This window comes from Halictus rubicundus, unplaced genomic scaffold (genome assembly GCF_050948215.1).
Source record: "Halictus rubicundus isolate RS-2024b unplaced genomic scaffold, iyHalRubi1_principal scaffold0066, whole genome shotgun sequence".
NCBI classification, from domain to species: Eukaryota; Metazoa; Arthropoda; class Insecta; order Hymenoptera; family Halictidae; genus Halictus; species Halictus rubicundus.
The window spans coordinates 14,385-86,473 of NW_027488607.1; positions in this window are offsets into that span (position 1 = coordinate 14,385).

Here is a 72,089-nt window from a genome sequence, read left to right on the forward strand (position 1 = left end):
GATAAGATAGAGAATAGGAAAGGACAGAGGATAGGATTTGATAGAAGATAGGACAGGATAGATGGTAGGATACGGTAGAGGATAGGATAGGATAGAGGATCGGATAGGATAGAGGATAGCATAGGATAGAGGAATAAGATAGGATAGAGTATAGGATTGGATAGAGGATAGGATAGGATAGAGGATAGGATAGGATAGAGGATAGGATGGGATAGAGGATAGGATAGGATAGATGGTAGGATACGATAGAGGATACGATAGGATAAATGATAGGATAGGATAGGTGATAGGATAGGATAGAGGATAGTATACTATAGAGGACAAGATAGGATGGAGGATAGGATGGGATAGAGGATACGATAAGTTAGAGGATAGAATAGGATAAAGGATAGCATAGGATAGAGGAATAGGTTAGGATAGAGTATAATATTGGATAGAGGATAGGAAAGGATAGAGGATAGGATGGGATAGACGATAGGATAGGATAGATGGTAGGATACGATAGAGGATAGGATACGATATAGGATAGAATAGGATAGAGGATAGGATAGGATAAACGATACGATACGATAGAGGATAGGACTGGATAGAGGATAGGATAGGATGGAGGATAGGATGGGATGGAGGATAGGATGGGATAGAGGATAGGATAGGATTGAGGATAGGATATGATAGAGGATAGGATTGGATAGAGGATAGGATACGATAGAGGATAGGATAGGATGGAGGATAGGATAAGATAGAGGATAGGAAAGGACAGAGGATAGGATGTGATAGAAGATAGGACAGGATAGATGGTAGGATACGGTAGAGGATAGGATAGGATAGAGGATAGTATACGATAGAGGATAGGATAGGATGGAGGATAGGATGGGGTAGAGGATATGATAAGATAGAAGATAGGATAGGATAGAGGATAGGATAGGATAAATGATAGGATAGGATAGAGGATAGGTTAGGATGGAATATAGGATGGGATAGAGGATAGGATAGGATGGAGGATTGGATGGGATAGAGGATAGGATAGGATTGAGGATAGGATATGATAGAGGATAGGATTGGATAGAGGATAGGATACGGTAGAGGATAGGATAGGATAGAGGATAGTATAGGATAGAGGATAGGATAAGATGGAGGATAGGATGGGATAGGTGATATGATAAGATAGAAGATAGGATAGGATAGAGGGTAGGATGAGATACAGGATAGCATAAGATAGAGGAATAGGATAGGATAGAGGATAGGATACGATAGAGGACGGGATAGGATAGAGGATAGGATAGGATAGAGGATAGGATTGGATAGAGGATAGGATACGATAGAGGATGGGATAAGATAGAGGATAGAATAGGATAGAGGATAGGATTGGATAGAGGATAGGACAGGATAGAGGATAGAATAGGATAGGGGATAGGATTGGATAGAGGATAGCATAGGATAGAGGAATAGGTTAGGATAGAGGATAGGATAAGATGGAGGATAGGATGGGATAGAGGATATGATAAGATAGAAGATAGGATAGGATAGAGGATAGTATAGGATAGAGGATAGGATAGGATGGAGGATAGGATGGGATAGAGGATATGATAAGATAGAAGATAGGATAGGATAGAATATAGGATAGGATAGCGGATAGGATAGGATAGAGGATAGGATAGGATAGAGGATAGGATAGGATAGAGGATAGGATAGGATAGAGGATAGGATTGGATAGATGGTAGGATACGATAGAGGATAGGATACGATAGAGGAGAGTATAGAGGATAGGAAAGGATAGACGATAGGATAGGATAGAGGCTAGTATAGGATAGAGGATAGGATAGGATAAATGATAGGATAGGACAGAGGATAGGATAGGATAGTGGATAGGATAGGATAGAGGATAGGATAGGATAGTGGATAGGATAGGATAGAGGATAGGATACGATAGAGGAGAGTATAGAGGATAGGAAAGGATAGACGATATGATAGGATAGAGGCTAGTATAGGATAGAGGATAGGATAGGATGGAGGATGGGATAGGATAAAGGATCGGATAGGATAAATGATAGGATAGGATAGAGGATAGGATAGGATAGAGGATAGGATAGGATGGAGGATAGGATGGAATAGTGGATAGGATGGAATAGAGGATAGGATGAGATAGAGGATAGGATAGGATAGAGGATAGGATATGATAGAGGATAGGATAGGAAAGAGGATGGGATACAATAGCGGATACGATGGGATAGAGGATAGGATAGGATAGATGGTAGGATACGATAGAGGATAGGATAAGATAGAGGAGAGTATAGAGGATGGGGAAGGATAGACGATAGGATAGGATAGAGGCTAGAATACGATAGAGGATAGGATTGGACAGCGGATAGGATAGGATAGAGAATAGTATCGGATATATGGCAGGATGCGATAGAGGATAGGATAGGATAAATGATAGGATAGGATAGCGGATAGGATAGGATAGTGGATAGGATAGGATAGAGGATAGGATAGGATAGAGGATAGCAAAGGATAGAGGAATAGGATAGGATAGAGTATAGGATTGGATAGAGGATAGGATAGGATAGAGGATAGGATAGGATAGAGGATAGGATAGGATGGAGGATAGGATGGAATAGTGGATAGGATGGAATAGAGGATAGGATGACATAGAGGATAGGATAGGATAGAGGATAGGATATGATAGAGGATAGGATAGGAAAGAGGATGGGATACAATAGCGGATAGGATGGGATAGAGGATAGGATAGGATGGAGGATGGGATAGGATAGAGGATCGGATAGGATAAATGATAGGATAGGATAGAGGATAGGATAGGATAGAGGATAGGATAGGATGGAGGATAGGATGGAATAGTGGATAGGATGGAATAGAGGATAGGATGAGATAGAGGATAGGATAGGATAGAGTATAGGATTGGATAGAGGATAGGATAGGATAGAGGATAGGATACGATAGAGGATAGGATGGGATAGAGGATAGGATAGGATAGATGGTAGGATACGATAGAGGATAGGATACGATACAGGAGAGTATAGAGGATAGGAAAGGATAGACGATAGGATAGGATAGAGGCTAGAATAGGATAGAGGATAGGATGGGATAGAGGATAGGATAGGATAGATGGTAGGATACGATAGAGGATAGGATAGGATAGAAGATAGTATACTATAGAGGACAAGATAGGATGGAGGATAGGATGGGATAGAGGATAGGATAAGATAGAGGATAGGATAGGAAAGAGGATAGGATAGGATGGAGGATAGGATGGGATAGAGGATACGATAACTTAGAGGATAGAATGGGATAGAGGATAGCATAGGATAGAGGAATAGGATAGGATAGAGTATAGGATTGGATAGAGGATAGGATCGAATAGAGTATAGGATAGGATAGAGGATAAGATGGGATAGAGGATAGGATAGGATAGATGGTAGGATACGGTAGAGGATAGGATAGGATAGGATAGAGGATCGGATAGGATAAATGATAGGATAGGATAGAGGATAGGATAGGATGGCGGATAGGATAGGATAGAGGATAGGATAGGATAGAGGATCGGATAGGATAAATGATAGGATAGGATGGAGGATAGGATAGGATAGAGGATAGGATAGGATGGAGGATGGGATACGATAGCGGATAGGATGGGATAGAGGATAGTATACGATAGAGGATAGGATAGGATGGAGGATAGGATGGAGTAGAGGATATGATAAGATAGAAGATAGGATAGGATAGAGGATAGGATAGGATAAATGATAGGATAGGATAGAGGATAGGTTAGGATGGAGGATAGGATGGGATAGAGGATAGGATAAGATGGAGGATAGGATGGGATAGAGGATAGGATAGGATTGAGGATAGGATATGATAGAGGATAGGATTGGATAGAGGATAGGATACGGTAGAGGATAGGATAGGATAGAGGATAGTATAGGATAGAGGATAGGATAAGATGGAGGATAAGATGGGATAGAGGATATGATAAGATAGAAGATAGGATAGGATAGAGGGTAGGATGAGATACAGGATAGCATAAGATAGAGGAATAGGATTGGATAGAGGATAGGATACGATAGAGGATGGGATAGGATAGAGGATAGGATAGAATAGAGGATAGGATTGGATAGAGGATAGGATACGATAGAGGATGGGATAGGATAGAGGATAGGATAGGATAGAGGATAGGATTGGATAGAGGATAGGATAGGATTGAGGATAGGATATGATAGAGGATAGGATTGGATAGAGGATAGGATACGATAGAGGATAGGATAGGATAGAGGATAGCATAGGATAGAGGAATAAGATAGGATAGAGTATAGGATTGGATAGAGGATAGGATAGGATAGAGGATAGGATATGATAGAGGATAGGATTGGATAGAGGATAGGATACGATAGAGGATAGGATAGGATGGAGGATAGGATAAGATAGAGGATAGGAAAGGACAGAGGATAGGATGTGATAGAAGATAGGACAGGATAGATGGTAGGATACGGTAGAGGATAGGATAGGATAGAGGATAGTATACGATAGAGGATAGGATAGGATGGAGGATAGGATGGGGTAGAGGATATGATAAGATAGAAGATAGGATAGGATAGAGGATAGGATAGGATAAATGATAGGATAGGATAGAGGATAGGTTAGGATGGAGGATAGGATGGGATAGAGGATAGGATAGGATGGAGGATTGGATGGGATAGAGGATAGGATCGGATTGAGGACAGGATATGATAGAGGATAGTATTGGATAGAGGATAGGATACGGTAGAGGATAGGATAGGATAGAGGATAGTATAGGATAGAGGATAGGATAAGATGGAGGATAGGATGGGATAGAGGATATGATAAGATAGAAGATAGGATAGGATAGAGGATAGTATAGGATAGAGGATAGGATAGGATGGCGGATAGGATGGGATAGAGGATATGATAAGATAGAAGATAGGATAGGATAGAATATAGGATAGGATAGCGGATAGGATAGGATAGAGGATAGGATAGGATAGAGGATAGGATAGGATAGAGGATAGGATAGGATAGAGGATAGGATTGGATAGATGGTAGGATACGATAGAGGATAGGATACGATAGAGGAGAGTATAGAGGATAGGAAAGGATAGACGATAGGATAGGATAGAGGCTAGTATAGGATACAGGATAGGATAGGATAAATGATAGGATAGGATAGAGGATAGGTTAGGATGGAGGATAGGATGGGATAGAGGATAGGATATGATGGAGGATAGGATGGGATACAGGATAGGATAGGTTTGAGTATAGGATATGATAGAGGATAGGATATGATAGAGGATAGGATAGGATAGAGGATAGGATAGGATAGAGGATAGGATTGGATAGATGGTAGGATACGATAGAGGATAGGATACGATAGAGGATAGAATAGGATAGTGGATAGGATAGGATAAAGGATAGGATACGATAGAGGATAGGATTGGATAGAGGATAGGATAGGATGGAGGATATAATAGGATGGAGGATAGGATGGGATAGAGGATACGATAAGATAGAGTATAGGATAGGATTGAGGATAGGATATGATAGACTATAGGATTGATAGAGGATAGGATACGATAGAGGATAGGATAGGATAGGATAGAGGATAGGATAGGATAGAGGATAGGATTGGATAGAGGATAGGATAGGATAGAGGATAGGATACGATAGAGGATGGGATACGATAGAGGATAGGATAGGATAGAGGATAGGATTGGATAGAGGATAGGATACGATAGAGGATGGGATAGGATAGAGGATAGGATAGGATAGAGGATAGGATTGGATAGAGGATAGGATAGGATTGAGGATAGGATATGATAGAGGATAGGATTGGATAGAGGATAGGATACGATAGAGGATAGGATAGGATAGGATAGAGGATAGGATAGGATAGAGGATAGGATTGGATAGAGGATAGGATACGATAGAGGATAGGATAGGATGGAGGATAGGATAAGATAGAGGATAGGAAAGGACAGAGGATAGGATTTGATAGAAGATAGGACAGGATAGATGGTAGGATACGGTAGAGGATAGGATAGGATAGAGGATAGGATAGGATAGAGGATAGCATAGGATAGAGGAATAAGATAGGATAGAGTATAGGATTGGATAGAGGATAGGATAGGATAGAGGCTAGTATAGGATACAGGATAGGATAGGATAAATGATAGGATAGGATAGAGGATAGGTTAGGATGGAGGATAGGATGGGATAGAGGATAGGATATGATGGAGGATAGGATGGGATACAGGATAGGATAGGTTTGAGGATAGGATATGATAGAGGATAGGATATGATAGAGGATAGGATAGGATAGAGGATAGGATAGGATAGAGGATAGGATTGGATAGATGGTAGGATACGATAGAGGATAGGATACGATAGAGGAGAGTATAGAGGATGGGAAAGGATAGACGATAGGATAGGATAGAGGCTAGTATAGGATAGAGGATAGGATAGGATAGAGGATAGGATAGGATAGGGGATCGGATGGGATAGAGGATAGGATAGGATAGTTGGTAGGATAGGATAGAAGATAGGACACGATAGAGGATAGAATAGGATAGTGGATAGGATAGGATAAAGGATAGGATACGATAGAGGATAGGATTGGATAGAGGATAGGATAGGATGGAGGATATAATAGGATGGAGGATAGGATGGGATAGAGGATACGATAAGATAGAGTATAGGATAGGATTGAGGATAGGATATGATAGACTATAGGATTGATAGAGGATAGGATACGATAGAGGATAGGATAGGATAGGATAGAGGATAGGATAGGATAGAGGATAGGATTGGATAGAGGATAGGATAGGATAGAGGATAGGATACGATAGAGGATGGGATAGGATAGAGGATAGGATAGGATAGAGGATAGGATTGGATAGAGGATAGGATACGATAGAGGATGGGATAGGATAGAGGATAGGATAGGATAGAGGATAGGATTGGATAGAGGGTAGGATAGGATTGAGGATAGGATATGATAGAGGATAGGATTGGATAGAGGATAGGATACGATAGAGGATAGGATAGGATAGGATAGAGGATAGGATAGGATAGAGGATAGGATTGGATAGAGGATAGGATACGATAGAGGATAGGATAGGATGGAGGATAGGATAAGATAGAGGATAGGAAAGGACAGAGGATAGGATTTGATAGAAGATAGGACAGGATAGATGGTAGGATACGGTAGAGGATAGGATAGGATAGAGGATAGGATAGGATAGAGGATAGCATAGGATAGAGGAATAAGATAGGATAGAGTATAGGATTGGATAGAGGATAGGATAGGATAGAGGATAGGATAGGATAGAGGATAGGATGGGATAGAGGATAGGATAGGATAGATGGTAGGATACGATAGAGGATACGATAGGATAAATGATAGGATAGGATAGGTGATAGGATAGGATAGAGGATAGTATACTATAGAGGACAAGATAGGATGGAGGATAGGATGGGATAGAGGATAGGACAAGATAGAGGATAGGATAGGATAGAGGATAGGATAGGATGGAGGATAGGATGGGATAGAGGATACGATAAGTTAGAGGATAGAATAGGATAGAGGATAGCATAGGATAGAGGAATAGGTTAGGATAGAGTATAATATTGGATAGAGGATAGGAAAGGATAGAGGATAGGATGGGATAGACGATAGGATAGGATAGATGGTAGGATACGATAGAGGATAGGATACGATATAGGATAGAATAGGATAGAGGATAGGATAGGATAAACGATACGATACGATAGAGGATAGGACTGGATAGAGGATAGGATAGGATGGAGGATAGGATGGGATGGAGGATAGGATGGGATAGAGGATAGGATAGGATTGAGGATAGGATATGATAGAGGATAGGATTGGATAGAGGATAGGATACGATAGAGGATAGGATAGGATGGAGGATAGGATAAGATAGAGGATAGGAAAGGACAGAGGATAGGATGTGATAGAAGATAGGACAGGATAGATGGTAGGATACGGTAGAGGATAGGATAGGATAGAGGATAGTATACGATAGAGGATAGGATAGGATGGAGGATAGGATGGGGTAGAGGATATGATAAGATAGAAGATAGGATAGGATAGAGGATAGGATAGGATAAATGATAGGATAGGATAGAGGATAGGTTAGGATGGAATATAGGATGGGATAGAGGATAGGATAGGATGGAGGATTGGATGGGATAGAGGATAGGATAGGATTGAGGATAGGATATGATAGAGGATAGGATTGGATAGAGGATAGGATACGGTAGAGGATAGGATAGGATAGAGGATAGTATAGGATAGAGGATAGGATAAGATGGAGGATAGGATGGGATAGGTGATATGATAAGATAGAAGATAGGATAGGATAGAGGGTAGGATGAGATACAGGATAGCATAAGATAGAGGAATAGGATAGGATAGAGGATAGGATACGATAGAGGATGGGATAGGATAGAGGATAGGATAGGATAGAGGATAGGATTGGATAGAGGATAGGATACGATAGAGGATGGGATAAGATAGAGGATAGAATAGGATAGAGGATAGGATTGGATAGAGGATAGGACAGGATAGAGGATAGAATAGGATAGGGGATAGGATTGGATAGAGGATAGCATAGGATAGAGGAATAGGTTAGGATAGAGGATAGGATAAGATGGAGGATAGGATGGGATAGAGGATATGATAAGATAGAAGATAGGATAGGATAGAGGATAGTATAGGATAGAGGATAGGATAGGATGGAGGATAGGATGGGATAGAGGATATGATAAGATAGAAGATAGGATAGGATAGAATATAGGATAGGATAGCGGATAGGATAGGATAGAGGATAGGATAGGATAGAGGATAGGATAGGATAGAGGATAGGATAGGATAGAGGATAGGATTGGATAGATGGTAGGATACGATAGAGGATAGGATACGATAGAGGAGAGTATAGAGGATAGGAAAGGATAGACGATAGGATAGGATAGAGGCTAGTATAGGATAGAGGATAGGATAGGATAAATGATAGGATAGGATAGAGGATAGGTTAGGATGGAGGATAGGATGGGATAGAGGATAGGATAAGATGGAGGATAGGATGGGATACAGGATAGGATAGGTTTGAGGATAGGATATGATAGAGGATAGGATATGTTAGAGGATAGGATAGGATAGAGGATAGGATAGGATAGAGGATAGGATTGGATAGATGGTAGGATACGATAGAGGATAGGATACGATACAGGAGAGTATAGAGGATAGGAAAGGATAGACGATAGGATAGGATAGAGGCTAGTATAGGATGGAGGATAGGATAGGATAGAGGATAGGATAGGATAGGGGATAGGATGGGATAGAGGATAGGATAGGATAGTTGGTAGGATAGGATAGAAGATAGGACACGATAGAGGATAGAATAGGATAGAGGATAGGATAGGATAAAGGATAGGATACGATAGAGGATAGGATTGGATAGAGGATAGGATAGGATGGAGGATATAATAGGATGGAGGATAGGATGGGATAGAGGATACGATAAGATAGAGTATAGGATAGGATTAAGGATAGGATATGATAGACTATAGGATTGATAGAGGATAGGATACGATAGAGGATAGGATAGGATAGGATAGAGGATAGGATAGGATAGAGGATAGGATTGGATAGAGGAGAGGATAGGATGGAGGATAGGATAAGATAGAGGATAGGATGTGATAGAGGATAGGATACGATAGAGGATGGGATAGGATAGAGGAGAGGATAGGATAGAGAATAGGATTGGATGGAGGATAGGATGGGATAGAGGATATGATAAGATAGAATGTAGGATAGGATAGAGGATGGGATAGGATAGAGTATAGGATAGGATAGAGGATATGATAGGATAGAGGGTAGCATAGGATAGAGGAATAGGATAGGATAGAGGATAGGATAGGATAGGATAGAGGATAGGATAGGATAGGATAGGATAGAGGATAGGATAGGATAGAGGATAGAATTGGATAGAGGATAGGATAGGATAGAGGATAGGATAGAGGATAGGATAGGATAGAGTATAGGATATGATAGAGGATAGGATACGATAGAGGATGGGATAGGATAGAGGATAGGTTAGGATGGAGGATAGGATGGGATAGAGGATAGGATAAGATGGAGGATAGGATGGTGTAGAGGATAGGATAAGATAGAGGATAGGATAGGATTGAGGATAGGATAGGATAGAGGATAGGATACGATAGAGGAGAGTATAGAGGATAGGAAAGGATAGACGATAGGATAGGATAGAGCCTAGAATAGGATAGAGGATAGGATAGAGGGAAGAATAGGATAGAGGAATAGGATAGGATAGAGGATAGGATAGGATAGGATAGAGTATAGGATAGGATAGAGGATGGGATAGGATAGAGGATAGGATAGGATAGAGGATAGCATAGGATAGAGGAATAGGATAGGATAGAGGATAGGATGGGGTAGAGGATATGATAAGATAGAAGATAGGATAGGATAGAGGATAGCATAGGATAGAGGAATAGGATAGGATAGAGGACAGGATGAGATAGAGGATATGATAAGATAGAAGATAGGATAGGATAGAGGATGGGACAGGATAGAGTATAGGATAGGATAGAGGATAGGATAGGATAGAGGGTAGCATAGGATAGAGGAATAGGATAGGATAGAGGATAGGATAGGATAGAGCATAGGATGGGATAGAGGATAGGATAGGATAGATGGTAGGATAGGATAGAGGACAGGATACGGTAGAGGATAGAATAGGATAGAGGATAGGATAGGATAAATGAGAGGATACGATAGAGGATAGGATTGGATAGAGGATAGGATAGGATAGAGGGTAGCACAGGATAGAGGAATAGGATAGGATAGAGGATAGGATACGATAGAGGATGGGATAGGATAGAGGATAGGATAGGATAGAGGATAGGATTGGATAGAGGATAGGATAGGATAGAGGATAGGATAGGATAGAGGATAGGATTGGATAGAGGATAGGATAGGATCGAGGATAGGATAGGATAGAGCATAGGATGGGATAGAGGTTAGGATAGGATAGATGGTAGGATAGGATAGAGGACAGGATACGATAGAGGATAGAATAGGATAGAGGATAGGATAGGATAAAGGATAGGATACAATAGAGGATAGGATTGGATAGAGGATAGGATACGATAGAGGATAGGATAGGATGGAGGATAGTATTGGATAGAGGATAGGATAGGATAGAGGATAGGATTGGATAGAGGGCAGAATAGGATAGAGGATAGGATAGGATGGAGGATAGGATGGAATAGAGGATAGGATGGAATAGAGGATAGGATGAGATAGAGGATAGGATAGGATAGAGGATAGGATATGATAGAGGATAGCATAGGATAGAGGATGGGATACGATAGCGGATAGGATGGGATAGAGGATAGGATAGGATAGATGGTAGGTTACGATAGAGGATAGGATACGATAGATGAGAGTATAGAGGATAGGAAAGGTTAGACGATAGGATAGGATAGAGGCTAGAATAGGATAGAGGATAGGATAGGATGGAGGATAGGATGGTATAGAGGATATGATAAGATAGAAGATAGGATAGGATAGAGGACAGGATAGGATAGAGTATAGGATAGGATAGAGGATAGGATAGGATAGAGGGCAGCATAGGACAGAGGAATAGGATAGGATAGAGGATAGAATAGGATAGAGGATAGGATGGGATAGAGGATAGGATAAGACTGAGGATAGGAGAGGATAGAGGATAGGATAGGTTAGATGATAGGATGAGATAGTGGATAGGATAGGATAGAGGATAGGATATGATAGAGGATAGGATAGGATAGAGGATAGGATAGGATCGAGGATAGGATAGGATAGAGGATAGGATAGGATAGAGGATAGGATAGGATGGAGGATAGGATGGGATAGAGGATATGATAAGATAGAAGATAGGATAGGATAGAGGATAGGATAGGATAGAGTATAGGATAGGATAGAGGATAGGATAGGATAGAGGGTAGCATAGGACAGAGGAATAGGATAGGATAGAGGATAGGATAGGATAGAGGATAGGATTGGATAGAGGATAGGATAGGATCGAGGATAGGATAAGATGGAGGATAGGATGGGATAGAGGATAGGATAGGATAGAGGATAGGATGGGATAGAGGATAGGATACGATAGAGGATAGGATAGGATAGACGATAGGATATGATAGAGGATAGGATAGGATAGATGGTAGAATACGGTAGAGTATAGGATAGGATACAGGATAGAATAGCATTGAGGATAGGATAGGATGGAGGATAGGATGGGATAGAGGATACGATAAGATAGACGATAGGATAGGATAGGGGATAGGATATGATAGAGGAATAGGATAGGATAGAGGAATAGGATAGGATAGAGGATAGGATGGGATAGAGGATATGATAAGATAGAAGATAGGGTAGGATAGAGGATAGGATAGGATAGAGTATAGGATAGGATAGAGGATAGGATAGGATAGAAGATAGGATAGGATAAAGGATAGGATAGGATAGAGTATAGGATAGGATAGAGGGTAGCACAGGATAGAGGAATAGGATAGGATAGAGGATAGGATACGATAGAGGATGGGATAGGATAGAGGATAGGATAGGATAGAGGGTAGGATTGCATAGATAATAGGATAGGATAGAAGATAGGGTAGGATAGATGGTAGGATAGGATAGAGGACAGGATACGATAGAGGATAGAATAGGATAGAGGATAGGATAGGATAAAGGATAGGATACAATAGAAGATAGGATTGGATAGAGGATAGGATACGATAGAGGATAGGATAGGATGGAGGATAGTATTGGATAGAGGATAGGTTAAGATAGAGGGTAGGAAAGGACAGTGGATAGGATGTGATAGAAGATAGGACAGATGGTACGATAGATGGTAGGATACGGTAGAGGATAGGTTAGGATAGATGATAGTATAGGATAGAGGATAGGATAGGATAGAGGATAGGATAGGATAGAGGATAGGATAGGATAGAGGATAGGATAGGATAGAGGATAGGATTGGATAGAGGATAGGATAAGATAGAGGGTAGGAAAGGACAGTGGATAGGATGTGATAGAAGATAGGACAGATGGTAGGATAGATGGTAGGATACGGTAGAGGATAGGTTAGGATAGAGGATAGTATAGGATAGAGGATAGGATACGATGGAGGATAGGATGGGATAGAGGATATGATAACATAGAAGATAGGATAGGATAGAGGATAGGATAGGATAGAGGATAGGATAGGATAGAGGATCGGATAGGATAAATGATAGGATAGGATAGAGGATAGGATAGGATAGCGGATAGGATAGGATAGAGGATAGGATAGGATAGAGGATAGGATAGGATAGAGGATAGGATAGGATAGAGGATAGGATTGGATAGAGGGTAGAATAGGATAGAGGATAGGATAGGATGGAGGATAGGATGGAATAGAGGATAGGATGGAATAGAGGATAGCATGAGATAGAGGATAGGATAGGATAGAGGATAGGATATGATAGAGGATAGCATAGGATAGAGGATGGGATACGATAGCGGATTGGATGGGATAGAGGATAGGATAGGATAGATGGTAGGTTACGATAGAGGATAGGATACGATAGAGGAGAGTATAGAGGATAGGAAAGGTTAGACGATAGGATAGGATAGAGGCTAGAATAGGATAGAGGATAGGATTGGACAGCGGATAGGATAGGATAGAGGATAGGATACGATAGAGGATAGGATAGGATAGAGGATAGTATAGGATAGAGGATAGGATAGGATGGAGGATAGGATGGGATAGAGGATATGATAATATAGAAGATAGGATAGGATAGAGGACAGGATAGGATAGAGTATATGATAGGATAGAGGATAGGATAGGATAGAGGGTAGCATAGGACAGAGGAATAGGATAGGATAGAGGATAGGATAGGATAGAGGATAGGATTGGATAGAGGATAGGATAGGATCGAGGATAGGATAAGATGGAGGATAGGATGGGATAGAGGATAGGATAAGACTGAGGATAGGAGAGGATAGAGGATAGGATCGGATAGAGGATAGGATTAGATAGAGGATAGGATAGGATAAAGGATAGGATAGGATAGAGGATAGAGGATAGGATTGGATAGAGGATAGGATAGGATCGAGGATAGGATAGGATAGAGCATAGGATGGGATAGAGGACAGGATACGATAGAGGATAGAATAGGATAGATGATGGGATAGGATAAACGATAGGATACGATAGAGGATAGGATTGGATAGAGGATAGGATACGATAGAGGATAGGATAGGATGGAGGATAGTATTGGATAGAGGATACGAAAGGACAGTGGATAGGATGTGATAGAAGATAGGACTGGATAGATGGTAGGATACGGTAGAGGATAGGATAGGATAGAGGATCGGATAGGATAAATGATAGGATAGGATAGAGGATAGGATAGGATAGCGGATAGGATAGGATAGAGGATAGGATAGGATAGAGGATAGGATAGGATAGAGGATAGGATTGGATAGAGGATAGGATAGGATAGAGGGTAGCATAGGACAGAGGAATAGGATAGGATAGAGGATAGAATAGGATAGAGGATAGGATGGGATAGAGGATAGGATAAGACTGAGGATAGGAGAGGATAGAGGATAGGATAGGTTAGATGATAGGATGAGATAGTGGATAGGATAGGATAGAGGATAGGATATGATAGAGGATAGGATAGGATAGAGGATAGGATAGGATCGAGGATAGGATAGGATAGAGGATAGGATAGGATAGAGGATAGGATAGGATGGAGGATAGGATGGGATAGAGGATATGATAAGATAGAAGATAGGATAGGATAGAGGATAGGATAGGATAGAGTATAGGATAGGATAGAGGATAGGATAGGATAGAGGGTAGCATAGGACAGAGGAATAGGATAGGATAGAAGATAGGATAGGATAGAGGATAGGATTGGATAGAGGATAGGATAGGATCGAGGATAGGATAAGATGGAGGATAGGATGGGATAGAGGATAGGATAGGATAGAGGATAGGATGGGATAGAGGATAGGATACGATAGAGGATAGGATAGGATAGACGATAGGATATGATAGAGGATAGGATAGGATAGATGGTAGAATACGGTAGAGTATAGGATAGGATACAGGATAGAATAGCATTGAGGATAGGATAGGATGGAGGATAGGATGGGATAGAGGATACGATAAGATAGACGATAGGATAGGATAGGGGATAGGATATGATAGAGGAATAGGATAGGATAGAGGAATAGGATAGGATAGAGGATAGGATGGGATAGAGGATATGATAAGATAGAAGATAGGGTAGGATAGAGGATAGGATAGGATAGAGTATAGGATAGGATAGAGGATAGGATAGGATAGAAGATAGGATAGGATAAAGGATAGGATAGGATAGAGTATAGGATATGATAGAGGGTAGCACAGGATAGAGGAATAGGATAGGATAGAGGATAGGATACGATAGAGGATGGGATAGGATAGAGGATAGGATAGGATAGAGGGTAGGATTGTATAGATAATAGGATAGGATAGAAGATAGGATAGGATAGATGGTAGGATAGGATAGAGGACAGGATACGATAGAGGATAGAATAGGATAGAGGATAGGATAGGATAAAGGATAGGATACAATAGAGGATAGGATTGGATAGAGGATAGGATACGATAGAGGATAGGATAGGATGGAGGATAGTATTGGATAGAGGATAGGTTAAGATAGAGGGTAGGAAAGGACAGTGGATAGGATGTGATAGAAGATAGGACAGATGGTAGGATAGATGGTAGGATACGGTAGAGGATAGGTTAGGATAGATGATAGTATAGGATAGAGGATAGGATAGGATAGAGGATAGGATAGGATAGAGGATAGGATAGGATAGAGGATAGGATAGGATAGAGGATAGGATTGGATAGAGGATAGGATAAGATAGAGGGTAGGAAAGGACAGTGGATAGGATGTGATAGAAGATAGGACAGATGGTAGGATAGATGGTAGGATACGGTAGAGGATAGGTTAGGATAGAGGATAGTATAGGATAGAGGATAGGATACGATGGAGGATAGGATGGGATAGAGGATATGATAAGATAGAAGATAGGATAGGATAGAGGATAGGATAGGATAGAGGATAGGATAGGATAGAGGATCGGATAGGATAAATGATAGGATAGGATAGAGGATAGGATAGGATAGCGGATAGGATAGGATAGAGGATAGGATAGGATAGAGGATAGGATAGGATAGAGGATAGGATAGGATAGAGGATAGGATTGGATAGAGGGTAGAATAGGATAGAGGATAGGATAGGATGGAGGATAGGATGGAATAGAGGATAGGATGGAATAGAGGATAGCATGAGATAGAGGATAGGATAGGATAGAGGATAGGATATGATAGAGGATAGCATAGGATAGAGGATGGGATACGATAGCGGATAGGATGGGATAGAGGATAGGATAGGATAGATGGTAGGTTACGATAGAGGATAGGATACGATAGAGGAGAGTATAGAGGATAGGAAAGGTTAGACGATAGGATAGGATAGAGGCTAGAATAGGATAGAGGATAGGATTGGACAGCGGATAGGATAGGATAGAGGATAGGATACGATAGAGGATAGGATAGGATAGAGGATAGTATAGGATAGAGGATAGGATAGGATGGAGGATAGGATGGGATAGAGGATATGATAATATAGAAGATAGGATAGGATAGAGGACAGGATAGGATAGAGTATATGATAGGATAGAGGATAGGATAGGATAGAGGGTAGCATAGGACAGAGGAATAGGATAGGATAGAGGATAGGATAGGATAGAGGATAGGATTGGATAGAGGATAGGATAGGATCGAGGATAGGATAAGATGGAGGATAGGATGGGATAGAGGATAGGATAAGACTGAGGATAGGAGAGGATAGAGGATAGGATCGGATAGAGGATAGGATTAGATAGAGGATAGGATAGGATAAAGGATAGGATAGGATAGAGGATAGAGGATAGGATTGGATAGAGGATAGGATAGGATCGAGGATAGGATAGGATAGAGCATAGGATGGGATAGAGGACAGGATACGATAGAGGATAGAATAGGATAGATGATGGGATAGGATAAACGATAGGATACGATAGAGGATAGGATTGGATAGAGGATAGGATACGATAGAGGATAGGATAGGATGGAGGATAGTATTGGATAGAGGATACGAAAGGACAGTGGATAGGATATGATAGAAGATAGGACTGGATAGATGGTAGGATACGGTAGAGGATAGGATAGGATAGAGGATCGGATAGGATAAATGATAGGATAGGATAGAGGATAGGATAGGATAGCGGATAGGATAGGATAGAGGATAGGATAGGATAGAGGATAGGATAGGATAGAGGATAGGATTGGATAGAGGGTAGAATAGGATAGAGGATAGGATAGGATGGAGGATAGGATGGAATGGAGGATAGGATGTAATAGAGGATAGGATGAGATAGAGGATAGGATAGGAAAGAGGATAGGATAGGATGGAGGATAGGATGGGATAGAGGATACGATAACTTAGAGGATAGAATGGGATAGAGGATAGCATAGGATAGAGGAATAGGATAGGATAGAGTATAGGATTGGATAGAGCATAGGATCGAATAGAGTATAGGATAGGATAGAGGATAAGATGGGATAGAGGATAGGATAGGATAGATGGTAGGATACGGTAGAGGATAGGATAGGATAGGATAGAGGATCGGATAGGATAAACGATAGGATACGTTAGAGGATGGGATAGGATAGAGGATAGGATGGGATAGAGGATAGGATAAGATAGAGGATAGGATACGATAGAGGATAGGATGGGAAAGAGGATAGGATAGGATAGATGGTAGGATACGATAGAGGATATTATACGATACAGGAGAGTATAGAGTATAGGAAAGGATAGACGATAGGATAGGATAGAGGCTAGAATAGGATAGAGGATAGGATGGGATAGAGGATAGGATAGGATAGATGGTAGGATACGATAGAGGATAGGATAGGATAAATGATAGGATAGGATAGAGGATGGGATAGGATAGAAGATAGTATACTATAGAGGACAAGATAGGATGGAGGATAGGATGGGATAGAGGATACGATAACTTAGAGGATAGAATGGGATAGAGGATAGCATAGGATAGAGGAATAGGATAGGATAGAGTATAGGATTGGATAGAGGATAGGATCGAATAGAGTATAGGATAGGATAGAGGATAAGATGGGATAGAGGATAGGATAGGATAGATGGTAGGATACGGTAGAGGATAGGATAGGATAGGATAGAGGATCGGATAGGATAAATGATAGGATAGGATAGAGGATAGGATAGGATGGCGGATAGGATAGGATAGAGGATACGATAGGATAGAGGATAGGATAGGATAGGGCATAGGATAGGATAGAGGATAGGATTGGATAGATGGTAGGGTACGATAGAGGATGGGATACGATAGAGGAGAGTATAGAAGATAGGAAAGGATAGACGATAGGATAGGATAGAGGCTAGTATAGGATAGAGGATAGGATAGGATGGAGGATAGGATAGGATAGAGAATAGTATCGGATATATGGCAGGATGCGATAGATGATAGGATAGGATAAATGATAGGATAGGATAGCGGATAGGATAGGATAGTGGATAGGATAGGATAGAGGATAGGATAGGATAGAGGATAGCAAAGGATAGAGGAATAGGATAGGATAGAGTATAGGATAGGATGGAGGATAGGATGGGATAGAGGATAGGATAAGATAGAGGATAGGATAGGAAAGAGGATAGGATAGGATGGCGGATAGGATAGGATAGAGGATACGATAGGATAGAGGATAGGATAGGATAGGGGATAGGATAGGATAGAGGATAGGATTGGATAGATGGTAGGGTACGATAGAGGATAGGAAAGGATAGACGATAGGATAGGATAGAGGCTAGTATAGGATAGAGGATAGGATAGGATGGAGGATAGGATAGGATAGAGGATCGGATAGGATAAATGGTAGGATAGGATGGAGGATAGGATAGGATAGAGGATAGGATAGGATGGAGGATAGGATGGAATAGAGGATAGGATGGAATAGAGGATAGGATGAGATAGAGGATAGGATAGGATGGAGGATAGGATGGGATAGAGGATAGGATAGGATAGATGGTAGGATAGGATAGAGGATAGGATACGATAGAGGATAGAATAGGATAGGATAAACGATAGGATACGTTAGAGGATGGGATAGGATAGAGGATAGGATGGGATAGAGGATAGGATAGGATAGATGGTAGGATACGATAGAGGATAGTATAAGATAGGGGAGAGTATAGAGGATAGGAAAGGATAGACGATAGGATAGGATAGAGGCTAGAATAGGATAGAGGATAGGATTGGACAGCGGATAGGATAGGATAGAGAATAGTACCGGATATATGGCAGGATGCGATAGAGGATAGGATAGGATAAATGATAGGATAGGATAGCGGATAGTATAGGATAGTGGATAGGATAGGATAGAGGATAGGATAGGATAGAGGATAGCATAGGATAGAGGAATAGGACAGGATAGAGTATAGGATTGGATAGAGGATAGGATAGGATAGAGGATAGGATACGATAGAGGATAGGATGGGATAGAGGATAGGATAGGATAGATGGTAGGATACGATAGAGGATAGGATACGATACAGGAGAGTATAGAGGATAGGAAAGGATAGACGATAGGATAGGATAGAGGCTAGAATAGGATAGAGGATAGGATGGGATAGAGGATAGGATAGTATAGATGGTAGGATACGATAGAGGATAGGATAGGATAGAAGATAGTATACTATAGAGGACAAGATAGGATGGAGGATAGGATGGGATAGAGGATAGGATAAGATAGAGGATAGGATAGGAAAGAGGATAGGATAGGATGGAGGATAGGATGGGATAGAGGATACGATAACTTAGAGGATAGAATGGGATAGAGGATAGCATAGGATAGAGGAATAGGATAGGATAGAGGATAGGATAGGATAGGATAGAGGATAGGATAGGATAGGATAGAGGATAGGATAGGATAGAGGATAGAATTGGATAGAGGATAGGATAGGATAGAGGATAGGATAGGATAGAGGATAGGATAGGATAGATGGTAGGATACGATAGAGGATAGGATACGATAGAGGATGGGATAGGATAGAGGATAGGATAGGATAGAGGATAGGATTGGATAGAGGATAGGATAAGATAGAGGGTAGGATAGGATGGAGGATAGGATGAGATAGAGGATATGATAAGATAGAAGATAAGATAGGATAGAGGATAGGATAGGATAGAGTATATAATAGGATAGAGGATAGCATAGGATAGAGGAATAGGATAGCATAGAGGATAGGATGGGATAGAGGATATGATAAGATAGAGGATAGGATAGGATTGAGGATAGGATAGGATAGAGGATAGGATACGATAGAGGAGAGTATAGAGGATAGGAAAGGATAGACGATAGGATAGGATAGAGCCTAGAATAGGATAGAGGATAGGATTGGACAGCGGATAGGATAGGATAGAGAATAGTATCGGATATATGGCAGGATGCGATAGAGGGTAGGATAGGATAAATGATAGGATAGGATAGAGGATAGGATAGGATAGCGGATAGGATGGGATAGAGGATAGGATAAGATAGAGGATAGGATAGGATAGAGGATAGGATAGGATAGAGGATAGTATAGGATGGAGGATAAGATGGGATGGAGGATAGGATGGGATAGAGGATAGTATAGGATAGATGGTAGGATACGATAGAGGATAGGATACGATAGAGGAGAGTATAAAGGATAGGAAAGGATAGACGATAGGATAGGATAGATGCTAGAATAGGATAGAGGCTGGAATAGGATAGAGAATAGTATCGGATATATGGCAGGATGCGATAGAGGATAGGATAGGATAAATGATAGGATAGGATAGAGGATAGGATAGGATAGCGGATAGGATAGCGGATAGGATAGGATATAGGATAGGATAGGATAAAGGATAGGATACGATAGAGGATAGGATTGGATAGAGGATAGGATACGATAGAGGATAGGATAGGATAGAGGATAGGATAGGATAGAGTATAGGATAGGATAGAGGATAGCATAGGATAGAGGAATAGGATAGGATAGATGATAGGATGGGATAGAGGATGTGATAAGATAGAAGATAGGATAGGATAGAGGATAGGATAGGATAGAGTATAGGATAGGATAGAGGATAGCATAGGATAGAGGAATAGGATAGCATAGAGGATAGGATGGGATAGAGGATATGATAAGATAGAAGATAGGATAGGATAGAGGATAGGATAGGATAAATGATAGGATAGGATAGAGGATAGGTTAGGATGGAGGATAGGATGGGATAGAGGATAGGATAGGATGGAGGATAGGATGGTGTAGAGGATAGGATAAGATAGAGGATAGGATAGGATTGAGGATAGGATAGGATAGAGGATAGGATACGATAGAGGAGAGTATAGAGGATAGGAAAGGATAGACGATAGGATAGGATAGAGCCTAGAATAGGATAGAGGATAGGATTGGACAGCGGATAGGATAGGATAGAGAATAGTATCGGATATATGGCAGGATGCGATAGAGGATAGGATAGGATAAATGATAGGATAGGATAGAGGATAGGATAGGATAGCGGATAGGATGGGATAGAGGATAGGATAAGATAGAGGATAGGATAGGATAGAGGATAGGATAGGATAGAGGATAGTATAGGATGGAGGATAAGATGGGATGGAGGATAGGATGGGATAGAGGATAGTATAGGATAGATGGTAGGATACGATAGAGGATAGGATACGATAGAGGAGAGTATAGAGGATAGGAAAGGATAGACGATAGGATAGGATGGAGGATAGGATGGGATAGAGGATATGACAAGATAGTAGATAGGATAGGATAGAGGATAGGATAGGATAGAGGATAGGCTAGGATAGAGGATAGCATAGGATAGAGGAATAGGATAGGATAGAGGATAGGATGGGATAGAGGATATGATAAGATAGAAGATAGGATAGGATAGAGGATAGGATAGGGTAGAGGATAGGATAGGATAGAGGATAGGTTACGATAGAGGATGGGATAGGATAGAGGATAGGATAGGATAGAGGATAGGATTGGATAGAGGATAGGATGGGATAGAGGATATGATAAGATAGAGGATAGGATTGGATAGAGGATAGGATAGGATAGAGGATAGGATAGGATAGAGGATAGGATAGGATGGAAGATAGGATGGGATAGAGGATATGATAAGATAGAAGATAGGATAGGGTAGAGGATAGGATAGGATATAGTATAGGATAGCATAGAGGATAGGATAGGATAGAGGGTAGCATAGGATAGAGGAATAGGATAGGATAGAGGATAGCATACGATAGAGGATGGGATAGGATTGAGGATAGGATAGGATAGAGGAGAGGATTGGATAGAGGATAGGATGGGATAGAGGATATGATAAGATAGAATGTAGGATAGGATAGAGGATGGGATAGGATAGAGTATAGGATAGGATAGAGGATAGGATAGGATAGAGGGTAGCATAGGATAGAGGAATAGGATAGGATAGAGGATAGGATAGGATAGGATAGAGTATAGGATAGGATAGAGGATGGGATAAGATAGAGGATAGGATAGGATAGAGGATAGCATAGGATAGAGGAATAGGATAGGATAGAGGATAGGATGGGGTAGAGGATATGATAAGATAGAAGATAGGATAGGATAGAGGATGGGACAGGATAGAGTATAGGATAGGATAGAGGATAGGATAGGATAGAGGGTAGCATAGGATAGAGGAATAGGATAGGATAGAGGATAGGATAGGATAGAGCATAGGATGGGATAGAGGATAGGATAGGATAGATGGTAGGATAGGATAGAGGACAGGATACGGTAGAGGATAGAATAGGATAGAGGATAGGATAGGATAAATGAGAGGATACGATAGAGGATAGGATTGGATAGAGGATAGGATACGATAGAGGATAGGATAGGATGGAGGATAGTATTGGATGGAGGATAGGATAAGATAGAGGGTAGGAAAGGACAGTGGATAGGATGTGATAGAAGATAGGACAGGATAGATGTTAGGATACGGTAGAGGATAGGATAGGATAGAGGATAGTATAGGATAGAGGATAGGATAGGATAGAGGATCGGATAGGATAAATGATAGGATAGGATAGAGGATAGGATAGGATAGCGGATAGGATAGGATAGAGGTTAGGATAGGATAGATGGTAGGATAGGATAGAGGACAGGATACGATAGAGGATAGAATAGGATAGAGGATAGGATAGGATAAAGGATAGGATACAATAGAGGATAGGATTGGATAGAGGATAGGATACGATAGAGGATAGGATAGGATGGAGGATAGTATTGGATAGAGGATAGGATAAGATAGAGGGTAGGAAAGGACAGTGGATACGATGTGATAGAAGATAGGGCAGATGGTAGGATAGATGGTAGGATACGGTAGAGGATAGGTTAGGATAGAGGATAGTATAGGATAGAGGATAGGATAGGATGGAGGATAGGATGGGATAGAGGATATGATAAGATAGAAGATAGGATAGGATAGAGGATAGGATAGGATAGAGGATAGGATAGTATAGAGGATCGGATAGGATAAATGATAGGATAGGATAGAGGATAGGATTGGATAGAGGGTAGAATAGGATAGAGGATAGGATAGGATGGAGGATAGGATGGAATAGAGGATAGGATGGAATAGAGGATAGGATGAGATAGAGGATAGGATAGGATAGAGGATAGGATATGATAGAGGATAGCATAGGATAGAGGATGGGATACGATAGCGGATAGGATGGGATAGAGGATAGGATAGGATAGATGGTAGGTTACGATAGAGGATAGGATACGATAGAGGAGAGTATAGAGGATAGGAAAGGTTAGAAGATAGGATAGGATAGAGGCTAGAATAGGATAGAGGATAGGATAGGATGGAGGATAGGATGGTATAGAGGATATGATAAGATAGAAGATAGGATAGGATAGAGGACAGGATAGGATAGAGTATAGGATAGGATAGAGGATAGGATAGGATAGAGGGTAGCATAGGACAGAGGAATAGGATAGGATAGAGGATAGGATAGGATAGAGGATAGAATTGGATAGAGGATAGGATAGGATCGAGGATAGGATAAGATGGAGGATAGGATGGGATAGAGGATAGGATAAGACTGAGGATAGGAGAGGATAGAGGATAGGATCGGATAGAGGATAGGATTAGATAGAGGATAGGATAGGATAAAGGATAGGATAGGATACAGGATAGGATTGGATAGAGGATAGGATAGGATCGAGGATAGGATAGGATAGAGGATAGGATAGGATAGAGGATAGGATAGGATGGAGGATAGGATGGGATAGAGGATATGATAAGATAGAAGATAGGATAGGATAGAGGATAGGATAGGATAGAGTATAGGATAGGATAGAGGATAGGATAGGATAGAGGGTAGCATAGGACAGAGGAATAGGATAGGATAGAGGATAGGATAGGATAGAGGATAGGATTGGATAGAGGATAGGATAGGATCGAGGATAGGATAAGATGGAGGATAGGATGGGATAGAGGATAGGATAAGACTGAGGATAGGAGAGGATAGAGGATAGGATCGGCTAGAGGATAGGATTAGATAGAGGATAGGATAGGATAGAGGATAGGATAGGATAGAGGATAGGATTGGATAGAGGATAGGATAGGATCGAGGATAGGATAGAATAGCGCATAGGATGGGATAGAGGATAGGATAGGATAGATGGTAGGATAGGATAGAGGACAGGATACGATAGAGGATAGAATAGGATAGAGGATGGGATAGGATAAACGATAGGATACGATAGAGGATAGGATTAGATAGAGGATAGGATACGATAGAGGATAGGATAGGATGGAGGATAGTATTGGATAGAGGATAGGAAAGGATCGAGGATAGGATAGGATAGAGCATAGGATGGGATAGAGGTTAGGATAGGATAGATGGTAGGATAGGATAGAGGACAGGATACGATAGAGGATAGAATAGGATAGAGGATAGGATAGGATAAAGGATAGGATACAATAGAGGATAGGATTGGATAGAGGATAGGATACGATAGAGGATAGGATAGGATGGAGGATAGTATTGGATAGAGGATAGGATAGGATAGAGGATAGGATTGGATAGAGGGTAGAATAGGATAGAGGATAGGATAGGATGGAGGATAGGATGGAATAGAGGATAGGATGGAATAGAGGATAGGATGAGATAGAGGATAGGATAGGATAGAGGATAGGATATGATAGAGGATAGCATAGGATAGAGGATGGGATACGATAGCGGATAGGATGGGATAGAGGATAGGATAGGATAGATGGTAGGTTACGATAGAGGATAGGATACGATAGAGGAGAGTATAGAGGATAGGAAAGGTTAGACGATAGGATAGGATAGAGGCTAGAATAGGATAGAGGATAGGATAGGATGGAGGATAGGATGGTATAGAGGATATGATAAGATAGAAGATAGGATAGGATAGAGGACAGGATAGGATAGAGTATAGGATAGGATAGAGGATAGGATAGGATAGAGGGTAGCATAGGACAGAGGAATAGGATAGGATAGAGGATAGAATAGGATAGAGGATAGGATGGGATAGAGGATAGGATAAGACTGAGGATAGGAGAGGATAGAGGATAGGATAGGTTAGATGATAGGATGAGATAGTGGATAGGATAGGATAGAGGATAGGATATGATAGAGGATAGGATAGGATAGAGGATAGGATAGGATCGAGGATAGGATAGGATAGAGGATAGGATAGGATAGAGGATAGGATAGGATGGAGGATAGGATGGGATAGAGGATATGATAAGATAGAAGATAGGATAGGATAGAGGATAGGATAGGATAGAGTATAGGATAGGATAGAGGATAGGATAGGATAGAGGGTAGCATAGGACAGAGGAATAGGATAGGATAGAGGATAGGATAGGATAGAGGATAGGATTGGATAGAGGATAGGATAGGATCGAGGATAGGATAAGATGGAGGATAGGATGGGATAGAGGATAGGATAGGATAGAGGATAGGATGGGATAGAGGATAGGATACGATAGAGGATAGGATAGGATAGACGATAGGATATGATAGAGGATAGGATAGGATAGATGGTAGAATACGGTAGAGTATAGGATAGGATACAGGATAGAATAGCATTGAGGATAGGATAGGATGGAGGATAGGATGGGATAGAGGATACGATAAGATAGACGATAGGATAGGATAGGGGATAGGATATGATAGAGGAATAGGATAGGATAGAGGAATAGGATAGGATAGAGGATAGGATGGGATAGAGGATATGATAAGATAGAAGATAGGGTAGGATAGAGGATAGGATAGGATAGAGTATAGGATAGGATAGAGGATAGGATAGGATAGAAGATAGGATAGGATAAAGGATAGGATAGGATAGAGTATAGGATAGGATAGAGGGTAGCACAGGATAGAGGAATAGGATAGGATAGAGGATAGGATACGATAGAGGATGGGATAGGATAGAGGATATGATAGGATAGAGGGTAGGATTGCATAGATAATAGGATAGGATAGAAGATAGGGTAGGATAGATGGTAGGATAGGATAGAGGACAGGATACGATAGAGGATAGAATAGGATAGAAGATAGGATAGGATAAAGGATAGGATACAATAGAGGATAGGATTGGATAGAGGATAGGATACGATAGAGGATAGGATAGGATGGAGGATAGTATTGGATAGAGGATAGGTTAAGATAGAGGGTAGGAAAGGACAGTGGATAGGATGTGATAGAAGATAGGACAGATGGTACGATAGATGGTAGGATACGGTAGAGGATAGGTTAGGATAGATGATAGTATAGGATAGAGGATAGGATAGGATAGAGGATAGGATAGGATAGAGGATAGGATAGGATAGAGGATAGGATAGGATAGAGGATAGGATTGGATAGAGGATAGGATAAGATAGAGGGTAGGAAAGGACAGTGGATAGGATGTGATAGAAGATAGGACAGATGGTAGGATATATGGTAGGATACGGTAGAGGATAGGTTAGGATAGAGGATAGTATAGGATAGAGGATAGGATACGATGGAGGATAGGATGGGATAGAGGATATGATAAGATAGAAGATAGGATAGGATAGAGGATAGGATAGGATAGAGGATAGGATAGGATAGAGGATCGGATAGGATAAATGATAGGATAGGATAGAGGATAGGATAGGATAGCGGATAGGATAGGATAGAGGATAGGATAGGATAGAGGATAGGATAGGATAGAGGATAGGATAGGATAGAGGATAGGATTGGATAGAGGGTAGAATAGGATAGAGGATAGGATAGGATGGAGGATAGGATGGAATAGAGGATAGGATGGAATAGAGGATAGCATGAGATAGAGGATAGGATAGGATAGAGGATAGGATATGATAGAGGATAGCATAGGATAGAGGATGGGATACGATAGCGGATAGGATGGGATAGAGGATAGGATAGGATAGATGGTAGGTTACGATAGAGGATAGGATACGATAGAGGAGAGTATAGAGGATAGGAAAGGTTAGACGATAGGATAGGATAGAGGCTAGAATAGGATAGAGGATAGGATTGGACAGCGGATAGGATAGGATAGAGGATAGGATACGATAGAGGATAGGATAGGATAGAGGATAGTATAGGATAGAGGATAGGATAGGATGGAGGATAGGATGGGATAGAGGATATGATAATATAGAAGATAGGATAGGATAGAGGACAGGATAGGATAGAGTATATGATAGGATAGAGGATAGGATAGGATAGAGGGTAGCATAGGACAGAGGAATAGGATAGGATAGAGGATAGGATAGGATAGAGGATAGGATTGGATAGAGGATAGGATAGGATCGAGGATAGGATAAGATGGAGGATAGGATGGGATAGAGGATAGGATAAGACTGAGGATAGGAGAGGATAGAGGATAGGATCGGATAGAGGATAGGATTAGATAGAGGATAGGATAGGATAAAGGATAGGATAGGATAGAGGATAGAGGATAGGATTGGATAGAGGATAGGATAGGATCGAGGATAGGATAGGATAGAGCATAGGATGGGATAGAGGACAGGATACGATAGAGGATAGAATAGGATAGATGATGGGATAGGATAAACGATAGGATACGATAGAGGATAGGATTGGATAGAGGATAGGATACGATAGAGGATAGGATAGGATGGAGGATAGTATTGGATAGAGGATACGAAAGGACAGTGGATAGGATGTGATAGAAGATAGGACTGGATAGATGGTAGGATACGGTAGAGGATAGGATAGGATAGAGGATCGGATAGGATAAATGATAGGATAGGATAGAGGATAGGATAGTATAGCGGATAGGATAGGATAGAGGATAGGATACGGTAGAGGATAGGTTAGGATAGATGATAGTATAGGATAGAGGATAGGATAGGATAGAGGATAGGATAGGATAAAGGATAGGATACAATAGAGGATAGGATTGGATAGAGGATAGGATACGATAGAGGATAGGATAGGATGGAGGATAGTATTGGATAGAGGATAGGATAGGATAGAGGATAGGATTGGATAGAGGGTAGAATAGGATAGAGGATAGGATAGGATGGAGGATAGGATGGAATAGAGGATAGGATGGAATAGAGGATAGGATGAGATAGAGGATAGGATAGGATAGAGGATAGGATATGATAGAGGATAGCATAGGATAGAGGATGGGATACGATAGCGGATAGGATGGGATAGAGGATAGGATAGGATAGATGGTAGGTTACGATAGAGGATAGGATACGATAGAGGAGAGTATAGAGGATAGGAAAGGTTAGACGATAGGATAGGATAGAGGCTAGAATAGGATAGAGGATAGGATAGGATGGAGGATAGGATGGTATAGAGGATATGATAAGATAGAAGATAGGATAGGATAGAGGACAGGATAGGATAGAGTATAGGATAGGATAGAGGATAGGATAGGATAGAGGGTAGCATAGGACAGAGGAATAGGATAGGATAGAGGATAGAATAGGATAGAGGATAGGATGGGATAGAGGATAGGATAAGACTGAGGATAGGAGAGGATAGAGGATAGGATAGGTTAGATGATAGGATGAGATAGTGGATAGGATAGGATAGAGGATAGGATATGATAGAGGATAGGATAGGATAGAGGATAGGATAGGATCGAGGATAGGATAGGATAGAGGATAGGATAGGATAGAGGATAGGATAGGATGGAGGATAGGATGGGATAGAGGATATGATAAGATAGAAGATAGGATAGGATAGAGGATAGGATAGGATAGAGTATAGGATAGGATAGAGGATAGGATAGGATAGAGGGTAGCATAGGACAGAGGAATAGGATAGGATAGAAGATAGGATAGGATAGAGGATAGGATTGGATAGAGGATAGGATAGGATCGAGGATAGGATAAGATGGAGGATAGGATGGGATAGAGGATAGGATAGGATAGAGGATAGGATGGGATAGAGGATAGGATACGATAGAGGATAGGATAGGATAGACGATAGGATATGATAGAGGATAGGATAGGATAGATGGTAGAATACGGTAGAGTATAGGATAGGATACAGGATAGAATAGCATTGAGGATAGGATAGGATGGAGGATAGGATGGGATAGAGGATACGATAAGATAGACGATAGGATAGGATAGGGGATAGGATATGATAGAGGAATAGGATAGGATAGAGGAATAGGATAGGATAGAGGATAGGATGGGATAGAGGATATGATAAGATAGAAGATAGGGTAGGATAGAGGATAGGATAGGATAGAGTATAGGATAGGATAGAGGATAGGATAGGATAGAAGATAGGATAGGATAAAGGATAGGATAGGATAGAGTATAGGATAGGATAGAGGGTAGCACAGGATAGAGGAATAGGATAGGATAGAGGATAGGATACGATAGAGGATGGGATAGGATAGAGGATATGATAGGATAGAGGGTAGGATTGCATAGATAATAGGATAGGATAGAAGATAGGGTAGGATAGATGGTAGGATAGGATAGAGGACAGGATACGATAGAGGATAGAATAGGATAGAAGATAGGATAGGATAAAGGATAGGATACAATAGAGGATAGGATTGGATAGAGGATAGGATACGATAGAGGATAGGATAGGATGGAGGATAGTATTGGATAGAGGATAGGTTAAGATAGAGGGTAGGAAAGGACAGTGGATAGGATGTGATAGAAGATAGGACAGATGGTACGATAGATGGTAGGATACGGTAGAGGATAGGTTAGGATAGATGATAGTATAGGATAGAGGATAGGATAGGATAGAGGATAGGATAGGATAGAGGATAGGATAGGATAGAGGATAGGATAGGATAGAGGATAGGATTGGATAGAGGATAGGATAAGATAGAGGGTAGGAAAGGACAGTGGATAGGATGTGATAGAAGATAGGACAGATGGTAGGATATATGGTAGGATACGGTAGAGGATAGGTTAGGATAGAGGATAGTATAGGATAGAGGATAGGATACGATGGAGGATAGGATGGGATAGAGGATATGATAAGATAGAAGATAGGATAGGATAGAGGATAGGATAGGATAGAGGATAGGATAGGATAGAGGATCGGATAGGATAAATGATAGGATAGGATAGAGGATAGGATAGGATAGCGGATAGGATAGGATAGAGGATAGGATAGGATAGAGGATAGGATAGGATAGAGGATAGGATAGGATAGAGGATAGGATTGGATAGAGGGTAGAATAGGATAGAGGATAGGATAGGATGGAGGATAGGATGGAATAGAGGATAGGATGGAATAGAGGATAGCATGAGATAGAGGATAGGATAGGATAGAGGATAGGATATGATAGAGGATAGCATAGGATAGAGGATGGGATACGATAGCGGATAGGATGGGATAGAGGATAGGATAGGATAGATGGTAGGTTACGATAGAGGATAGGATACGATAGAGGAGAGTATAGAGGATAGGAAAGGTTAGACGATAGGATAGGATAGAGGCTAGAATAGGATAGAGGATAGGATTGGACAGCGGATAGGATAGGATAGAGGATAGGATACGATAGAGGATAGGATAGGATAGAGGATAGTATAGGATAGAGGATAGGATAGGATGGAGGATAGGATGGGATAGAGGATATGATAATATAGAAGATAGGATAGGATAGAGGACAGGATAGGATAGAGTATATGATAGGATAGAGGATAGGATAGGATAGAGGGTAGCATAGGACAGAGGAATAGGATAGGATAGAGGATAGGATAGGATAGAGGATAGGATTGGATAGAGGATAGGATAGGATCGAGGATAGGATAAGATGGAGGATAGGATGGGATAGAGGATAGGATAAGACTGAGGATAGGAGAGGATAGAGGATAGGATCGGATAGAGGATAGGATTAGATAGAGGATAGGATAGGATAAAGGATAGGATAGGATAGAGGATAGAGGATAGGATTGGATAGAGGATAGGATAGGATCGAGGATAGGATAGGATAGAGCATAGGATGGGATAGAGGACAGGATACGATAGAGGATAGAATAGGATAGATGATGGGATAGGATAAACGATAGGATACGATAGAGGATAGGATTGGATAGAGGATAGGATACGATAGAGGATAGGATAGGATGGAGGATAGTATTGGATAGAGGATACGAAAGGACAGTGGATAGGATGTGATAGAAGATAGGACTGGATAGATGGTAGGATACGGTAGAGGATAGGATAGGATAGAGGATCGGATAGGATAAATGATAGGATAGGATAGAGGATAGGATAGTATAGCGGATAGGATAGGATAGAGGATAGGATAGGATAGAGGATAGGATAGGATAGAGGATAGGATTGGATAGAGGATAGGATAGGATAGAGGGTAGCATAGGACAGAGGAATAGGATAGGATAGAGGATAGAATAGGATAGAGGATAGGATGGGATAGAGGATAGGATAAGACTGAGGATAGGAGAGGATAGAGGATAGGATAGGTTAGATGATAGGATGAGATAGTGGATAGGATAGGATAGAGGATAGGATATGATAGAGGATAGGATAGGATAGAGGATAGGATAGGATCGAGGATAGGATAGGATAGAGGATAGGATAGGATAGAGGATAGGATAGGATGGAGGATAGGATGGGATAGAGGATATGATAAGATAGAAGATAGGATAGGATAGAGGATAGGATAGGATAGAGTATAGGATAGGATAGAGGATAGGATAGGATAGAGGGTAGCATAGGACAGAGGAATAGGATAGGATAGAAGATAGGATAGGATAGAGGATAGGATTGGATAGAGGATAGGATAGGATCGAGGATAGGATAAGATGGAGGATAGGATGGGATAGAGGATAGGATAGGATAGAGGATAGGATGGGATAGAGGATAGGATACGATAGAGGATAGGATAGGATAGACGATAGGATATGATAGAGGATAGGATAGGATAGATGGTAGAATACGGTAGAGTATAGGATAGGATACAGGATAGAATAGCATTGAGGATAGGATAGGATGGAGGATAGGATGGGATAGAGGATACGATAAGATAGACGATAGGATAGGATAGGGGATAGGATATGATAGAGGAATAGGATAGGATAGAGGAATAGGATAGGATAGAGGATAGGATGGGATAGAGGATATGATAAGATAGAAGATAGGGTAGGATAGAGGATAGGATAGGATAGAGTATAGGATAGGATAGAGGATAGGATAGGATAGAAGATAGGATAGGATAAAGGATAGGATAGGATAGAGTATAGGATAGGATAGAGGGTAGCACAGGATAGAGGAATAGGATAGGATAGAGGATAGGATACGATAGAGGATGGGATAGGATAGAGGATAGGATAGGATAGAGGGTAGGATTGCATAGATAATAGGATAGGATAGAAGATAGGATAGGATAGATGGTAGGATAGGATAGAGGACAGGATACGATAGAGGATAGAATAGGATAGAGGATAGGATAGGATAAAGGATAGGATACAATAGAGGATAGGATTGGATAGAGGATAGGATACGATAGAGGATAGGATAGGATGGAGGATAGTATTGGATAGAGGATAGGTTAAGATAGAGGGTAGGAAAGGACAGTGGATAGGATGTGATAGAAGATAGGACAGATGGTAGGATAGATGGTAGGATACGGTAGAGGATAGGTTAGGATAGATGATAGTATAGGATAGAGGATAGGATAGGATAGAGGATAGGATAGGATAGAGGATAGGATAGGATAGAGGATAGGATAGGATAGAGGATAGGATTGGATAGAGGATAGGATAAGATAGAGGGTAGGAAAGGACAGTGGATAGGATGTGATAGAAGATAGGACAGATGGTAGGATAGATGGTAGGATACGGTAGAGGATAGGTTAGGATAGAGGATAGTATAGGATTGAGGATAGGATACGATGGAGGATAGGATGGGATAGAGGATATGATAAGATAGAAGATAGGATAGGATAGAGGATAGGATAGGATAGAGGATAGGATAGGATAGAGGATCGGATAGGATAAATGATAGGATAGGATAGAGGATAGGATAGGATAGCGGATAGGATAGGATAGAGGATAGGATAGGATAGAGGATAGGATAGGATAGAGGATAGGATAGGATAGAGGATAGGATTGGATAGAGGGTAGAATAGGATAGAGGATAGGATAGGATGGAGGATAGGATGGAATAGAGGATAGGATGGAATAGAGGATAGCATGAGATAGAGGATAGGATAGGATAGAGGATAGGATATGATAGAGGATAGCATAGGATAGAGGATGGGATACGATAGCGGATAGGATGGGATAGAGGATAGGATAGGATAGATGGTAGGTTACGATAGAGGATAGGATACGATAGAGGAGAGTATAGAGGATAGGAAAGGTTAGACGATAGGATAGGATAGAGGCTAGAATAGGATAGAGGATAGGATTGGACAGCGGATAGGATAGGATAGAGGATAGGATACGATAGAGGATAGGATAGGATAGAGGATAGTATAGGATAGAGGATAGGATAGGATGGAGGATAGGATGGGATAGAGGATATGATAATATAGAAGATAGGATAGGATAGAGGATAGGATAGGATAGAGGATAGGATAGGATAGAGGATCGGATAGGATAAATGATAGGATAGGATAGAGGATAGGATAGGATAGCGGATAGGATAGGATAGAGGATAGGATAGGATAGAGGATAGGATAGGATAGAGGATAGGATAGGATAGAGGATAGGATTGGATAGAGGGTAGAATAGGATAGAGGATAGGATAGGATGGAGGATAGGATGGAATAGAGGATAGGATGGAATAGAGGATAGCATGAGATAGAGGATAGGATAGGATAGAGGATAGGATATGATAGAGGATAGCATAGGATAGAGGATGGGATACGATAGCGGATAGGATGGGATAGAGGATAGGATAGGATAGATGGTAGGTTACGATAGAGGATAGGATACGATAGAGGAGAGTATAGAGGATAGGAAAGGTTAGACGATAGGATAGGATAGAGGCTAGAATAGGATAGAGGATAGGATTGGACAGCGGATAGGATAGGATAGAGGATAGGATACGATAGAGGATAGGATAGGATAGAGGATAGTATAGGATAGAGGATAGGATAGGATGGAGGATAGGATGGGATAGAGGATATGATAATATAGAAGATAGGATAGGATAGAGGACAGGATAGGATAGAGTATATGATAGGATAGAGGATAGGATAGGATAGAGGGTAGCATAGGACAGAGGAATAGGATAGGATAGAGGATAGGATAGGATAGAGGATAGGATTGGATAGAGGATAGGATAGGATCGAGGATAGGATAAGATGGAGGATAGGATGGGATAGAGGATAGGATAAGACTGAGGATAGGAGAGGATAGAGGATAGGATCGGATAGAGGATAGGATTAGATAGAGGATAGGATAGGATAAAGGATAGGATAGGATAGAGGATAGAGGATAGGATTGGATAGAGGATAGGATAGGATCGAGGATAGGATAGGATAGAGCATAGGATGGGATAGAGGACAGGATACGATAGAGGATAGAATAGGATAGATGATGGGATAGGATAAACGATAGGATACGATAGAGGATAGGATTGGATAGAGGATAGGATACGATAGAGGATAGGATAGGATGGAGGATAGTATTGGATAGAGGATACGAAAGGACAGTGGATAGGATATGATAGAAGATAGGACTGGATAGATGGTAGGATACGGTAGAGGATAGGATAGGATAGAGGATCGGATAGGATAAATGATAGGATAGGATAGAGGATAGGATAGGATAGCGGATAGGATAGGATAGAGGATAGGATAGGATAGAGGATAGGATAGGATAGAGGATAGGATTGGATAGAGGGTAGAATAGGATAGAGGATAGGATAGGATGGAGGATAGGATGGAATGGAGGATAGGATGTAATAGAGGATAGGATGAGATAGAGGATAGGATAGGAAAGAGGATAGGATAGGATGGAGGATAGGATGGGATAGAGGATACGATAACTTAGAGGATAGAATGGGATAGAGGATAGCATAGGATAGAGGAATAGGATAGGATAGAGTATAGGATTGGATAGAGCATAGGATCGAATAGAGTATAGGATAGGATAGAGGATAAGATGGGATAGAGGATAGGATAGGATAGATGGTAGGATACGGTAGAGGATAGGATAGGATAGGATAGAGGATCGGATAGGATAAACGATAGGATACGTTAGAGGATGGGATAGGATAGAGGATAGGATGGGATAGAGGATAGGATAAGATAGAGGAATAGGATAGGATAGAGTATAGGATTGGATAGAGGATAGGATCGAATAGAGTATAGGATAGGATAGAGGATAAGATGGGATAGAGGATAGGATAGGATAGATGGTAGGATACGGTAGAGGATAGGATAGGATAGGATAGAGGATCGGATAGGATAAATGATAGGATAGGATAGAGGATAGGATAGGATGGCGGATAGGATAGGATAGAGGATACGATAGGATAGAGGATAGGATAGGATAGGGCATAGGATAGGATAGAGGATAGGATTGGATAGATGGTAGGGTACGATAGAGGATGGGATACGATAGAGGAGAGTATAGAAGATAGGAAAGGATAGACGATAGGATAGGATAGAGGCTAGTATAGGATAGAGGATAGGATAGGATGGAGGATAGGATAGGATAGAGAATAGTATCGGATATATGGCAGGATGCGATAGAGGATAGGATAGGATAAATGATAGGATAGGATAGCGGATAGGATAGGATAGTGGATAGGATAGGATAGAGGATAGGATAGGATAGAGGATAGCAAAGGATAGAGGAATAGGATAGGATAGAGTATAGGATAGGATGGAGGATAGGATGGGATAGAGGATAGGATAAGATAGAGGATAGGATAGGAAAGAGGATAGGATAGGATGGCGGATAGGATAGGATAGAGGATACGATAGGATAGAGGATAGGATAGGATAGGGGATAGGATAGGATAGAGGATAGGATTGGATAGATGGTAGGGTACGATAGAGGATAGGAAAGGATAGACGATAGGATAGGATAGAGGCTAGTATAGGATAGAGGATAGGATAGGATGGAGGACAGGATAGGATAGAGGATCGGATAGGATAAATGATAGGATAGGATGGAGGATAGGATAGGATAGAGGATAGGATAGGATGGAGGATAGGATGGAATAGAGGATAGGATGGAATAGAGGATAGGATGAGATAGAGGATAGGATAGGATGGAGGATAGGATGGGATAGAGGATAGGATAGGATAGATGGTAGGATAGGATAGAGGATAGGATACGATAGAGGATAGAATATGATAGGATAAACGATAGGATACGTTAGAGGATGGGATAGGATAGAGGATAGGATGGGATAGAGGATAGGATAGGATAGATGGTAGGATACGATAGAGGATAGTATAAGATAGGGGAGAGTATAGAGGATAGGAAAGGATAGACGATAGGATAGGATAGAGGCTAGAATAGGATAGAGGATAGGATTGGACAGCGGATAGGATAGGATAGAGAATAGTACCGGATATATGGCAGGATGCGATAGAGGATAGGATAGGATAAATGATAGGATAGGATAGCGGATAGTATAGGATAGTGGATAGGATAGGATAGAGGATAGGATAGGATAGAGGATAGCATAGGATAGAGGAATAGGACAGGATAGAGTATAGGATTGGATAGAGGATAGGATAGGATAGAGGATAGGATACGATAGAGGATAGGATGGGATAGAGGATAGGATAGGATAGATGGTAGGATACGATAGAGGATAGGATACGATACAGGAGAGTATAGAGGATAGGAAAGGATAGACGATAGGATAGGATAGAGGCTAGAATAGGATAGAGGATAGGATGGGATAGAAGATAGGATAGTATAGATGGTAGGATACGATAGAGGATAGGATAGGATAGAAGATAGTATACTATAGAGGACAAGATAGGATGGAGGATAGGATGGGATAGAGGATAGGATAAGATAGAGGATAGGATAGGAAAGAGGATAGGATAGGATGGAGGATAGGATGGGATAGAGGATACGATAACTTAGAGGATAGAATGGGATAGAGGATAGCATAGGATAGAGGAATAGGATAGGATAGAGGATAGGATAGGATAGGATAGAGGATAGGATAGGATAGGATAGAGGATAGGATAGGATAGAGGATAGAATTGGATAGAGGATAGGATAGGATAGAGGATAGGATAGGATAGAGGATAGGATAGGATAGATGGTAGGATACGATAGAGGATAGGATACGATAGAGGATGGGATAGGATAGAGGATAGGATAGGATAGAGGATAGGATTGGATAGAGGATAGGATAAGATAGAGGGTAGGATAGGATGGAGGAATAGGATAGGATAGAGGATAGGATGGGATAGAGGATGTGATAAGATAGAAGATAGGATAGGATAGAGGATAGGATAGGATAGAGTATAGGATAGGATAGAGGATAGCATAGGATAGAGGAATAGGATAGCATAGAGGATAGGATGGGATAGAGGATATGATAAGATAGAAGATAGGATAGGATAGAGGATAGGATAGGATAAATGATAGGATAGGATAGAGGATAGGTTAGGATGGAGGATAGGATGGGATAGAGGATAGGATAGGATGGAGGATAGGATGGTGTAGAGGATAGGATAAGATAGAGGATAGGATAGGATTGAGGATAGGATAGGATAGAGGATAGGATACGATAGAGGAGAGTATAGAGGATAGGAAAGGATAGACGATAGGATAGGATAGAGCCTAGAATAGGATAGAGGATAGGATTGGACAGCGGATAGGATAGGATAGAGAATAGTATCGGATATATGGCAGGATGCGATAGAGGATAGGATAGGATAAATGATAGGATAGGATAGAGGATAGGATAGGATAGCGGATAGGATGGGATAGAGGATAGGATAAGATAGAGGATAGGATAGGATAGAGGATAGGATAGGATAGAGGATAGTATAGGATGGAGGATAAGATGGGATGGAGGATAGGATGGGATAGAGGATAGTATAGGATAGATGGTAGGATACGATAGAGGATAGGATACGATAGAGGAGAGTATAGAGGATAGGAAAGGATAGACGATAGGATAGGATGGAGGATAGGATGGGATAGAGGATATGATAAGATAGAAGATAGGATAGGATAGAGGATAGGATAGGGTAGAGGATAGGATAGGATAGAGGATAGGTTACGATAGAGGATGGGATAGGATAGAGGATAGGATAGGATAGAGGATAGGATTGGATAGAGGATAGCATACGATAGAGGATGGGATAGGATTGAGGATAGGATAGGATAGAGGAGAGGATTGGATAGAGGATAGGATGGTATAGAGGATATGATAAGATAGAATGTAGGATAGGATAGAGGATGGGATAGGATAGAGTATAGGATAGGATAGAGGATAGGATAGGATAGAGGGTAGCATAGGATAGAGGAATAGGATAGGATAGAGGATAGGATAGGATAGGATAGAGTATAGGATAGGATAGAGGATGGGATAAGATAGAGGATAGGATAGGATAGAGGATAGCATAGGATAGAGGAATAGGATAGGATAGAGGATAGGATGGGGTAGAGGATATGATAAGATAGAAGATAGGATAGGATAGAGGATGGGACAGGATAGAGTATAGGATAGGATAGAGGATAGGATAGGATAGAGGGTAGCATAGGATAGAGGAATAGGATAGGATAGAGGATAGGATAGGATAGAGCATAGGATGGGATAGAGGATAGGATAGGATAGATGGTAGGATAGGATAGAGGACAGGATACGGTAGAGGATAGAATAGGATAGAGGATAGGATAGGATAAATGAGAGGATACGATAGAGGATAGGATTGGATAGAGGATAGGATACGATAGAGGATAGGATAGGATGGAGGATAGTATTGGATGGAGGATAGGATAAGATAGAGGGTAGGAAAGGACAGTGGATAGGATGTGATAGAAGATAGGACAGGATAGATGTTAGGATACGGTAGAGGATAGGATAGGATAGAGGATAGTATAGGATAGAGGATAGGATAGGATAGAGGATCGGATAGGATAAATGATAGGATAATATAGAGGATAGGATAGGATAGCGGATAGGATAGGATAGAGGTTAGGATAGGATAGATGGTAGGATAGGATAGAGGACAGGATACGATAGAGGATAGAATAGGATAGAGGATAGGATAGGATAAAGGATAGGATACAATAGAGGATAGGATTGGATAGAGGATAGGATACGATAGAGGATAGGATAGGATGGAGGATAGTATTGGATAGAGGATAGGATAAGATAGAGGGTAGGAAAGGACAGTGGATACGATGTGATAGAAGATAGGGCAGATGGTAGGATAGATGGTAGGATACGGTAGAGGATAGGTTAGGATAGAGGATAGTATAGGATAGAGGATAGGATAGGATGGAGGATAGGATGGGATAGAGGATATGATAAGATAGAAGATAGGATAGGATAGAGGATAGGATAGGATAGAGGATAGGATAGTATAGAGGATCGGATAGGATAAATGATAGGATAGGATAGAGGATAGGATTGGATAGAGGGTAGAATAGGATAGAGGATAGGATAGGATGGAGGATAGGATGGAATAGAGGATAGGATGGAATAGAGGATAGGATGAGATAGAGGATAGGATAGGATAGAGGATAGGATATGATAGAGGATAGCATAAGATAGAGGATGGGATACGATAGCGGATAGGATGGGATAGAGGATAGGATAGGATAGATGGTAGGTTACGATAGAGGATAGGATACGATAGAGGAGAGTATAGAGGATAGGAAAGGTTAGAAGATAGGATAGGATAGAGGCTAGAATAGGATAGAGGATAGGATAGGATGGAGGATAGGATGGTATAGAGGATATGATAAGATAGAAGATAGGATAGGATAGAGGACAGGATAGGATAGAGTATAGGATAGGATAGAGGATAGGATAGGATAGAGGGTAGCATAGGACAGAGGAATAGGATAGGATAGAGGATAGGATAGGATAGAGGATAGAATTGGATAGAGGATAGGATAGGATCGAGGATAGGATAAGATGGAGGATAGGATGGGATAGAGGATAGGATAAGACTGAGGATGGGAGAGGATAGAGGATAGGATCGGATAGAGGATAGGATCAGATAGAGGATAGGATAGGATAAAGGATAGGATAGGATACAGGATAGGATTGGATAGAGGATAGGATAGGATCGAGGATAGGATAGGATAGAGGATAGGATAGGATAGAGGATAGGATAGGATGGAGGATAGGATGGGATAGAGGATATGATAAGATAGAAGATAGGATAGGATAGAGGATAGGATAGGATAGAGTATAGGATAGGATAGAGGATAGGATAGGATAGAGGGTAGCATAGGACAGAGGAATAGGATAGGATAGAGGATAGGATAGGATAGAGGATAGGATTGGATAGAGGATAGGATAGGATCGAGGATAGGATAAGATGGAGGATAGGATGGGATAGAGGATAGGATAAGACTGAGGATAGGAGAGGATAGAGGATAGGATCGGCTAGAGGATAGGATTAGATAGAGGATAGGATAGGATAGAGGATAGGATAGGATAGAGGATAGGATTGGATAGAGGATAGGATAGGATCGAGGATAGGATAGAATAGCGCATAGGATGGGATAGAGGATAGGATAGGATAGATGGTAGGATAGGATAGAGGACAGGATACGATAGAGGATAGAATAGGATAGAGGATGGGATAGGATAAACGATAGGATACGATAGAGGATAGGATTAGATAGAGGATAGGATACGATAGAGGATAGGATAGGATGGAGGATAGTATTGGATAGAGGATAGGAAAGGACAGTGGATAGGATGTGATAGAAGATAGGACTGGATAGATGGTAGGATACGGTAGAGGATAGGATAGGATAGAGGATAGTATAGGATAGAGGATAGGATAGGATGGAGGATAGGATGGGATAGAGGATATGATAAGATAGAAGATAGGATAGGATAGAGGATAGGATAGGATAGAGGATAGGATAGGATAGAGGATCGGATAGGATAAATGATAGGATAGTATAGAGGATAGGATAGGATAGAGGATAGGATAGGATAGAGGATAGTATTGGATAGAGGATAGGATAGGATAGAGGATAGGATAGGATAGAGGATATAATTGGATAGAGGATAGGATAGGATCGAGGATAGGATAGGATAGAGCATAGGATGGGATAGAGGATGGGATAGGATAGATGGTAGGATAGGATAGAGGACACGATGCGATAGAGGATAGAATAGGATAGAGGATAGGATAGGATAAAGGATAGGATACGATAGAGGATAGGATTGGATAGAGGATAGGATACGATAGAGGATAGGATAGGATGGAGGATAGTATTGGATAGAGGATAGGATAAGATAGAGGGTAGGAAAGGACAGTGGATAGGATGTGATAGAAGATAGGACAGATGGTAGGATAGATGGTAGGATACGGTAGAGGATAGGTTAGGATAGAGGATAGTATAGGATAGAGGATAGGATAGGATGGAGGATAGGATGGGATAGAGGATATGATAAGATAGAAGATAGGATAGGATAGAGGATAGGATAGGATAGAGGATAGGATAGGATAGAGGATAGGATAGGATAGCGGATAGGATAGGATAGCGGATAGGATAGGATAGAGGATATGATAGGATAGAGGATAGGATAGGATACAGGATAAGATTGGATAGAGGGTAGAATAGGATAGTGGATAGGATAGGATGGAATAGAGGATAGGATGGAATAGAGGATAGGATGAGATAGAGGATAGGATAGGATAGAGGATAGGATATGATAGAGGATAGCATAGGATAGAGGATGGGATACGATAGCGGATAGGATGGGATAGAGGATAGGATAGGATAGATGGTAGGTTACGATAGAGGATAGGATACGATAGAGGAGAGTATAGAAGATAGGAAAGGTTAGACGATAGGATAGGATAGAGGCTAGAATAGAATAGAGGATAGGATTGGACAGCGTATTGTATAGGATAGAGGATAGGATACGATAGAGGATAGAATAGGATAGAGGATAGGATAGGATAGAGCATAGGATGGGATAGAGGATGGGATAGGATAGATGGTATGATAGGATAGAGGACACGATGCGATAGAGGATAGAATAGGATAGAGGATAGGATAGGATAAAGGATAGGATACGATAGAGGATAGGATTGGATAGAGGATAGGATACGATAGAGGATAGGATAGGATGGAGGATAGTATTGGATAGAGGATAGGATAAGATAGAGGGTAGGAAAGGACAGTGGATAGGATGTGATAGAAGATAGGACAGATGGTAGGATAGATGGTAGGATACGGTAGAGGATATGTTAGGATAGAGGATACGATGCGATAGAGGATAGAATAGGATAGAGGATAGGATAGGATAAAGGATAGGATACGATAGAGGATAGGATTGGATAGAGGATAGGATACGATAGAGGATAGGATAGGATGGAGGATAGTATTGGATAGAGGATAGGATAAGATAGAGGGTAGGAAAGGACAGTGGATAGGATGTGATAGAAGATAGGACAGATGGTAGTATAGATGGTAGGATACGGTAGAGGATAGGTTAGGATAGAGGATAGTATAGGATAGAGGATAGGATAGGATGGAGGATAGGATGGGATAGAGGATATGATAAGATAGAAGATAGGATAGGATAGAGGATAGGATAGGATAGAGGATAGGATAGGATAGAGGATAGGATAGGATAGCGGATAGGATAGGATAGACGATATGATAGGATAGAGGATAGGATAGGATACAGGATAAGATTTGATAGAGGGTAGAATAGGATAGTGGATAGGATAGGATGGAGGATAGGATGGAATAGAGGATAGGATGGAATAGAGGATAGGATGAGATAGAGGATAGGATAGGATACAGGATAGGATATGATAGAGGATAGCATAGGATAGAGGATGGGATACGATAGCGGATAGGATGGGATAGAGGATAGGATAGGATCGAGGATAGGATGGTATAGAGGATAGGATGAGATACAGGATAGGATAGGATAGAGGGTAGGATAATATGGAGGATAGGATGGGATAGAGGATTGGATAAGAATGGGGATAGGATAGGATCGAGGATAGGATAGGATAGAGGATAGGATAGGATAGATGGTAGGTTACGATAGAGGATAGGATACGATAGAGGAGAGTATAGGATAGAGGATAGTATAGGATAGAGGATAGGATAGGATGGAGGATAGGATGGGATAGAGGATATGATAAGATAGAAGATAGGATAGGATAGAGGATAGGATAGGATAGAGTATAGGATAGGATAGAGAATAGGATAGGATAGAGGGTAGCATAGGACAGAGGAATAGGATAGGATACAGGATAGGATAGGATAGAGGATAGGATGGGATAGAGGATAGGATAAGATGGAGGACAGGATGGGATAGAGGATAGGATAAGATACAGGATAGGATAGGATAGAGGATAGGATAGGATAGAGGATAGGATAGGATGGAGGATAGGATAGGATTGAGAATAGGATAGGATAGGGGATAGGATACGATAGAGGATAGGATAGGATAGAGGATAGGATAGGATCGAGGATAGGATGGTATAGAGGATAGGATGAGATACAGGATAGGATAGGATAGAGGGTAGGATAATATGGAGGATAGGATGGGATAGAGGATTGGATAAGAATGGGGATAGGATAGGATCGAGGATAGGATAGGATAGAGGATAGGATAGGATAGAGGACAGGATTGGATAGAGGATAGGATAGTATCGAGGATAGGAAAGGATAGAGGATAGTATAGGATAGAGGATAGGATAGGATGGAGGATAGGATGAGATAGAGGATATGATAAGATAGAAGATAGGATAGGATAGAGGATAGGATAGGATAGAGGATAGGATAGGTTAGAGGATAGGATAGGATAAATGATAGGATAGGATAGAGGATAGGATAGGATAGAGGATAGGAAAGTATAGAGGATAGGATAGGATTGAGGATAGGACAGGATAGGGGATAGGATACGATAGAGGATAGGATAGGATAGAGGATAGGATAGGATCGAGGATAGGATGGAATAGAGGATAGGATAGGATAGAGGATAGGATAGGATAGAGGATAGGATAGGATAGAGGATAGGATAGGATAGAGGTTAGGATAGGATAGAGGATAGGATAGGATAGAGGATAGGATATGACAGAGGACAGGATAGGATAGAGGATGGGATACGATAGCGGATAGGATAGGATAGAAGATAGGATAGGATAGAGGATAGGATAGGATAGAGGATAGGATAGGATAGAGGATACGATTGGGGATTGGGTAGGATAGAGGATAGGATAGAATAGAGGATAGGATACGATAGATGATAGGATAGGATAGAGAATAGGATAGGATATATGATATTATAGGATAGAGGATAGCATATTATACACTATAGGATAGGATAGTATAAAGGATAGGATAGGATAGAGGATAGGATAGGATAGAGGATAGGATAGGATGGAGGATCGGATAGGATAAATGATAGGATAGGATAGAGGATAGGATAGGATAGCGGATAGGAAAGGATAGAGGATAGGATAGGATAGAGGATAGGATAGGATAGAGGATAGGATAGGATAGAGGATAGGATAGGATAGAGGATAGGATTGAATAGAGGATAGGATAGGATAGAGGATAGGATAGGATAGAGTATAGGATGGGATAGAGGATAGGTTAGGATAGATGGTAGGATAGGATAGAGGATAGGATACGATAGAGGATAGAATAGGATAGAGGATAGGATTGGATAGAGGATAGGTGAGGATGGAGGATAGGATGGGATAGAGGATAGGATAAGATGGAGGACAGGATGGGATAGAGGATAGGATAAGATAGAGGATAGGATAGGATTGAGGATAGGACAGGATAGGGGATAGGATACGATAGAGGATAGGATAGGATAGAGGATAGGATAGGATAGAGGATAGGATAGAACAGAGGATAGGATAGGATAGAGGATAGCATAGGATATAGGATAGGATAGGATAGAGGATAGGATAGAGGATAGGATAGGATAGAGGATAGGATAGAGGATAGGTGAGGATGGAGGATAGGACGGGATAGAGGATAGGATAAGATGGAGGACAGGATGGGATAGAGGATAGGATAAGATAGAGGATAGGATAGGATAGAGGATAGGATAGGATAGAGGATAGGATAGGATGGAGGATAGGATAGGATTGAGGATAGGATAGGATAGGGGATAGGATACGATAGAGGATAGGATAGGATAGAGGATAGGATAGGATCGAGGATAGGATGGTATAGAGGATAGGATGAGATACAGGATAGGATAGGATAGAGGGTAGGATAAGATGGAGGATAGGATGGGATAGAGGATTGGATAAGAATGAGGATAGGATAGGATCGAGGATAGGATAGGATAGAGGATAGGATAGGATAGAGGACAGGATTGGATAGAGGATAGGATAGTATCGAGGATAGGATAGGATAGAGGATAGGATAGGATGGAGGATAGGATGGGATAGAGGATATGATATGACAGAGGACAGGATAGGATAGAGGATGGGATACGATAGCGGATAGGATAGGATAGAAGATAGGATAGGATAGAGGATAGGATAGGATAGAGGATAGGATACGATAGCGGATAGGATAGGATAGAAGATAGGATAGGATAGAGGATAGGATAGGATAGAGGATAGGATAGGATAGAGGATACGATTGGGGATTGGGTAGGATAGAGGATAGGATAGAATAGAGGATAGGATACGATAGATGATAGGATAGGATAGAGAATAGGATAGGATATATGATATTATAGGATAGAGGATAGCATATTATACACTATAGGATAGGATAGTATAAAGGATAGGATAGGATAGAGGATGGGATAGGGGATAGAATAGGATAGATGATATTATAGGATAGAAGATAGAATATGATAGAGTATTCGATATTATAGAGGATAGGGAAGGATAGAGGATGGGATAGGATAGAGGATAGGATAGGTAATTGGATAGGATAGAGGATAGGATAGAATAGAGAATAGGATAGGATACATGTTATTATAGGATAGAGGATAGGATATGATAGAGTATACGATATTATAGTGGATAGGATGGGATAGAGGATAGGATATGATTGAGGAAAGGATAGGATTGAGGATAGGATTGGATAGAGGATAGGATAGGATAGAGGATAGGATAGAGGATAGGATAGAGGATAGGATAGAGGATAGGATAGAGGATAGGATAGAGGATAGGATAGAGGATAGGATAGGATAGAGGATAGGATAGGATAGAGGATAGGATAGGATAGAGGATAGGATAGAACAGAGGATAGGATAGGATAGAGGATAGCATAGGATATAGGATAGGATAGGATAGAGGATAGGATAGAGGATAGGATAGGATAGAGGATAGGATAGAGGATAGGATAGGATAGAGGATAGGATAGGATAGGATAGGATAGGATAGGATAGAGGATAGGATAGGATAGAGCATAGGATATTATAGAGGATAGCATAGGATTGAGGATAGGATAGGATAGAAGATAGGATAGGATAGGATACAGGATAGGATAGGATAGAGGATAGGATAGGATAGAGGATCGGATAGGATAAATGAGAGGATAGGATAGAGGATAGGATAGGATAGAGGATAGGAAAGTATAGAGGATAGGATAGGATCGAGGATAGGATAGGATAGAGGATAGGATAGGATAGAGGATCGGATAGGATAAATGATAGGATAGGATAGAGGATAGGATAGGATAGAGGATAGGAAAGTATAGAGGATAGGATAGGATTGAGGATAGGACAGGATAGGGGATAGGATACGATAGAGGATAGGATAGGATAGAGGATAGGATAGGATCGAGGATAGGATGGAATAGAGGATAGGATGAGATAGAGGTTAGGATAGGATAGAGGATAGGATAGGATAGAGGATAGGATAGGATAGAGGATACGATTGGGGATTGGGTAGGATAGAGGATAGGATAGAATAGAGGATAGGATACGATAGATGATAGGATAGGATAGAGAATACTATAGGATATATGATATTATAGGATAGAGGATAGCATATTATACACTATAGGATAGGATAGTATAAAGGATAGGATAGGATAGAGGATGGGATAGGGGATAGAATAGGATAGATGATATTATAGGATAGAAGATAGAATATGATAGAGTATTCGATATTATAGAGGATAGGGAAGGATAGAGGATGGGATAGGATAGAGGATAGGATAGGTAATTGGATAGGATAGAGGATAGGATAGAATAGAGAATAGGATAGGATACATGTTATTATAGGATAGAGGATAGGATAGAACAGAGGATAGGATAGGATAGAGGATAGCATAGGATATAGGATAGGATAGGATAGAGGATAGGATACGATAGAGGATAGGATAGGATAGAGGATAGGATAGGATCGAGGATAGGATGGTATAGAGGATAGGATGAGATACAGGATAGGATAGGATAGAGGGTAGGATAAGATGGAGGATAGGATGGGATAGAGGATTGGATAAGAATGAGGATAGGATAGGATCGAGGATAGGATAGGATAGATGATAGGATAGGATAGAGGACAGGATTGGATAGAGGATAGGATAGTATCGAGGATAGGATAGGATAGAGGATAGGATAGGATGGAGGATAGGATGGGATAGAGGATATGATATGACAGAGGACAGGATAGGATAGAGGATGGGATACGATAGCGGATAGGATAGGATAGAAGATAGGATAGGATAGAGGATAGGATAGGATAGAGGATAGGATAGGATAGAGGATCGGATAGGATAAATGATAGGATAGGATAGAGGATAGGATAGGATAGAGGATAGGAAAGTATAGAGGATAGGATAGGATTGAGGATAGGACAGGATAGGGGATAGGATACGATAGAGGATAGGATAGGATAGAGGATAGGATAGGATCGAGGATAGGATGGAATAGAGGATAGGATGAGATAGAGGTTAGGATAGGATAGAGGATAGGATAGGATAGAGGATAGGATATGACAGAGGACAGGATAGGATAGAGGATGGGATACGATAGCGGATAGGATAGGATAGAAGATAGGATAGGATAGAGGATAGGATAGGTTAGGGGATACGATTGGGGATTGGGTAGGATAGAGGATAGGATAGAATAGAGGATAGGATACGATAGATGATAGGATAGGATAGAGAATAGGATAGGATATATGATATTATAGGATAGAGCATAGCATATTATACACTATAGGATAGGATAGTATAAAGGATAGGATAGGATAGAGGATGGGATAGGGGATAGAATAGGATAGATGATATTATAGGATAGAAGATAGAATATGATAGAGTATTCGATATTATAGAGGATAGGGAAGGATAGAGGATGGGATAGGATAGAGGATAGGATAGGTAATTGGATAGGATAGAGGATAGGATAGAATAGAGAATAGGATAGGATACATGTTATTATAGGATAGAGGATAGGATATGATAGAGTATACGATATTATAGTGGATAGGATGGGATAGAGGATAGGATATGATTGAGGAAAGGATAGGATTGAGGATAGGATTGGATAGAGGATAGGATAGGATAGAGGATAGGATAGAGGATAGGATAGAGGATAGGATAGAGGATAGGATAGAGGATAGGATAGAGGATAGGATAGAGGATAGGATAGGATAGAGGATAGGATAGGATAGAGGATAGGATAGGATAGAGGATAGGATAGAACAGAGGATAGGATAGGATAGAGGATAGCATAGGATATAGGATAGGATAGGATAGAGGATAGGATAGAGGATAGGATAGGATAGAGGATAGGATAGAGGATAGGATAGAGGATAGGATAGGATAGAGGATAGGATAGGATAGGATAGGATAGGATAGGATAGAGGATAGGATAGGATAGAGCATAGGATATTATAGAGGATAGCATAGGATTGAGGATAGGATAGGATAGAAGATAGGATAGGATAGGATACAGGATAGGATAGGATAGAGGATAGGATAGGATAGAGGATCGGATAGGATAAATGAGAGGATAGGATAGAGGATAGGATAGGATAGAGGATAGGAAAGTATAGAGGATAGGATAGGATCGAGGATAGGATGGAATAGAGGATAGGATGAGATAGAGGTTAGGATACGATAGAGGATAGGATAGGATAGAGGATAGGATAGGATCGAGGATAGGATGGAATAGAGGATAGGATGAGATAGAGGATAGGATAGGATAGAGGATAGGATAGGATAGAGGATAGGATATGATAGAGGACAGGATAGGATAGAGGATGGGATACGATAGCGGATAGGATAGGATAGAAGATAGGATAGGATAGAGGATAGGATAGGTTAGGGGATACGATTGGGGATTGGGTAGGATAGAGGATAGGATAGAATAGAGGATAGGATACGATAGATGATAGGATAGGATAGAGAATAGGATAGGATATATGATATTATAGGATAGAGGATAGCATATTATACACTATAGGATAGGATAGTATAAAGGATAGGATAGGATAGAGGATGGGATAGGGGATAGAATAGGATAGATGATATTATAGGATAGAAGATAGAATATGATAGAGTATTCGATATTATAGAGGATAGGGAAGGATAGAGGATGGGATAGGATAGAGGATAGGATAGGTAATTGGATAGGATAGAGGATAGGATAGAATAGAGAATAGGATAGGATACATGTTATTATAGGATAGAGGATAGGATATGATAGAGTATACGATATTATAGTGGATAGGATGGGATAGAGGATAGGATATGATTGAGGAAAGGATAGGATTGAGGATAGGATTGGATAGAGGATAGGATAGGATAGAGGATAGGATAGAGGATAGGATAGAGGATAGGATAGAGGATAGGATAGAGGATAGGATAGAGGATAGGATAGAGGATAGGATAGGATAGAGGATAGGATAGGATAGAGGATAGGATAGGATAGAGGATAGGATAGGATAGAGGATAGGATAGAACAGAGGATAGGATAGGATAGAGGATAGCATAGGATATAGGATAGGATAGGATAGAGGATAGGATAGAGGATAGGATAGGATAGAGGATAGGATAGAGGATAGGATAGGATAGAGGATAGGATAGGATAGGATAGGATAGGATAGGATAGAGGATAGGATAGGATAGAGCATAGGATATTATAGAGGATAGCATAGGATTGAGGATAGGATAGGATAGAAGATAGGATAGGATAGGATACAGGATAGGATAGGATAGAGGATAGGATAGGATAGAGGATCGGATAGGATAAATGAGAGGATAGGATAGAGGATAGGATAGGATAGAGGATAGGAAAGTATAGAGGATAGGATAGGATCGAGGATAGGATGGAATAGAGGATAGGATGAGATAGAGGTTAGGATACGATAGAGGATAGGATAGGATAGAGGATAGGATAGGATCGAGGATAGGATGGAATAGAGGATAGGATGAGATAGAGGATAGGATAGGATAGAGGATAGGATAGGATAGAGGATAGGATATGATAGAGGACAGGATAGGATAGAGGATGGGATACGATAGCGGATAGGATAGGATAGAAGATAGGATAGGATAGAGGATAGGATAGGATAGAGGATAGGATAGGATAGAGGATACGATTGGGGATTGGGTAGGATAGTGGATAGGATAGAATAGAGGATAGGATACGATAGATGATAGGATAGGATAGAGAATAGGATAGGATATATGATATTATAGGATAGAGGATAGCATATTATACACTATAGGATAGGATAGTATAAAGGATAGGATAGGATAGAGGATAGGATAGGATAGAGGATAGGATAGGATAGAGGATCGGATAGGATAAATGATAGGATAGGATAGAGGATAGGATAGGATAGCGGATAGGAAAGGATAGAGGATAGGATAGGATAGAGGATAGGATAGGATAGAGGATTGGATAGGATAGAGGATAGGATAGGATAGAGGATAGGATTGAATAGAGGATAGGATAGGATAGAGGATAGGATAGGATAGAGTATAGGATGGGATAGAGGATAGGATAGGATAGATGGTAGGATAGGATAGAGGATTTGATGGGATAGAGGATAGGATAGGATAGATGGTAGGATAGGATAGAGGATTTGATAGGATAGAGGATAGAATAGGATAGAGGATAGGATAGGATAAAGGATAGGATACGATAGAGGATAGGATTGGATAGAGGATAGGATTGGATAGAGGATGGGATTGGATTGAGGATAGGATGGAATAGAGGATAGGATGAGATAGAGGATAGGATAGGATAGAGGATAGGATAGGATAGAGGTTAGGATAAGATAGAGGACAGGATAGGATAGAAGATGGGATACGATAGCGGATAGGATAGGATAGAAGATAGGATATCATAGAGGATAGGATAGGATAGAGGATAGGATAGGATAGAGGATACGATTGGGGATTGGGTAGGATAGAGGATAGGATAGAATAGAGGATAGGATACGATAGATGATAGAATAGGATAGAGGATAGGATAGGATAAAGGATAGGATACGATAGAGGATAGGATTGGATAGAGGATAGGTGAGGATGGAGGATAGGATGGGATAGAGGATAGGATAAGATGGAGGACAGGATGGGATAGAGGATAGGATACGATAGAGAATAGGAAAGGATAGAGAATAGGATAGGATAGAGGATAGGATAGGATGGAGGATAGGATAGGATTGAGGATAGGATAGGATGGGGGATAGGATACGATAGAGGATAGGATAGGATAGAGGATAGGATAGGATGGGGGATAGGATACGATAGAGGATAGGATAGGATAGAGGATAGGATAGGATCGAGGATAGGTTGGTATAGAGGATAGGATGAGATACAGGATAGGATAGGATAGAGGGTAGGATACGATGGAGGATAGGATGGGATAGAGGATATGATAAGACTGAGGATGGGATAGGATAGAGGATAGGATAGGACAGAGGATAGGATTAGATAGAGGATAGGATACGATAGAGGATGGGATAGGATAGAGGACAGGATTGGATAAAGGATAGGATACGATAGAGGATAGGATTGGATAGAGGATAGGATTGGATAGAGGATAGGATATCATAGAGGATAGGTTTCGATAGAGGGTAGAATAGGATAGAGGATAGGATTGGATAGAGGATAGGTGAGGATGGAGGATAGGATGGGATAGAGGATAGGATAAGATGGAGGACAGGATGGGATAGAGGATAGGATAAGATAGAGGATAGGGTAGGATAGAGGATAGGATAGGATAGAGGATAGGATAGGATGGAGGATAGGATAGGATTGAGGATAGGATAGGATAGGGGATAGGATACGATAGAGGATAGGATAGGATAGAGGATAGGATAGGATCGAGGATAGGATGAGATAGAGGATAGGATAACACTGAGGATAGGATAGGATAGAGGATAGGATTAGATAGAGGATAGGATAGGATAGAGGATAGGATAGGATAGAGGACAGGATTGGATAGAGGATAGGATAGTATCCAGGATAGGATAGGATAGAGCATAGGATGGGATAGAGGATAGGATAGGATAGATGGTAGGGTAGGATAGAGGACAGGATACGATAGAGGATAGGATAGGATGGAGGATAGTATTGGATAGAGGATAGGAAAGGACAATGGATAGGATGTGATAGAAGATAGGACTGGATAGATGGTAGGATACGGTAGAGGATAGGATAGGATAGAGGATAGTATAGGATAAGGGATAGGATAGGATGGAGGATAGGATGGGATAGAGGATATGATAAGATAGAAGATAGGATAGGATAGAGGATGGGATAGGATAGAGGATAGGATAGGATAGAGGATAGGATAGGATAGCGGATAGGATAGGATAGAGGATAGGATAGGATAGAGGATAGGATTGAGGATAGGATAGGATAGGGGATAGGATACGATAGAGGATAGGTTAGGATAGAGTATAGGATAGGATAGAGGATAGGATAGGATAGAGGGTAGCATAGGATAGAGGAATAGGATAGGATAGAGGATAGGAAACGATAGAGAATGGGATAGGATAGAGGATAGGATTGGATAGAGGATAGGATAGGATAGAGGATAGTATAGGATACAGGATAGGATTGAATAGAGGATAGGATATAATAGAGGATAGGATAGGATAGAGGATTTGATGGGATAGAGGATAGGATAGGATAGAGGATAGGATAGGATGGAGCATAGGATAGGATTGAGGATAGGATAGGATAGAGGATGGGATAGGATAGAGGATAGGATAGGATAGAGGATCGGATAGGACAAATGATAGGATAGGATAGAGGATAGGATAGGATAGAGGATAGGAAAGTATAGAGGATAGGATAGGATTGAGGATAGGACAGGATAGGGGATAGGATACGATAGAGGATAGGATAGGATAGAGGATAGGATAGGATAGAGGATAGGATATGATAGAGGACAGGATAGGATAGAGGATGGGATACGATAGCGGATAGGATAGGATAGAAGATAGGATAGGATAGAGGATAGGATAGGATAGAGGATAGGATAGGATAGAGGATACGATTGGGGATTGGGTAGGATAGAGGATAGGATAGAATAGAGGATAGGATACGATAGATGATAGGATAGGATAGAGAAAATGATAGGATATATGATATTATAGGATAGAGGATAGCATATTATACACTATAGGATAGGATAGTATAAAGGATAGGATAGGATAGAGGATGGGATAGGGGATAGAATAGGTTAGATGATATTATAGGATAGAAGATGGAATATGATAGAGTATTCGATATTATAGAGGATAGGGTAGGATAGAGGATGGGATAGGATAGAGGATAGGATAGGTAATTGGATAGGATAGAGGATAGGATAGAATAGAGAATAGGATAGGATACATGTTATTATAGGATAGAGGATAGGATATGATAGAGTATACGATATTATAGTGGATAGGATGGGATAGAGGATAGGATATGATTGAGGAAAGGATAGGATTGAGGATAGGATTGGATAGAGGATAGGATAGGATAGAGGATAGGATAGAGGATAGGATAGAGGATAGGATAGAGGATAGGATAGAGGATAGGATAGAGGATAGGATAGAGGATAGGATAGAGGATAGGATAGAGGATAGGATAGAGGATAGGATAGAGGATAGGATAGAGGATAAGATAGAGGATGGGATAGGATAGAGGATAGGATAGGATAGAGGATAGGATAGAACAGAGGATAGGATAGGATAGAGGATAGCATAGGATATAGGATAGGATAGGATAGAGGATAGGATAGAGAATAGGATAGGATAGAGGATAGGATAGAGGATAGGATAGAGGATAGGATAGGATAGAGGATAGGTTAGGATAGAGTATAGGATAGGATAGAGGATAGGATAGGATAGAGGGTAGCATAGGATAGAGGAATAGGATAGGATAGAGGATAGGAAACGATAGAGGATGGGATAGGATAGAGGATAGGATTGGATAGAGGATAGGAAAGGACAATGGATAGGATGTGATAGAAGATAGGACTGGATAGATGGTAGGATACGGTAGAGGATAGGATAGGATAGAGGATAGTATAGGATAAGGGATAGGATAGGATGGAGGATAGGATGGGATAGAGGATATGATAAGATAGAAGATAGGATAGGATAGAGGATGGGATAGGATAGAGGATAGGATAGGATAGAGGATAGGATAGGATAGCGGATAGGATAGGATAGAGGATAGGATAGGATAGAGGATAGGATTGAGGATAGGATAGGATAGGGGATAGGATACGATAGAGGATAGGTTAGGATAGAGTATAGGATAGGATAGAGGATAGGATAGGATAGAGGGTAGCATAGGATAGAGGAATAGGATAGGATAGAGGATAGGAAACGATAGAGGATGGGATAGGATAGAGGATAGGATTGGATAGAGGATAGGATAGGATAGAGGATAGTATAGGATAGCGGATAGGATTGAATAGAGGATAGGATATAATAGAGGATAGGATAGGATAGAGGATTTGATGGGATAGAGGATAGGATAGGATAGATGGTAGGATAGGATAGAGGATAGGATAGGATAGAGGATAGAATAGGATAGAGGATAGGATAGGATAAAGGATAGGATACGATAGAGGATAGGATTGGATAGAGGATAGTATTGGATAGAGGATGGGATTGGATTGAGGATAGGATATCATAGAGGATAGGTTTCGTTAGAGGGTAGAATAGGATAGAGGATGGGATTGGATAGAGGATAGGTGAGGATGGAGGATAGGATGGGATAGAGGATAGGATAAGATGGAGGACAGGATGGGATAGAGGATAGGATAAGATAGAGGATAGGATAGGATAGAGGATAGGATAGGATAGAGGATAGGATAGGATGGAGCATAGGATAGGATTGAGGATAGGATAGGATAGAGGATGGGATAGGATAGAGGATAGGATAGGATAGAGGATCGGATAGGACAAATGATAGGATAGGATAGAGGATAGGATAGGATAGAGGATAGGAAAGTATAGAGGATAGGATAGGATTGAGGATAGGACAGGATAGGGGATAGGATACGATAGAGGATAGGATAGGATAGAGGATAGGATAGGATAGAGGATAGGATATGATAGAGGACAGGATAGGATAGAGGATGGGATACTATAGCGGATAGGATAGGATAGAAGATAGGATAGGATAGAGGATAGGATAGGATAGAGGATAGGATAGGATAGAGGATACGATTGGGGATTGGGTAGGATAGAGGATAGGATAGAATAGAGGATAGGATACGATAGATGATAGGATAGGATAGAGAAAATGATAGGATATATGATATTATAGGATAGAGGATAGCATATTATACACTATAGGATAGGATAGTATAAAGGATAGGATAGGATAGAGGATGGGATAGGGGATAGAATAGGTTAGATGATATTATAGGATAGAAGATGGAATATGATAGAGTATTCGATATTATAGAGGATAGGGTAGGATAGAGGATGGGATAGGATAGAGGATAGGATAGGTAATTGGATAGGATAGAGGATAGGATAGAATAGAGAATAGGATAGGATACATGTTATTATAGGATAGAGGATAGGATATGATAGAGTATACGATATTATAGTGGATAGGATGGGATAGAGGATAGGATATGATTGAGGAAAGGATAGGATTGAGGATAGGATTGGATAGAGGATAGGATAGGATAGAGGATAGGATAGAGGATAGGATAGAGGATAGGATAGAGGATAGGATAGAGGATAGGATAGAGGATAGGATAGAGGATAGGATAGAGGATAGGATAGAGGATAGGATAGAGGATAGGATAGAGGATAAGATAGAGGATGGGATAGGATAGAGGATAGGATAGGATAGAGGATAGGATAGAACAGAGGATAGGATAGGATAGAGGATAGCATAGGATATAGGATAGGATAGGATAGAGGATAGGATAGAGGATAGGATAGGATAGAGGATAGGATAGAGGATAGGATAGAGGATAGGATAGGATAGAGGATAGGATAGGATAGAGGATAGGATAGGATAGAGGATAGGATAGGATAGAGGATAGGATAGGATAGAGGATAGGATAGGATAGAGGATAGGATAGGATAGAGGATAGGATAGGATAGGATAGGATAGAGGATAGGATAGGATAGAGCATAGGATAGGATAGAGGATAGCATAGGATAGAGGATAGGATAGGATAGAAGATAGGATAGGATAGGATAGAGGATAGGATATTATAGAGGATACGATTGGGGATTGGATAGGATAGAGGATAGGATAGGATAGATGATAGCATAGCAAAGAGGATAGGATAGGATAGAGGATACGATATTATAGGCGATATGATAGGATAGAGGACAGGATTGGATAGAGGATAGGATAGGGGATTGGCTAGGATAGAGGATAGGATAGGATAGAGGATAATATAGGATAGAGGATAGGATATGATGGAGTATATGATATTATAGAGGATAGGATGGGATAGAGGATAGGATAGGATTGAGGAAAGGATAGGATTGGATAGAGAATATGATAGGATAGAGGATAGGATACGATGTATGATAAGATATGATAGAGGACAGGTTAGGATAGAGGATAGGATAGGAGAGAGGACAGGTTAGGATAGAGGATAGGATAGGATAGCGGATCTGATAGGGGATTGGATAGAATAGAGGATATGATAGATTAGAGGATTGGATAGGATAGAGAATAGGATGGGATAGATGATACGATATTATAGGCGGTAGGTTAAATAGAGGATAGGCTAGGATTGAGGATAGGATAGGATAGAGGATAGGATAGGGGATTGGATAGGATAGAGGATAGGATAGGATAGTGGATAGGGTAGGATAGAGGAGAGGATAGGATAGAGGATAGGATAGGATAGCGGATTGGATAGGATAGAGGATTGGATAGAATAGGGGATATTATAGGATAGAGGATAGGATAGAATAGAGGATAGGATAGGATAGAGGATAGGGTAGGATAGAGGACAGGATAGGATAGAGGATAATATAGGATAGAGGATAGGATAGGATAGAGGATATAATAGGATAGAGGATAATATAGGATAGAGGATAGGATAGGATAAAGGATATAATAGGATATTGGATAGGATAGGATATAGGAAAGTATAGGATAGAGAATAGGGTAGGATAGAGGACAGGAAAGGATAGAGTATAGGATAGGATAGAGGATAGGATATAGGATAGGATAAGATAGAGGAGTGGATATGATAGAGGATAGGATAGAGGATTGGATAGAGGAAAGGATAGAGGATTGGGTAGGATAGAGGATATTATAGGATAGACGATATTATAGGATACAGGATGGGATAGGGTAGAGGATACGATAGGATAGAGGATGGGATAGGAGAGAGGATAGGATAGGATAGAGGGTAGGATAGGTTAGAGGATAGAGGATAGGGTAGGATAGAGGATAGGATAAGATAGAGGATAGGATAGGATAGCGGATAGGATAGGATCGAGGATAGGATAAGATGGAGGATAGGATGGGATAGAGGATAGGATAAGACTGAGGATAGGCGAGGATAGAGGATAGGATAGGATAGGATAGAGGATCGGATAGGATAAATGATAGGATTGGATAGAGGATAGGATAGGATAGCGGATAGGATAGGATAGAGGATAGGATAGGATAGAGGATAGGATAGGATGGAGGATAGGATAGGATAGAGGATAGGATTGGATAGAGGGTAGAATAGGATAGAGGATAGGATAGGATGGAGGATAGGATGGAATAGAGGATAGGATGGAATAGAGGATAGGATGAGATAGAGGATAGGATAGGATAGAGGATAGGATATGATAGAGGATAGGATAGGTTAGAGGATGGGATACGATAGCGGATAGGATGTGATAGAGGATAGGATAGGATAGATGGTAGGATACGATAGAGGATAGGATGCGATAGATGAGAGTATAGAGGATAGGAAAGGATAGACGATAGGATAAAATAGAGGCTAGAATGGGATAGAAGCTAGAATAGGATAGAGGATAGGATTGGACAGCGGATAGGATAGGATAGAGAATAGTATCGGATATATGGCAGGATGCGATTGAGGATAGAATAGGATAGAGGATAGGATAGGATAAAGGATAGGATACGATAGAGGATAGGATTGGATAGAGGATAGGATTGGATAGAGGATAGGATTGGATAGAGGATAGGATATCATAGAGGATAGGTTTCAATAGAGGGTAGAACAGGATAGAGGATAGGATTGGATAGAGGATAGGTGAGGATGGAGGATAGGATGGGATAGAGGATAGGATAAGATGGAGGACAGGATGGGATAGAGGATAGGATAAGATAGAGGATAGGATAGGATAGAGTATACGATATTATAGTGGATAGGATGGGATAGAGGATAGGATATGATTGAGGAAAGGATAGGATTGAGGATAGGATTGGATAGAGGATAGGATAGGATAGAGGATAGGTTAGGATAGAGTATAGGATAGGATAGAGGATAGCATAGGATAGAGGAATAGGATAGGATAGAGGATAGGATGGGATAGAGGATATGATAAGATAGAATATAAGGTAGGATAGAGGATAGGATAGGATAGAGTATAGGATAGGATAGAGGATAAGATAGGATAGCGGGTAGCATAGGATAGAGGAAGAGGATAGGATAGAGGATTGTATAGGATAGAGGATAGGATAGGATAGAGGGTAGGATAGAGGATAGGATAGAGGGTAGGATAGAGGATTGGATAGGATTGAGGATATTATAGGATATAGGATATGATAGGATAGAGGATAGGATACGATAGGGGATGGGATAGGATAGAGGATACAATAGGATAGAAGATAGGATAGGATAGAGGATAGGATAGAGGATAGGATACGATAGAGGATGGGATAGGATAGAGGATAGGATAGAGGATTGGATAGGATAGAGGAAATTATAGGATAGACGATTGGTTAGGATAGAGGATAGGATAGGATAGAGGACTGTATAGGATAGAGGATAGGATAGGATAGAGGATAGGATAGGATAGGGGATAGGATAGAGGATAGCATAGAGGATAGGATAGGATAGAGGATAGGATAGAGGATAGTATAGAGGATAGGATACGATAGAGGATGGGATAGGATAGAGGATACGATAGGATACAGGATGGGATAGGATAGAGGATTGTATAGGACAGACGATACGACAGGATAGAGGATAGGATAGGACAGAGGATACGATAGGATAGAGGATACGATAGGATAGAGGATAGGATAGGATAGAGGATTGTATAGGACAGACGATACGACAGGATAGAGGATAGGATAGGATAGGGGATAGGATACGTTAGTGGATAGGATAGGATAGAGGATACGGTAGAATAGAGGATAGGATAGGATAGAGGATTGTATAGGACAGACGATACGCCAGGATAGAGGATAGGGTGGGACAGAGGATACGCCAGGATAGAGAATAGGATAGGATAGGGGATATTATACGTTAGAGGATGGGATAGGATAGAGGATAGGATAGAGGATTGGATATTATAGAGGAAATTATAGCATAGACGATTGGATAGGATAGAGGATAGAATAGGATAGAGGATAGGATAGGTTAGAGGATAGTATAGGATAGAGAATACGACAGGATAGAGGATAGGATAGGATAAGGGATAGGATACGTTAGAGAATGGGATAGGATAGAGGATACGATAGGATAGAGGATAGGATAGGATAGAGGATTGTATAGGACAGACAATACGACAGGATAGAGGATAGGATAGGACACAGGATACGACAGGATAGAGGATAGGGTAGGACAGAGGATACGACAGGATAGAGAATAGGATAGGATAGGGGATAGGATACGTTAGAGGATGGGATAGGATAGAGGATAGGATAGGATAGGATAGAGGATAGGATACAGGGTAGGGTAGAGGATTGGTTAGGATTGAGGATATTATAGGATATAGGATATGATAGGATAGAGGATAGGATACGATAGAGGATGGGATAGGATAGAGGATACGATAGGTTAGAGGATAGGATAGAGGATAGGATAGAGGATTGGACAGGATTGAGGATATTATAGGATATAGCATAGGATAGGATACGTTTGAGGATGGGATAGGAAAGAGGATACGATAGGATAGAGGATAGGATAGAGGATAGGATAGAGAAGACGATAGAGGATTGGATAAGATAGAGGATATTATAGGCTAGACGATAGGATAGGATAGAGGATTGGATAGGGTAGAGGATATTATAGAATAGAGGATTGGATAGGATAGAGGATAGGATTGAGGATGGATTATAGGATAGAGGATAGGATAGGATAGAGGATAGGATAGGATAGGATTGAGGATAGGATAGGATAGAGGATAGGATAGAGGGTAGGATAGGATAGAGGATAGGATAGGATAGAGGATGGGATACGATAAAGGATGGGATAGGATAGAGGTTCGATAGAATAGAGGATATGATATAGGATTGGATAGAGGATAGGATACAGGATTGGATATGATAGGGGATATTGTAGGATAGACGATAGGATAGGATAGAGGATGGCATAGGATAGAGGATAGGATAGAATAGAGGATTGGGTAGGGTAGAGGATAGTATAGGACTGAGGATAGGATAGGATAGAGGATAGGATAGAGAATAGGATACGATAGAGGATGGGATAGGATAGAGGATACGATAGGATAGAGGATAGGATAGGATAGAGGATTTTATAAGATAGAGGATAGGATAGGATAGAGGATAGGATAGGATAGAGGATTTTATAGGATAGAGTATAGGATAGGATAGAGGATAGGATAGGATAGGGGATAGGACAGGATAGAGGATAGGATAGGATAGGGGATAGGATAGGATTGAGGATAGGATAGGATAGAGGATAGGATAGAGGATTGGATAGGATAGAGGATGGGATAGGATAGAGGATAGGATAGGATAGAGGATTTTATAGGATAGAGTATAGGATAGGATAGAGGATAGGATACGATAGACGATAGGATAGGATAGAGGATGTGATAGGATAGAGGATAGGATAGAATAGAGGATTGGGTAGGGTAGAGGATAGTATAAGACTGAGGATAGGATAGGATAGAGGATAGGATAGAGAATAGGATACGATAGAGGATGGGATAGGATAGAGGATACGATAGGAGAGAGGATAGGATAGGATAGAGGATTTTATAAGATAGAGGATAGGATAGGATAGAGGATAGGATAGGATAGAGGATTTTATAGGATAGAGTATAGGATAGGATAGAGGATAGGATAGGATAGGGTATAGGATAGGATAGAGGATAGGATAGGATAGGGGATAGGATAGGATTGAGGATAGGATAGGATAGAGGATAGGATAGGATAGGGGATAGGATATGATTGAGGATAGGATAGAGGATTGGATAGGGTAGAGGATATTATAGAATAGAGGATTGGATAGGATAGAGGATAGGATGGAGGATATTATATGATAGAGGATAGGATAGGATAGAGGATAGGATACGATAAAGGATGGGATAGGATAGAGGATACGATAGAATAGAGGATAGGATAGGATAGAGGATAGGATAGAGGATTGGATAGAGGATAGGATACAGGATTGGATATGATAGGGGATATTGTCGGATAGACGATAGGATAGGATAGAGGATGGTATAGGATAGAGGATAGGATAGGATAGGGGATAGGATAGGATTGAGGATAGGATAGGATAGAGGATAGGATAGAGGATTCGATAGGATAGAGGAAATTATAGGATAGACGATTGGATAGGATAGAGGATGGGATAGGATAGAGGATACGATAGTATAGAGGATAGGATAGGATAGAGGATAGGATAGGATAGAGGATAGGATAGGATAGAATATACGATAGGATAGAGGATAGGATAGCATAGAGGATTGTATAGGATAGAGGATAGGATAGGATAGAGGATTGGATAGGATAAAGGATAGCATTGAGGATAGGATAGGATAGAGGATAGGATAGAGGATACGATAGAGGATTTGATCGGATATTGGATATTATAGGATAGACGATAGAGTAGAGGATAGGAAAGAGGATAGGATAGATCATAGGATAGGCTAGAGGATATTATAGGATAGTCGATAGGATAGGATAGAGGATGGGATAGGATAGAGGATTCGATAGGATAGAGGATAGGATAGGATAGATGATAGGATAGGATAGAGGATAGGATAGGATAGAGGATAGGATAGGTTAGAGGATAGTATAGGATAGAGAATAGGATAGGATAGGATAGAGGATACGATAGGACAGACGATACGACAGGATAGAGGATAGGATATTATAGGGGATAGGATAGGATTGAGGATAGGATAGGATAGAGGATAGGATAGAGGATAGGATAGAGGATTGGATAGTATTGAGGATATTATAGGATGTAGGATAGGACAGAATAGAGGATAGTATACGTTTGAGGATGGGATAGGAAAGAGGATACGATAGGATCGAGGATAGGATAGGATAGAGGATAGGATTGAGGATAGATTATAGGATAGAGGATAGGATAGGATAGAGGATAGGATAGGATAGGATTGAGGATAGGATAGGATAGAGGATAGGATACGTTAGTGGATAGGATAGGATAGAGGATACGGTAGAATAGAGGATAGGATAGGATAGAGGATTGTATAGGACAGACGATACGACGGGATAGAGGATAGGGTGGGACAGAGGATACGCCAGGATAGAGAATAGGATAGGATAGGGGATAGGATACGTTAGAGGATACGACAGGATAGAGAATAGGATAGGATAGGGGATAGGATACGTTAGAGGATGGGATAGGATAGAGGATAGGATAGGATAGGATAGAGGATAGGATACAGGGTAGGGTAGAGGATTGGTTAGGATTGAGGATATTATAGGATATAGGATATGATAGGATAGAGGATAGGATACGATAGAGGATGGGATAGGATAGAGGATACGATAGGATAGAGGATAGGATAGAGGATAGGATAGAGGATTGGACAGGATTGAGGATATTATAGGATATAGCATAGGATAGGATACGTTTGAGGATGGGATAGGAAAGAGGATACGATAGGATAGAGGATAGGATAGAGGATAGGATAGAGAAGACGATAGAGGATTGGATAAGATAGAGGATATTATAGGCTAGACGATAGGATAGGATAGAGGATTGGATAGGGTAGAGGATATTATAGAATAGAGGATTGGATAGGATAGAGGATAGGATTGAGGATGGATTATAGGATAGAGGATAGGATAGGATAGAGGATAGGATAGGATAGGATTGAGGATAGGATAGGATAGAGGATAGGATAGAGGGTAGGATAGGATAGAGGATAGGATAGGATAGAGGATGGGATACGATAAAGGATGGGATAGGATAGAGGTTCGATAGAATAGAGGATATGATATAGGATTGGATAGAGGATAGGATACAGGATTGGATATGATAGGGGATATTGTAGGATAGACGATAGGATAGGATAGAGGATGGCATAGGATAGAGGATAGGATAGAATAGAGGATTGGGTAGGGTAGAGGATAGTATAGGACTGAGGATAGGATAGGATAGAGGATAGGATAGAGAATAGGATACGATAGAGGATGGGATAGGATAGAGGATACGATAGGATAGAGGATAGGATAGGATAGAGGATTTTATAAGATAGAGGATAGGATAGGATAGAGGATAGGATAGGATAGAGGATAGGATAGGATAGAGGATTTTATAGGATAGAGTATAGGATAGGATAGAGGATAGGATAGGATAGGGGATAGGACAGGATAGAGGATAGGATAGGATAGGGGATAGGATAGGATTGAGGATAGGATAGGATAGAGGATAGGATAGAGGATTGGATAGGATAGAGGATGGGATAGGATAGAGGATAGGATAGGATAGAGGATTTTATAGGATAGAGTATAGGATAGGATAGAGGATAGGATACGATAGACGATAGGATAGGATAGAGGATGTGATAGGATAGAGGATAGGATAGAATAGAGGATTGGGTAGGGTAGAGGATAGTATAAGACTGAGGATAGGATAGGATAGAGGATAGGATAGAGAATAGGATACGATAGAGGATGGGATAGGATAGAGGATACGATAGGAGAGAGGATAGGATAGGATAGAGGATTTTATAAGATAGAGGATAGGATAGGATAGAGGATAGGATAGGATAGAGGATTTTATAGGATAGAGTATAGGATAGGATAGAGGATAGGATAGGATAGGGTATAGGATAGGATAGAGGATAGGATAGGATAGGGGATAGGATAGGATTGAGGATAGGATAGGATAGAGGATAGGATAGGATAGGGGATAGGATATGATTGAGGATAGGATAGAGGATTGGATAGGGTAGAGGATATTATAGAATAGAGGATTGGATAGGATAGAGGATAGGATGGAGGATATTATATGATAGAGGATAGGATAGGATAGAGGATAGGATACGATAAAGGATGGGATAGGATAGAGGATACGATAGAATAGAGGATAGGATAGGATAGAGGATAGGATAGAGGATTGGATAGAGGATAGGATACAGGATTGGATATGATAGGGGATATTGTCGGATAGACGATAGGATAGGATAGAGGATGGTATAGGATAGAGGATAGGATAGGATAGGGGATAGGATAGGATTGAGGATAGGATAGGTTAGAGGATAGTATAGGATAGAGAATAGGATAGGATAGGATAGAGGATACGATAGGACAGACGATACGACAGGATAGAGGATAGGATATTATAGGGGATAGGATAGGATTGAGGATAGGATAGGATAGAGGATAGGATAGAGGATAGGATAGAGGATTGGATAGTATTGAGGATATTATAGGATGTAGGATAGGACAGAATAGAGGATAGTATACGTTTGAGGATGGGATAGGAAAGAGGATACGATAGGATCGAGGATAGGATAGGATAGAGGATAGGATTGAGGATAGATTATAGGATAGAGGATAGGATAGGATAGTGGATAGGATAGGATAGGATTGAGGATAGGATAGGATAGAGGATAGGATAGAGGGTAGGATAGGATAGAGGATAGGATAGGATAGAGGATGGGATACGATAAAGGATGGGATAGGATAGAGGTTCGATAGAATAGAGGATAGGATAGAGGATTGGATAGAGGATAGGATACAGGATTGGATATGATAGGGGATATTGTAGGATAGACGATAGGATAGGATAGAGGATAGGATAGAATAGAGGATTGGGTAGGGTAGAGGATAGTATAGGACTGAGGATAGGATAGGATAGAGGATAGGATAGAGAATAGGATACGATAGAGGATGGGATAGGATAGAGGATACGATAGGATAGAGGATAGGATAAGATAGAGGATTTTATAAGATAGAGGATAGGATAGGATAGAGGATAGGATAGGATAGAGGATTTTATAGGATAGAGTATAGGATAGGATAGAGGATAGGATAGGATAGGGTATAGGATAGGATAGAGGATAGGATAGGATAGGGGATAGGATAGGATTGAGGATAGGATAGGATAGAGGATAGGATAGAGGATTGGATAGGATAGAGGATGGGATAGGATAGAGGATAGGATAGGATAGAGGATTTTATAGGATAGAGTATAGGATAGGATAGAGGATAGGATAGGATAGGATAGAGGATAGGATAGAGGGTAGGATAGGATAGAGGATAGGATAGGATAGAGGATGGGATACGATAAAGGATGGGATAGGATAGAGGTTCGATAGAATAGAGGATATAATAGAGGATTGGATAGAGGATAGGATACAGGATTGGATATGATAGGGGATATTGTAGGATAGACGATAGGATAGGATAGAGGATGGGATAGGATAGAGGATAGGATAGAATAGAGGATTGGGTAGGGTAGAGGATAGTATATAATAGAGGATAGGATAGAGAATAGGATACGATAGAGGATGGAATAGGATAGAGGATACGATAGGATAGAGGATAGGATAGGATAGAGGATTTTATAAGATATAGGATAGGATAGGATAGAGGATAGGATAGGATAGAGGATTTTATAGGATAGAGTATAGGATAGGATAGAGGATAGGATAGGATAGGGTATAGGATAGGATAGAGGATAGGATAGGATAGGGGATAGGATAGGATTGAGGATAGGATAGGATAGAGGATAGGATAGGATAGGGGATAGGATAGGATTGAGGATAGGATAGAGGATTGGATAGGGTAGAGGACATTATAGAATAGAGGATTGGATAGGATAGAGGATAGGATGGAGGATATTATATGATAGAGGATAGGATAGGATAGAGGATAGGATACGATAAAGGATGGGATAGGATAGAGAATACGATAGAATAGAGGATAGGATAGGATAGAGGATAGGATAGAGGATTGGATAGAGGATAGGATACAGGATTGGATATGATTGGGGATATTGTCGGATAGACGATAGGATGGGATAGAGGATGGTATAGGATAGAGGATGGGATAGAATAGAGGATTGGGTAGGGTAGAGGATAGTATAGGACTGAGGATAGGATAGAATAGAGGATAGGATAGAGAATAGGATACGATAGAGGATGGGATAGGATAGAGGATAGGATAGGATAGAGGATAGGATAGGATAAAGGATTTTATAGGATAGAGGATAGGATAGGATAGAGGATTTTATAGGATAGAGTATAGGATAGGATAGAGGATAGGATAGGATAGGGGATAGGATAGGATTGAGGATAGGATAGGATAGGGGATAGGATAGGATTGAGGATAGGATAGGATAGAGGATAGGATAGAGGATTGGATAGGATAGAGGATGGGATAGGATAGAGGATACGATAGGATAGAGGATAGGATAGGAAAGAGGATAGGATAGGATAGAGGATAGGATAGGATAGGATAAGGTAGGGGATAGGATAGGATTGAGGATAGGATAGGGGATTGGATAGGATAGAGGATATTATAGGATAGAGGATGGGTTAGAGGATTGGATAGGTTAGAGGATAGGATAGGTTAGAGGATAGTATAGGATAGAGAATAGGATAGGATAGGATAGAGGATAGGATAGGATAGGGGATAGGATAGTATTGAGGATAAGATAGGATAGAGGATAGGATAGAGGAAAGGATAGGATTGAGGATATTATAGGATATATGATAGGATAGAATAGAGGATAGGATACGTTTGAGGATGGGATAGGAAAGAAGATACGATAGGATAGAGGATAGGATAGGATAGAGGATTGGATAGGATATTGGATATTATAGGATAGACGATAGGGTAGAGGATAGGATAGAGGATAGGATAGAGGATAGGATAGATCAGACGATACGACAGGATAGACGATAGGATAGGACAGAGGATACGACAGGATAGAGGATAGGATAGGATAGGGGATAGGATAGGATTGAGGATAGGATAGGATAGAGGATAGGATAGAGGATTGGATAGGATAGAGGAAATTATAGGATAGACGATTGGATAGGACAGAGGATGGGATAGGATAGAGGATACGATAGTATAGAGGATAGGATAGGATAGAGGATAGGATAGGATAGAGGATAGGATAGGATAGAATATACGATAGGATAGAGGATAGGATAGCATAGAGGATTGTATAGGATAGAGGATAGGATAGGATAGAGGATAGGATAGAGGATAGGATAGAGGATTGGATAGTATTGAGGATATTATAGGATATAGGATAGGACAGAATAGAGGATAGGATACGTTTGAGGATGGGATAGGAAAGAGGATACGATAGGATCGAGGATAGGATAGGATAGAGGATAGGATTGAGGATAGATTATAGGATAGAGGATAGGTTAGGATAGAGGATAGGATAGGATAGGATTGAGGATAGGATAGGATAGAGGTTAGGATAGAGGGTAGGATAGGATAGAGGATAGGATAGGATAGAGGATGGGATACGATAAAGGATGGGATAGGATAGAGGTTCGATAGAATAGAGGATAGGATAGAGGATTGGATAGAGGATAGGATACAGGATTGGATATGATAGGGGATATTGTAGGATAGACGATAGGATAGGATAGAGGATGGGATAGGATAGAGGATAGGATAGAATAGAGGATTGGGTAGGGTAGAGGATAGTATAGGACTGAGGATAGGATAGGATAGAGGATAGGATAGAGAATAGGATACGATAGAGGATGGGATAGGATAGAGGATACGATAGGATAGAGGATAGGATAGGATAGAGGATTTTATAAGATAGAGGATAGGATAGGATAGAGGATAGGATGGGATAGAGGATTTTATAGGATAGTGTATAGGATAGGATAGAGGATAGGATAGGATAGGGTATAGGATAGGATAGAGGATAGGATAGGATAGGGGATAGGATAGGATTGAGGATAGGATAGGATAGAGGATAGGATAGAGGATTGGATAGGATAGAGGATGGGATAGGATAGAGGATAGGATAGGATAGAGGATTTTATAGGATAGAGTATAGGATAGGATAGAGGATAGGATAGGATAGACGATAGGATAGGATAGAGGATGTGATAGGATAGAGGATAGGATAGAATAGAGGATTGGGTAGGGTAAAGGATAGTATAAGACTGAGGATAGGATAGGATAGAGGATAGGTTAGAGAATAGGATACGATAGAGGATGGGATAGGATAGAGGATACGATAGGAGAGAGGATAGGATAGGATAGAGGATAGGATAGGATAGGGGATAGGATAGGATTGAGGATAGGATAGGATAGAGGGTAGGATAGAGTATAGGATAGGATAAAGGATAGGATAGAGGATAGGATAGGATAGAGGTTAGGATAGGATAGAGGATAGGATAGGATAGAGGATATTATAGGATACAGGATAGGATAGGATAGAGGGTAGGATATTATAGAGGATTTTATAGGATAGAGGATAGGATAGGATAGGGGATAGGATTGGATAGAGGATAGGATAGGATAGAGGATTTTATAGGATAGAGTATAGGATAGGATAGAGTATAGGATAGGATAGAGGATAGGATCGGATAGACGATAGGATAGGATAGAGGATGGGATAGGATATAGGATAGGATAGAATAGAGGATCGGATAGGATAGAGGATACGATAGGATAGAGGATAGGATAGGATATGATAGGGGATAGGATAGGATAGAGGATAGGATAGTATAGAGGATATTATAGGATAGAGGATAGGATAGGATAGAGGATAGGACAGGATAGAGGATGGGATAGGATAGAGAATAGGATAGGATAGGATAGAGGATAGGAGAGGACAGACGATACGACAGGATAGAGGATAGGATAGGATACGGGATATGATAGGATTGAGGATAGGATAGGATAGAGGATAGGATAGAGGATAGGATAGAGGATTGAATACGATTGAGGATAGGATAGGATAGAGGATAGGATAGGCGATTGGATAGGATACAGGATAGGATAGGATAGAAGATACGATAGGATTGAGGATAGTATAGGATATAGGATAGGATAGGATAGAGGATAGGATAGAGGATGGGATAGGATACACGACAGGATAGGATAGAGGACAGGATATGATAGAGGATATTATAGGATAGAGGACAGGATAGGATAGAGGATAGGATAGGATAGAAAATAGGATAGGACAGAGGATGGGATAGGATAAAGTATAGGATAGGATAGAGGATATTATAGGATATAGGATACGATAGGATAGAGGATAGGATACGATAGAGGATGGGATAGGATAGAGGATAGGATAGGATAGAGGAGAGGATACGATAAAGGATGGGATAGGATAGGGGATAGGATAGGATTGAGGATAGGATAGGATAGAGGATAGGATAGAGGATAGGATAGAGGATTTGATAGGATAGGGGATGGGATACGATAAAGGATGGGATAGGATAGAGGTTCGATAGAATAGAGGATAGGATAGAGGATTGGATAGAGGATAGGATACAGGATTGGATATGATAGGGGATATTGTAGGATAGACGATAGGATAGGATAGAGGATGGGATAGGATAGAGGATAGGATAGAATAGAGGATTGGGTAGGGTAGAGGATAGTATAGGACTGAGGATAGGATAGGATAGAGGATAGGATAGAGAATAGGATACGATAGAGGATGGGATAGGATAGAGGATACGATAGGATAGAGCATAGGATAGGATAGAGGATTTTATAAGATAGAGGATAGGATAGGATAGAGGATAGGATAGGATAGAGGATTTTATAGGATAGAGTATAGGATAGGATAGAGGATAGGATAGGATAGGGTATAGGATAGGATAGAGGATAGGATAGGATAGGGGATAGGATAGGATTGAGGATAGGATAGGATAGAGGATAGGATAGAGGATTGGATAGGATAGAGGATGGGATAGGATAGAGGATAGGATAGGATAGAGGATTTTATAGGATAGAGTATAGGATAGGATAGAGGATAGGATAGGATAGACGATAGGATAGTATAGAGGATGTGATAGGATAGAGTATAGGATAGAATAGAGGATTGGGTAGGGTAGAGGATAGTATAAGACTGAGGATAGGATAGGATAGAGGATAGGATAGAGAATAGGATACGATAGAGGATGGGATAGGATAGAGGATACGATAGGAGAGAGGATAGGATAGGATAGAGGATAGGATAGGATAGGGGATAGGATAGGATTGAGGATAGGATAGGATAGAGGGTAGGATAGAGGATAGGATAGGATAAAGGATAGGATAGAGGATAGGATAGGATAGAGGTTAGGATAGGATAGAGGATAGGATAGGATAGAGGATATTTTAGGATACAGGATAGGATAGG